The sequence below is a fragment of the Enoplosus armatus genome, chromosome 12 (assembly GCF_043641665.1).
Source record: "Enoplosus armatus isolate fEnoArm2 chromosome 12, fEnoArm2.hap1, whole genome shotgun sequence".
Lineage (NCBI taxonomy): Eukaryota > Metazoa > Chordata > Actinopteri > Centrarchiformes > Enoplosidae > Enoplosus > Enoplosus armatus.
The window spans coordinates 17,888,319-17,960,407 of NC_092191.1; the positions used below are offsets into that span (position 1 = coordinate 17,888,319).

At 44.8% G+C, this 72,089-nt stretch overlaps 1 protein-coding gene across 1 annotated transcript; it reads left to right on the forward strand.

The window, feature by feature from the left end:
• Positions 1 to 6,716: 6,716 nt before the first annotated feature.
• Positions 6,717 to 45,220, forward strand: fgfr2 (fibroblast growth factor receptor 2). The gene is made up of 18 exons (XM_070916102.1): positions 6,717 to 7,302; positions 9,392 to 9,647; positions 17,131 to 17,388; positions 17,705 to 17,779; positions 22,007 to 22,176; positions 23,959 to 24,082; positions 28,054 to 28,244; positions 28,576 to 28,714; positions 31,234 to 31,427; positions 32,200 to 32,339; positions 34,587 to 34,708; positions 35,578 to 35,688; positions 36,313 to 36,503; positions 37,196 to 37,318; positions 38,517 to 38,587; positions 41,185 to 41,322; positions 41,933 to 42,038; positions 43,492 to 45,220. Exons 2-18 carry the CDS (start codon positions 9,467 to 9,469, stop codon positions 43,654 to 43,656), a joined length of 2,499 nt encoding a protein of 832 aa, XP_070772203.1. The 5' UTR covers positions 6,717 to 7,302; positions 9,392 to 9,466; the 3' UTR covers positions 43,657 to 45,220.
• Positions 45,221 to 72,089: the final 26,869 nt, after the last annotated feature.

Sequence of the window (72,089 nt, forward strand, 5' to 3'; positions counted from 1 at the left end):
TGAGGGGGTCGAAGGTCAGGGCCCTGATGAAGAGGTGACTCCTCAGGAGACCGCTCAGCTCAAATTAGGCCTTAGATTGGCGTTCACGGTCAAAATAGTTAACCTTAGCTCACCTCATCGTCCCCTAAGAAAACATATGCTTTGCCTCAATGCCTCAGTCTGGTTTTAACAAACTCTGTCAACCACACATGAAGGACCACTGACACATGTCTGAACATCTCTGAGACAAACAGTTACTTTCAAATACCCGTTTTAGCACAGAGTAGAACAAGTCATGCCAGTGGACATATTTCCAGAATAATTAGGAACTCTACTAAGGCGACAGTTGTCAGATGTAACTAACAGAACCAAATAAAGCATGTTGGAGCAATATTGTTTACTGCTCCCATAAGTTACTATTTCTTGTGCTGCTGCTACTGGACAGAGCAGTAAGTAGGGACACAGAGAAACAATAAACAGAGTAAAATGTGGGAGCGGGGAATGGAAAACAGCACCAAGCCAAGGTCAAGTCTATAACTGCCCGGCCTACAGTGATTTAGGTGCTGTGGCCAGGGGGCTCGTCCAATAGCAGCTCAGCAGTGTGAGTTAGGGTGGGATAGTAGAGGTGTTGAGAGCCTTGGCGGTAATGACTTGCTGATGACATCAGGACATAGAGCAGAGTCTTTTCTTTGCCCAGGGGTTAAAGGTCAGACAGCCCATTCACTGACCTTGTGATTTATTCCCTGGGCCTCCCTCAATCTATAATCACAATGAAAGCTATGTGTATGCTGAGAATGCATGACTCTCTCTGAGGTGGGCACTCCAGAGAGACCCTAAACACTTTCGGTTTGTTTCTTCAGCCCTCTTTAGTCCTTAGTTTATCACTGTCAGTATCAATATGTTCAACGAATGCTTTCTGAAGATCAGCCACATGACAGGCAGCATTCATCTTCAAATGGTGTAAAGACTGACAACAGACAACATCTACCTTCAAAATGCAGAGAAAGTCTTTCAGACACTCCACTGCCTTAGAGGAGAGTCCATGAGGACAGCCTCAAAGATAGCATCAGTTCTTCTCATAGCAGTGGATAGTTCTGCTGGTAAGAGCTGTAGATTATAGGTACTACAAAGCACACATCCGGTGAGTTGACACTCAGAGCTGCTGCTAGTTCTGGGGAACAGTTCGGCTCTGTTCACCAGGTAATGTTTAACCTGACATCCTGCTGCTCCGCACAGAGGAACTGCAGGGATCACTGCAGTCAGCGCAAATGTCTAACTCCCTCCAGGGAGGGACAACAGGGAAGCAGGTCCAGGGTGCAAATGATGATACATTTAAACAAGTAATCTGATCTAACACTGAGCATCGTATTTAAACAAGTGAAAAAAATGTATTCCAATGGTGGAAATTTGTTCTAACTTTTAGACTTCTGTGAATAGACTTACAGATCTCTGAAGTTTAAAGGAATTGACGGAGAGTTACCACTCTCTTATTTGTATGATCAATATGAATTAGCTTAGCACTTAGCAAAGACTGCAGGGAAACAGCTAGCCTGGCGCTGTCCAGGTGCTGGTAGGCAGATTTTGTTACCTTTGGATAGAGCCGGGCTAGCTGTTTACCACTGTTTCCAGTCTTTATGCTAAGCTAAGCTAAGCAGCTGTTAGAGTGGTGTCAATCTTCTCCTCTCTCAGCCAGAAACGGAATAAGCGTATTCCCCAAAATTAAAACAAGATTGGTCATTCTCACTTGATTTAATTTGATTTGGAAACAGCATCAGGGCAAGGAACAATAGATGGCTGTTTGTTCACTTTTTCTAAGATTTAAAAAAAATCATTTCACTACTCAAGATTTTCAATAGCGACACAGGGTCTAACTTATAACTAATATCTTTTCTGTCCTTGCTCTTTACTGCTGGTGGTAATATTGAGCCCTGAGTCACAGTGAACTAATTAATCTCTGGCTTGCTGTGATGTAAGTCTTACGACTCATAGTCCGGATGTGTAGGTCGACTGAAGAGGAGAATTTAGCTGTTGTAGTAAACTCCTAAAGGACTGTTCGAGGACAAAAACAAACCAAACTTCAACAGTGTCAGCACAGGCTGAAGTCCAGACTTGCAAAGTATGAGTCATCCCCAGAATGACTGAAGTGACCTGTTCTCTGAACCAAATGAGCTGTGTAATGTGTTTGTATGTATGTGTGTGTGCGCATAATGCTTATGTGTTGTGTGACCACTGAACCATGGAAAAAAAGGGAGAAAGGAAGGGTGAAATAAAAAGAGAGACTGACAAAGACAGAGGGTGTAGAAGTGAGAGAGAAATCCTTGTCATTGTCAAAATGCCTGGAAAAACCTGTATCCATTCTTCAATTTATATAGAGGTATAAAGTTGTCAGTTCCACTCAGCATTTCTCTGTGTTTTTCCCTGGAATACGTCCTGCGTTCTTTTTATTAGGAGTAATGGTGCCAGTCAGGTGGGAGGGAAAGCAGACATTTTGATCAGGAGTTATACTGCAACACTACAGCGCGCGCCATGTTTCTGCATCATGTGCTGCTGTTTGCTGTTACCCATTGCAGGGAGTTGAAACTACCAAACTCCCAAGAACCCCCCACCCCACCACCCTTTCAGCTGAGCTGAGCTCCAGTGCAAGCTCAATCTGCAGGCATCCCAGCTATTTCAAACACACTGGAGTACTGAGGTGGAAACATGTGAGGAATCTGGATGATTGACCCTCCACTCCCCCTCTATCCCTGCTCTCTGTTACCTGCTGAGGGGGAGGAGAGGACCGCGGAGGCCTGGCTGTCTGGATGAGGTTATTACGGCGTATCAGTGACAGTGAGGAGGAAGACCCGCTGACTTATGGGGTGATGCCTCGTGAGCTAAAAGCAGAGGGACTCCGCTGTGTGAGGTGGCTCAATGTCGGGCATGGTGGGAGGGTCCAGCAGTAAGAGCTGGCCGCCTAGAGGGAGGAGATGTCCAGAGTGCCCACATGATGAGAATAAGAGGTTTTGGTTCAGAATAATTTGACATTTTCAAACACATTTCTTGCACTGCTACCACCGACTCCTGCCCCTCTCTCTAACCAAACACCTAGACTTTCCTCTCGCACTTTCAGTCAGGGTCCTCTTACTGGCAGTGAAGCCACAGTATGTGGTTCAAATTAGACCCTGAGGCGTGCGTCTACTTCTTCCTCCTCTCGCCAGTCTCTCCCACCCCCCCACCACACACAGCTCCACGCATTTGTTTCATATTTTGCACAGGATATGACTCACCCACGTTTGTTGTTTTAATTATACAGTGTCAGTGATATATTGGAAGAAAGGAAGGAGGGGTGTCTCTAGGATTTGGCATAGTGAAGTTATAATAACATATCACTGCCAGTCATAATTAACAGCAGCACCCTCAAGGAAGAAGAAAGACGGATCTTCCAAAGGAGAACAAGTGTGTTTTGTACTCTTCTTTTTCTAAACATTGAATATCTCCATTAGGCTTCTTCTATAGCATTCAGAGATACAGAGGGAGGGGTTTTGCTGTTCTGGCCCAGTTCACTGTGAGGGAGTGGATTGTCTATGTGCCACTGCGGGGAAAAAAGCCCCGTATAATGGCTGATTGACTCCAATAGAGGCGTACACCACAACCATTTGCTATGTTATCACTAATATAGCACTGTTGGGATTTGAGAAGACGTGTTGTGATGACTGTGGCTGCTTAAAATAGACTTCCTCCATGAACTACAAAAGTTAGAAACACCTTCATAACACCAGAATAAGAAACAGGACTAAGCTATGTGTGGAAGAGGCTCCAATAGTTCATCCAATAGTTGTTGAGACATTTCAGTCTGGACCAAAGTGGCTGGCAGACTGACGCTGCCGTCCATAGAGCCAAAGGTAGAAGTTACTGGCATGAAGTGAAATATTATCACAATAAAGTGATGAGGCTTAAAGAACCCCTCCAGAAAATAATACAAATACATTTGATCTTTTTTGTGTTTCTACAAAAAATAACACAACTTGTAGAAATTGTAAAAAGCACATCTACTCCCTGTCATAGAAAAATCTTAAAACCATGAATATGCACATTTTTTTCGTCACTGTAAAGTCCATTCTCAGTGTGTGTTTTTCAAGTCTCCACATCACACTGTGCTGGAGCACGACTGGCTTCCAAACGAGTCGTGATGTCACAAAATCCTGTTTGTATGTACACGTCTTAAAAGTGAGCACAGAGAAACTTTCCCGTCATCGGCAGATGAATGTGAAAACAGCCTTCTAATGTCTCAGAACTCGGCACATACGTCATTCTGCACAGTGAAGGTCAAACATCCAAGTGAAGTAAACAATAAGCAAAATGCAGGTTGGAGTGTAGGGGGACTTTAATGTGAACCAATTAGCCGGTCCATGGACAAAGGGAAGTAACGGCTAGTTGTTGATTATCTCCCTTCAACAGCATTTTAAATTTGCATAGCAGCAGGAGGCATGCTTAATGATTGGTGAGTGGCTCAGCTTCAAACATCACTCACAGCTTCAATCGTCTCTGCAACAAGAGGTATTCTCACTATTAACATGCGGTTGTTGGAGTACCTCTCCAATAAGCTACCCTCCTGATGATTCCTATCAACAGTGACAAGGAATCAATCTGTTCATCTAAGATGCTGATGGCGAGCTATTAGCTTGTCACTTTCTTTTCCTCTCCCTCTGTTCCCCACTTCCAAACAGTGTGGCTGCTGCCTTCGCAGGAGGGATTAAGGAAGAAAGAGGACTGAAGAAAAGATCGCAGATGAAGAGGGACAATGACAGGTTGACGGACACCACAGCGCAAGGGCATTGAGTCCATCCAGTTCTCAGTCAAAGACCCATGAGACTCTGCTTGATGAGGTTTCTTTCAAATGTGGGATGCCTGAGTAGCAGAAAATAAATTGGGCGATTGTAAATAGACTTATGCAGTGGGAGGAAAGAGACACACAGAGAGGGAGAAACGGTGGGGGGTATTTTGTGCCACTCTTGAAAAATGAGTCAAACTCTCCTTCCTCACCTCTCGCTCCCTCTTTATTTGTAGCCAACCTGTCAGCTCCACTGTTATCTGATGGCTTTACTGGTGGAGGCAGAGATGGGAGAGGAGAGAAAAACAGACGTAGAACTCTCCATTCACAGGCCGAACCTTTGCCTCCGAGAGAAAAAAAAAAGCCTTGTTAGTGCCTCTTTTCAAAATGAATTGAAGAGTTTTCCCTCCCTTGTTTAAAAAAAAAAAGAGGGTTTCAGCAGTGGAAGTGAGACAAAAATAAAAAGTCTGTGGAGATTAGAGTCTTCCACCCTCCCCTGTGTCTCTTTCAGAGCACTTGAACGCTTGAACCAATGCAGGAGACAGCTTGAAGCAGTGGGGGACGAGCTGCAGGGGGCCAGCCTTCAGTCTCTCTCTGGGTGGACAGATCTGTTCATTTGTAGAAAAGTTATGAACTTCAGTTACTCCTAATTCTGCAACAATGCACCCTATCATAGAAAAACTGCTTCTATCTCTCTCTTTAACCTTACGTCTTTTCTTTTCTTTGCTCTTTGCTTTCATGTTGTCTTTCTGCTATCACAGGAACTCTACTTTGTAATACTGAATGCTTTTATATAATGTTTAAGATGCGATATTTGATGGACATACGGTTGAGCTTAAAGGAACAATACCATGATGTAAAAATTCTCCATTACAAGCCAAAGTCCTACATTCAAAACTTTAGTCAGCGGTATGAAAGTATTAGGAGCAAAATGTTTATTAAGTAGCACTCATTATGCGGGCAGAGGGCCAACTTTAAGCCTTACAGTGCTATATTATTATATTATATTACTGGATTATTATCACTGATGCATTAACATGTAAGCAGCATTTTAAGGGTGTAACTGGTCCAGGTGGAGCTAACTATAACTATCTGATTTACTGTTAGGGACCTTAATCTATAACAATATGTCATGCTTTATAAGATGATCACATTTGTTGTGTGTGAAATTAATCTGCAGTTCTGTTACCTGTCGAAGTAAAGTAGCATCAAACGGAAACACTTTACATTCCACCACTGTCACTCTTCTCCCTATAATGCAAAGACATGATTCCACATTAAGTACAAATAGTAAAGATTGTGATGCCATTCTATTTCCATTGTGTCCCAAAACCATGACAATAAATCAAATAGCCGATCCTCACTTTATTTTATTACACCCAGATGCTGCTGATTATGTTCATTATAGAAGAAGAAAAGACAGATCTCACTCACCACCTGCCTTTCCTGGAAAAGTGGGTGGCAGATGACATGATTGTGGCTACAAGTTCAGTTTGCTGATAACAGCTACATCACTACTTTTACTATCTTAAGTGCAGGACTACATTGTGGTATTTCTACATGTACTTAAGAAAATGGTCTGAATACTTCCTCCACCACTGCAGCATCTAAACAAAGCCTGCTGAAATCTGTGCGTCTCCTCCCGCAGATGTCAGGCCTCGGCCACCGAGGGGCGTTGTTACTGCGGTCTGACAGCTCCGGAGCGGAGCAGTCTGAGCAAGTTGAGCGCAGCAGCAGGCAGCAGGCAGCGGGCAGGCAGCGCTGCAGTTTTGATGGGCGGAGGAAGGCAGGGCCCAAAGGCACTGCGGCCAGGAAGCGACTCGAATTACACTGGGGGTGCTTGGGGGGGGAATGACACCCACTGGAGCGAAGGAGGAGGGCAGTGTGTGGAGACGTAAGGAGGAGAAAAAACCTAGTAAACCTGACAAAGCGTCTGAGAAACAGTGCGAGGACTGTCGGCGGAAGAATAGAAAGCGACGCGAAAGACGCGCTTTTCAGCAGGGGAACGCACACTGATGGATTTTATGACATTTTGCATCGGACAACTGTCCTCTCCTGCCTTTTAAGTCCCCGTTCCACCTCCGCTGTTGCTGCAAAACTTTCTATTTAGTTGACAAGTGCGCTGCTCGGGAACACTGGGCATGTTTTGCGCCCGGGAAGAAACTTGGTGACGGGGAGGAAAGTTTCGGGGGGACAGCGGTGTGGTTTTCCGAGCTGTTTTCTTTCTGAAGGATAACGCGTTGTAAACTCGGATTTCTTTGCATGGCATTGGACTACGCTGCCAGTCGGGTTTGGAATATATCCTCCGATCTGAGTTGATGCCGGCTGATTGTGGAATAGTAAACTGAAAAAAAAGGCAGCGCCTCGCAGATTCTTTTTTTTTTCTTCTTTTTTTTTTTTTTTTGGTGCATTGAGGAGTTGGAGACATTCCTCCCTCTGGATTCAGCTCATGCTCTCTCCTCCCTTATCTGTGCATGCCAAAACAGAGATCTCCACGATTTTATTCCTCCCTGGTAAGTCTTTTCAGTTTACGTCTAAAGCTTCCTCGGACTCTCATCTGTCACGGTTTCGGCTGTCACGACAAACAGGCGTCGTGATAGTAGGAGGGCTTTGCGCTTTTTTGGTTCGTACTATTTAGTATTCTTACGGCTGCATGACAACATTAGCACTATTTTACCACTTAAAGTTGAATTTACACAATTTCCTAACCAATGATTCCTTGTTGAGACTTTCCAGAAGCCTGTAAAATGTGCAAACTTCTCCACTAAGTTTGTTATTTGAGATTTTCTTAAATTCACACCAAATTGTATTTGCATATTGTGTTCTACCATCCTTCACTCAGGTTAATCCAGTGAAATCTATCCTTGTTTATATTAAGACCTAACTACACAGCACCTTGCATCATCACTTTATTGCCCATTAACAAGTGTCCTGGTTATTTATTTCTTTGCTTAATTCTCTACATTGCATTTATGGTGCCAATTATCCCGTGACCGCAGTTGTTTTTTCACTGCTTGGTGCCGGAGCCCTAAATCACTGAGCGGCTCCAAATGAGTCCCCATTGTGGAAAAGCCAACTGATTTGAATTTCAATAGGAATTCAATCAGTGCCAAGAAATTTCATTCAAAGGCCCGGTTTTTAAATGAAGGCTGTGGTCATGTATGGAGCAAACAAGGTCCCTCATGTGTCCAAATGTCACGTCGTCAGCAACGTGCGTAAAGAACTACTTTTTTTTCATGAAGAGACCATTATATCAACTCTTTTATTTGATTTGATCTTTATCTCATATTTTTCCTTTTTACCATTTTAAGTGTTTCTTTATTTTGCTCTGGACGTTGCACACTTCTCACTGATGTAAACCTAAAGGAGGTTTCTGGGTAATCCTGGTCTCCTTTAGTCCTGCTGAAGTTTTTAGACAGCCCGATGGTTGATTGGTTTACACACCATCAATAATTCATGCGTCTGGGCTGTAATTATTCGCATTAATTGCGAAAATCCAACCGGCGCGTTTCTCTAATAAAGTCAGGGTGTCATGGATTCACCCCGAAAAGCATGTGCTCGTCCACCCACCGTCCGTGTCCCGTGCGGCCCCTGAGGGGTGAATCAAAGACAAATCAGGTCGCACGTTTTCAGCCCGGCTCTCTAGAAGTCAAACTACATGTGTCTTTGCGGGTACAAACCGATCGATACGTCCAGCTGGAGCAGAAGGAGAGCAGGGAAGCGTGACTTCACCAAACCTCCAGAGACACTTCAGCACGGTTGAGCCGCAGATGTCTGGCTAAACAGATTGGTGTGTGTGTGTGTGTGTGTCCCAATATTGCAATATTGCATTTCAATTAAAGCCATACTGGTTTCATAATCAAGTCACGGAGGCGCAATAAGAGCCCCCTTTTACGAACACAATTAACACAGACGCAGCAGCAACAGGTTTGGCGCATCTGTTGCGCACGGGAATAAACGGCGTCCAACTGAACCAAGACGGTGCCACATTGGCTGATATGTTGTCGATCCTGTGCCGGAAAGATATTCAAAACATATTGTGACTCATCAGTTAAGAATAGATTTTATTATTAATTTGTATTTTTAAAAAAAAATAGAAGCAGCGGTGAATGATACATTAGATTATGTGGAGAGTGAATATGAAATTACACTATCTGTGTTGCAGATGTGTGAGTCAGACAGACATCAAACTGGTTAGACTGAATACTAAGACCCACAGAGCTACAATGTATCCTAATTGGTTTCTCTAAAACATTTCATTGCATATAATTATAGATGAGAAGTAAAGGTGGATGCAGGCTGGTTGTGTGTTGACTGCTGGTGCCTCACAGCTTCGGTATGTCTGTGGCATGGCTTGTTTGACAGCATTTTGAAACACTGTGTCTCTGTTGCTTTCTCCCGCTTCATTTTCTGTCCCACTTTGTAAAAAAAAAAACTAAAGAAAGGAAGAGGAAAAATGGTGCAGAAACAAGTTCTTTAAGAATATGAGTCATTATTCCACATTAACATATTTTCTTTTTTTCTCTTCTTTGTCTGCCTCTTCAATCACCCCCCCCTCCCCCCCACCCCCCCTTCTCTCTCTGTCTCTCCTTCACCTCTCAGCCCAGGTGATTGGGTGAATTCCACTGAGTGACAGGCCGACCCGGCAGCAGTTGATGGTTGGGCGGACCCCCTCAGATGGGATCAGTGTCCAGGGGGAGGTGGAGAAGGGGGGTATGGGGAGCGCTGGCCCCCACTAACGGGATGGCCTCGTGGGCCTGGCTGCTGGCCGCTGTCCTGCTGTCCCTGCTGACCGTCAGCGTGGCCCGGCCGCCCCTCACCGCCACCAAGGAGGAGGAGGCCACTCTGGAACCTGAAGGTAAGCAGCGGGGGACGGGAAGGGACAGAAAAGGAGGGCCTGGGAGGTGGAGCGGGCAGGGGGGTGACCATTTGTTTGCTTTGTTTTTAGAGAGCAGGTGTAGGTCTGTCAAGTTTGTTTCCCCCTCTTAAACCTGACTTTAGAGTTTTGGTTAACTTTTGCATCCTTTCCGTAGAATTCTAGTCCTTATCTAACTTAAGCCTTTGAGGATAAAACTCCATGCTGGGCCTCCAGCAAAACAGGGATTTTTAGACTTCCATCCACTGAAGATAGAAGAACAGTAACAAAATAACATGGGACTGAAGTTTCCACTTGTGTTACTTGTGCATGTACAAGTTAGTATTTGATATTTCTTGCAGAGAAAACAGTTGTTTTGAGCCCTTCTGTCAGTTCAAACTTCACTAAAAATCTAACAAGTAGAAAGAGGGAGTTCTTGTAAGATTTTGGGGGGATTCAAATAAATAAACCGAAGGAAACAACTAACCTCTGCCTTTTGAGTTCCTCACCGTGAGGCGTGTGATTCACACTTTTTTGTTTTATTTCTCTCACCAATGTATACTTGAGTGTTAAAGGCAGGTTTGTGACCCTGTGTGGGAGGACAAGGGAGAGCTGTGAAGGAGGGTGGGACAGTGTTTATGCTGGCATAAATTTGTGCCCTGCTTTCTTGGGAAGAGGCTCAAAGAGGGAGGGAAAGGGAGATATTCGGATCCAGAGTTCTGGGCTTTGCTTTGTTCCTCCGAGTCTCGACTGCCGGCGCTCCGTTTGTGAATTGAAACATCTCAAAGCCATATTTTTTATTGGCAAAAGAAAAACTTTTGAGAAACCTTTTGTGAAAGGTAGTCGTCTATAGTGCAGACACCCTTCTTGTTTTTTTTTTTTAATTTTCTTTTGAGGCTTCTTCATTTTCTGTCTCCAGCCTGTGAGTCTGTTCAGAGACTAGCTAATTAGAGTTGTTGTGATGGATGGTAACTCACATTCCAAAGCCTTTTGTTCCCGGGCTTTAATCAGCATGCTAATTGTAAGTTAGGCCAACAACAACAACAGAGCATCACTTTTTAAGCCAACTCCCCCATCTCTCTCTCTTCACACACACACCCATACACTGTGTACCTTGTCTTGCCCTTTGCCCTAGAGGTCAGGTATCGTTCTTACCTTGATGAGAGGCCGCCTGAGCTCCCCTCTCCTGTTGATGTTTTTGTTGTTCCGTCGCAGACTGTTTGGCTCCAACCGGTGGTGGGTTCAGAGCCCCACATGGCCTGGACGCTACGCTACATGGCCACAGAGAGGACAGAGGGAGCGAGACAGGGAGAGTTTTCCAGAGTTACACAAGGTCTAAGAGGATTTGTGCATATTTGACTTCTCCTTTAGATGGAGAGATTACAGAGCGCTGGGCAGCGGTGAAGTCATGTGACTGGAGATTAAGTGGCTAGACCTGGTGGGGTGGGGGGTCACATGATGAGGGATCAACGGAGCACAGAGAACCTGGCCTGCTTATCTGATCCAGAATCAGTTTCCCTGCCACACATGGCAAACATAGATTTGTACGCAGCTGTGTGTGACTGAATCAGCATGTCCACAGCAGTCTAGTTTGTTGTGGTCTCCTTCCGTTCACTGCTCCTGATGGGCTGCACTGGTGTCACCTGTAGGGCATAGATTTTAGGGAGACAGACTGGCTGGTCCCGCCCCCTCTGTTCTAATAACACCCTCCTACAGAGATGTTTAGGATTTCCACCCCCCCCCCCCGCCCTGCAGCCTCGGTCACACCGCTGCCTGTGTGTGTGGGAGCAGTAAGTGCTGTAGATTCATCAGATTGCATATCAATGTTGTCTCTATAGAGCCCACGCCTGCACCCCTGGTGGCCTTGCTAGTTTGTTTACCTGTGGCTGCTGTAACAGTAGAAGTAGAGCGAGTGCGCTGGTTAAGGCCTCCATAACAGGCCTATTGTTGTCCCTGTAGCCACTTCAGTATCTATGGGAGAGTTTACCTTGTCCAGGCACTCTCCGTTTGCACAGTGATTAAAATACTGACGAAGCTGAATAACAATGCTACCAAACACAAAAGATGTGTGTGTATGTGTGCCTTTAACATAAAAACTATCTGCTCTCTGGCCTGTTCTGGCCCCTCTTTGCATATAATGTGGAATAAGTGTGGCACCAGGCACACTGGAATGCAGGCTGAATGTGAGTGCAGCTGACAAAAGTCAGCTCATGGTTTGGCTGCACTTTTGTGTTCTCTCTGCCAAACTGTTTTCTTCAAAAAATGCTCTGATCAGCATGGAGGCAAACCCTTCAAAACAGTTGAGTGGTTAAACACATAAAAGCTACATTATGTGTCAAGGGTGAGTCTTTCATGCTCAGACAGACATGAGGGAAGGATGGATGCTTGTCAACAAAGGACAAGTTTTATTTCTTGAAGAGTTCCTGGAACATAATTGCTCTCGTGGCACATTTCTATATTTAGTTGCTGCATGATTTCTGCTGTATGCCGTACCTTATTTGAGTTGAATATTTGAGCCAGCTTGTGTTAAACAGAGTAGCAATTGCCTTTATTTCATTACCAGCCGTGGTGATTACAGACTAATTAAGATCATAGTTTTCCGTAGACTGTTATAGTTGTGTGTCAGTGTGTGAAGGTGGGAATGTTAAGGAGTTGCAGGCTTATTACCTATCCGTAATACTGCGCTATCTACACAGTAGGAGTACGGTTGTAAAAGTGTAAAAGTGTCAGCTGGCCGGTTAATGACATGGAGTGTGTGTGTGTGTGTGTGTGTGTGTGTGTGTGTGTGTGTGTGTGTGTGTGACTGTGGCGATGGCAATGGAACTGAACTCCAAACAAACGCAGTGTGTCGGCCGGTGGTGTGACCCGGGGGCAGTTGGGCTGAATATACGGCCTTCACACAATGACTTTTATTAGCCTGCCGTTGGCCGCTGTTAATCTTGAAGGTTTGAGTGTGTTTTGGTGGTAGTGAATGTGCATGTGTGTTTGTGTGTGGACTCTTATTTGCCTTGGCTGATGTGCCAGAAAATACCTTGTCACTCCGCTGCTCAGTCTCACACCTGTCTGATAAGAGGCTGGAAAGAGCTGCTGCCTGTGCCAGCTTGTGCCTCAGGTCTCAGTGGACTGCCTGGTGTACAGCAGGAATCTGAGCCAGCAGGTACAGGGCGCAGGAGAAAAAAACACTGAATTAAACCACTGAATAAAGTAAAAGATATATTGATTAAGAAGCTAGAACCCTGACAAAACAGTGACAACAATTTCCCAATAAAAGTAAACAAAATTATGAAACGCTAAAAAGAAGTACTTGTCAAATTCTGTGAAGCCGCAGACTTGATTTTTCAATGAGGACGCATGTTAACTAGATAATGTTGCACCTATACTGTGTATATTGTTTAGAGTTGTTGTAGTGCCTAGGATGATAGGTCTGAGGAGTCACAGGTTTGTTTCCTGCCCTTAATGCGTTTTTGTGCAAGGCACTGAGCCTTCTGTCTGCTCACCTTTCTAGAAAAAAGTGCCACTTTTAATGTAAATGTGTATATTAGAGCTGAAACAATAAGTTGAGTAATTGACTGGTATATCGGCAGAAAAATAACAACAACTGTTTAATAATCAAGAAAAAAGTATTGGCTGATTAATCGACAATGAAAATAATTGTTAGTTGCAGCCTTAGTTTATACATTCGGCTTATTTAGTATTAAATTCTCAAGAAGTATGGTGACGCTCTACACTGAGGGTCACTAGAGCTTCAACCTAGGAAGATGTTGAAGATAAGTGGTAGCCAGTGGGTTAAAGGGGTCGGGTGGGGTTCAGGGAATGCCTTGATGAGGGGTGAAGGGGTGGGGGAACCGGAGGGGCTGTTGCCATGGACGCCAGCAGGAGCCAGTTCACGGAGCTGCTCCTTTGTCATAATAAAAAAGCTAAGGAGGGATTTGAATGTGAAAGAACACGGACATCAGAAAAGAGGGAGAGACAAAAAAGGGGAGAAAAGTCCTGGGATTTGACTGCGTGAGGAGGATACAGAGGAAAGAGGAGAGGAGAAAAGGAGGGATAAGAAGGGCAGCAGAGATAATGTGATTTGACAGTGTGTGTGTGTGTGTGTGCACGCCTTTTGGTCTGCCATGCATGCTGAGTGTGTGCCTCTTGAGATGGCAGTCATTACATTTAGTCCACCTATCCCGTCGTGCAGAATGCGACAGGGAGGAGAATTGACTTGCAGCTGAAGGTTCTGCAGAAGTAAATTCATAAGATCATTTATGTAAGAAAAAGGTAAACTGCGCCCTCGACACTTTCCAACCGGCTTGACAAACAGACAGAAAGACAGACGGGGACGAGCAGACGTCGAGGGGACGGTGGTGAGAATTGCTTGCTGCATTTTGCCGCAGACACTCAGGCTGCGAGACTAATTATGGCCAGCCAAGATGGTGCGAATGAGGACGACGAGATAGCGAGGAGTGGACAGCCCGAATCCATCGCACCTGATAGACACTTGTAATAGCTGTCAGAGAAAGAGAGAGCGATGGGTTTTGAAATGGAGATGCGCTTCAGGAGAAGAGAGGCAAAATGATAGTGATGATGGAGAGAGGGAGGGAAGAGGAGTGAGCTGTTTGATAGAAATCGAGCAGAAGTGTGAGCGTGTGTGTGAGGTAGAGTGACTCTCCCCGCCCTCTCCCGTGGTGCAGAGGGGGGTGAAACTTTGCAGAGATGAAAAATCTGCAGTGAAGTGTTTCAGCTCATCAGCCCAGTATGCATCCCCAGACTCTTGTAAACTCTCTTCAAGTGGAGCAAGGTGTGTGTGTGAGTGTGTCTGGTACATGGTACATGCATTTATGGAGGTGCAACTCGTTATTTTCTCAGTGTGTACAGGGCTCCTTTAGGTTCTCGCTGCATTCACTGTGTGTGTGTGTGTGTGTGTGTGTGTGTTTATGTGACACAGGTTCCCATGAACAATCGGGCATGTCGGAGGTGTCAACAGGTTTGGGAAGGGTCAGGGTTAGGTCAGCAGGGTCAGTGGGGGTGGGAGCGGGGGTGGAGATGTGTGGGAAGGGTGGAAGAGAGGGCAAAGCTGTAGGCAAGGTGAAAGAGGGAAGTGAAGGAGCAGCAGGAGGAGGAGTTGATGGAGGGGGACAGATGGACACAGCAGAGATAAGAAAATGATGAAGGCAGAACTAACACGTGTGTGCTTTCTTTAATCAGACGCACCATTTGGAGAGATTCCTTTCCTCTCCTCTGTGCTTATTTTCCCTCCTTCCATCTCTCCTTCTTCGTCAGACATCTCCTTGTAGTGTAACACACACACACATCCATGTATCATCTTTCTATGAAGCAGTGCCCTGCCTCTCTCTTCAGCATGCTGACAGACAGTGCAGCCTGTGTGTGTGAGTGTGTGTGTGTAGGTTCCAGGTGTTGCGTTGCTACGTCAGCCTCATTGAGGGGCCCACCATCTTGAAGTTCTCCACACCTGCTAGCTTCCTAGCAGACACCTACGCTGCTTTGTGTCCTGGTAGTTACGACATCTCGAAATCTCTAAAAACAAAAACACGAAATGAAACAATAAAGGAAAAGCTGAAGCCAGTAATAATGTCAAAGCAAAGGCAGGGGCCTCCGGTGTGGAAAACCATGTCGTAAAAGGTAGCGGAGACAGCTCCCATCAATCAGCACAGGAGCTCCACCTCTTATCAGACCACACACTCAGTCCTGGGGGGGGGGGGTGCGAAGGAGGGGTTAATTATATCCGGATCGAAGGAAAGAGAGAGAGAAAAAAAAGACAATTCAGGAACTGTACCTGTGTGTGTTTACTTGCCCAAGGGGAACGTTTAGAGGCTTGCACACATGCCTCGACTGCTGGATTGTGGTGGAATGACTTTCCCTTCCTGTTGGGGGGGAGTGTGTGTGTGTATGCTTTGCATTTAACACACACACAGGGCACATAATGGGCGTGGACTGTTGTTGAAAAGGTGTGTTGAGGTACAGGGAAGGCTGGGAGTGCCGCTGCTTCTATAATTAGATGAATCAGCCTTCAGTCAAACGCTACATATACCTTCACTGGCTTTTTTGTATGCTTCTCCATTGTTGCTACCCCCCCCCCCCCCCCCCTTCAAATCTTTTAATACCTCTTTTTTTTGCCCCTTTCCTTCAGTTCTCTCTGAAGAAAAAACACACACTCACACGCACAGTTATGGACATTTTTGTACTGCAATAAAGACAACTTGGTATTTCTTCCAGTGTTTTCTCACTGGGGATGGTTGCAAAGAGTGTCAGGATCTATCTACGTGTGAGCTGGGTCAATGTACACATTTGTGCATGAATGCGTGTGTTTGTGTGTGTGTGCATGTGTGTGTTAACGGCTGCAAAAGCCTCAGGGTGATTGGAATTGGCTTCGGTATATATATGGCAGAAGCCAGCTTGTATTTCAGGCAGGTTTTCCCCCTTTTGCTCAACATTCAGTCACAGTCTGGAGTTTGCATGAACACGTATAAAATCCGCCCTGATGTAGAAGTGCAGTCTCAGCTCGGGACGCTCCGAGTTCCCTTTCATATATTGGACATTCACCTCGTTCTCTCCGGGCAGTTGTACAAGTCAGAGGACACGGTGTACACACATGCACTCACAGGCGGACTTGGATTTTCTCCCAGAAGTGAAGGTTTTATGCACTTTGGAGTCGTATAGAGTTTCTTGCCTGCCTTGGCCGGCAGATCCTGTGCAGAGGTTGTAGATCCTCCATGTCTGTGTTATGAAAGAGAACGAAGAAGAGAGAGAGACGGAAAACAGAAGAGTCAGGCTACAGCCAGGTCAAGGTTTTTGAAACTTAGGTGCACAGTCAAAACCAGAGAAATGCCAAAAAAACAGACGCCCCCCCCCCTCCTCTCCCCTCTTCTCCCTCCCCCTGCCTGACAACTGCTTCCGTCCTAGACCTTTCTGGCTGCTTTCCTCTCTGATGGGCAGACGTGCTGGAGTTTTATTACCTGTTTTTGGGCTGCAGAGATCTGTCTGTACTGCTCCTACTCACCCACACACGCTGGCTGCTTGGCATCAATGCTAAAAGGGATGGATGGTGGAGTGGTGGTGGTGGGGGTCTGTCTCTCAACACAGTGATATCCAATTCTCACCTGCTCGCAAAGCAATTGTTTTTATTTTCTCTACACATGCTGCTATGGCCGTAACTGCATGCTCTGAATCTATAAACGCCAATCACACTGCACACTTGATAACACAGTAGTGGTATCTTCTAAGGGCTCCATTTCAAATGACTGACTGGGAGTTTGTGTTGACGACATGTTGGTGTGACGGTTTAGAAAACGGGCCTCCTCTTTTCTATATTGCGCCTCCTGCACAAGTTGATTTAAGTGCATCCATTAGGGGTTATGTGGTGTTTTTGTTTCTTAAACTATGGCTTGTTTCTTCCTCTCCCACCTCTCTTTCCTCCTTCTTGTGCACCCTCTTCCTCCTTCAATCCGTCCTTTGCCCCCCCCCCCCATTCGCTCTGCAGACGCATCGAACAAATACCAAATTTCTAAGCCCACGGTGTGCTCAGTGCACCCAGGGGAGGTGCTGAAGCTGAGCTGCCCTCTGCCGCCGACGGGGACCATCACCTGGACCAAAGACGGCAGCTCTCTGGGCACCAACAACCGCACACTGATAGAGCAGGAGGTGCTGCAGATCCGTGATGCCACGGCCAAGGACTCGGGCCTGTACACCTGCACCAGCGTGGGCAAAGACACGGTCTGCTTCATAGTGAATGTCACAGGTGAGTCAGGGAGAAGACAGGTCAGGATTGGACAGGGAGTTTGGAGATTTAGGGTTGAGTCCAGGAAGTGGCCATGGAGCAGATATGGTCAGGGATGAACAACTCTGGGGTCTTGTGAGTGTGTGTGTGTGTACATCTACAGCAGCATATGACCAGATGTATCCCAAGAAGGACCCACTCTATTTTCTTTACAAATTTGTGTGTGTGTGAGAGAGAAAGTGACTGCATGACAATTCCTGCATGCAATAGTGTGTGTGTGTGTGTGTGTGTGTGCGGGTTGCGAGAGGGTGGCAGTAACCGTGGTTACTCTGTGCAGATGCCATCTCGTCGGGGGATGATGAGGACGATACAGAGCGATCGGAGGACACTGGGGCGGACGGAGAGCAGATAAGTGAGTATGGGAGGAACGAAAGCTAGTGATGCACTACCCTTCCTCACCAACTCCAATCATAGATTAGGTGCCCTTGAGCACGGCACAGTAAGCGTGACAGTAGAAGCCTGTGGGTGCACTGATCTGACCCTGTTGCTCCACAATCACTTTCTCTGTCTGCTAAATGTTCTTTCGAACTCATGTTTTAAATGGCAAATGCATGACCCTCATTCTACTGAAAATAACCTCAGGTTACATTTGGGAAATATAAGGAAATAAAAGCACAGAAATGTGCAGCCGTACAGTGTAAACTTGCCTTCACTTTATGTGGTCAGTATGTTGCAAACCAGCAGAGATGTCACACTGAAGATTTTTTTTTACAAAAACATAAAACAGTTACATTTCAAAGTAGCACATCTCCCCATATCTAAAGCTTAAAAATCTTACACACCTCTTTTGTTTTCAGCCATGTCCTGGTCTGAAGAAACAATAAACAGTCCCCAACAGAATGTTAAGTGTGAAATGCTGATTGTGATTGTGAGCCAAACACTTACAAAGACTTAATCCCTTTGTGAAATAATCTACTTATCTTTGTCAGTGTTTATTAGCACAGTTCAGATTATGATTAAGGCAAGAGAGAAAGTGGATTTTCTCTATTCTGTCTTGATCGGGACGAGACAGCTGTTAGCAATGCCAGCTCTGCCCTGCACCCACATCTCTGCTACTCTATACCTAAGCATTCCTGTTTCGGTCTGTACTTTATTTTGAGATTTTGGAGTGTGTGTTGTATAGTGTGTCTCTCAAGGGAATACAGAGATTCCTGACATTCCTTTAGCTAGTGTCCCTCAGGTAGTCAGGCCTCATGGAGCTAACCAGCCAGTCAGCTGGGCTCATCCATTATGAAAGACGCCCATCTGGACCCAGTTACCCACCTGATGGGCTTGTGTGTGTGTGTGTGTGTGTGTGTGTGAAAGAGAAAGTTTTTACCCCAGTTTGTCTATGCGTTGGTGAGTATCTGGGGTAGTAATGTGTTTATGTAGCCACGTGCACGCATGCATGCGCTCACATACACATATGCTCACTGAAGTAAAGATGAGGGCTTCCACATCTTGTTAAAATTCTCCACACGCATTGCGTCTCACCGTGAGTCCTCCTCCTCCACCACTTTTGGGCTGACTGTAATTGCCTGAAATCCATTAAATATGGGGGAGAGAGAGAGGAACTCAGCTAGAGGAAAAAATGGGGGAGAGGGAAAAGATCCAGGCGTTCTGGTGGTAATAAGCTGTTTGAAAACAAAGGGAAAGCTGTTCTGGCAGTACAGTTGCATTTTCTCGCCGTGTGTGTTTCTGAAAATTCAAAACCAAGATTATTATTAAAAGAAAGGGGGAAGAAGAGGAGAGGGAAAAGAGGCAGGGGGTGGAGGGGGGGGTTGTTGGATCAGTACCAGCACTTCTCTGAGCATGGCGTGGAGCCTTGGCCTCGGGCCGAGGACTGGAGCGAGGGAGGAGGGTGCATGTAGGCGTGGGAGGGAATGAGAGCGGAGAGTGCGGGGTGTAGCTTTTTTGTGTGGCTTTTTTTTCTTCTTCTGGAGCTCTCAGAATGGGTTGGGCATCAGGCCACCGCAAAACAGAGCATTTTGATTTGACTTTGTGTAGAAGATTGAACTACATAAGCTGGTGAAAAAAAGCCAAAGAGGGAGAGAGTCCAGAGTGTTTGTCCATCATCAGCAGTGGGTGGTGTTATTGGAGGAGACATGGAAGAGCCTCAGCAGGGATCTGTGAGGGAAGCTGCGTTCAGGGGAAGGGTGAGGGTGAGAGGGTGGTGGAAGGTAGCACTGATGTCATGATGAAGTGAAAGAGCCACGTGGAGCTTTGCTTTCCGAGTTCAGTCCTGTTGACAGCTTTACTCATTATTGTTTACATCATCACTCATCCCCTTTAGTTAAAGCCACACATGGGAGAATCGATCTATCTCACAGGCATAAGTCAGGACTAAAAGTGACAGAACACTTTGAAACACAAGCACAACACTTTGTCTCCTGTTAATGAAAAAATGCTCAACTCACCACAGAGATTTCAGAATTTTTATTTTGTCTGAGCTCCACTCACTTGAGTGGGTGAGACTCAGTTGTTGTAAAAAGTTGATGTCACATAAAACCAATCAAGATTTAGCAACCCTTCAGGATCTTAAGTTATAGGTTTCACCAGTAATCACTTCATTATCAAAGCCTCGCTGTTCAAAGACAATCATGCATCTCCTAATTTGGTGATTTTAAATTTTTCAGAAAAAACACTGAGTGTACGAGGGTGGAGAAAATTCTCCTACATCTTAAGATAAATAAACCCTAAAACCCTTTAGATTAGCCAAGCAAAAAGCATTGTCACAAAGTTGAAAACAAGGGTGTTTCTCTTAGCTCATGAAAGGTTGACATTTTGGAGATACATGGTTTTCACAGGACCAGTACTCTTGAAACTGTACTCTCGAATTTTTTCTCCAACAGTGGCCCTAATTGTAAAAAGGTGCTTTGTTCAGCGTGCACATTTACATTGTAAAGAGGAAATCATTTCAATGTTGAAATACTACTTTGGGTCACTGATGGATTTAGCTCTCCAGAGGAACTTAGAGAGAGAAAAAAATGACTCATAGTGAAGGAGTTAGATAACCTCAGGTCACCCCAGGCCAGCTTAGGATAAACAGCCGTGAGTGGGGATCCGGATGCACGGGGCTTTGGGGGAGGCGGGGGTTCCTGGAGTCCACAGCAGTTGGGCCAGTGAGAGTTTGGCTTCATTTGGAGAGAGGTCTGAGGGTCGTCTCGTTTGAAGTGCTGCCCCTCCGGACGGAGAGCATGGGAAACAGCACCGCTCACCTTTCATGTCCCAACCTCATCCTCCGACCCCGGCTGCCAGTTTGGGGTCAGGGGTCGTTTCGGAGAGACGGCCTCGCAATGGGCCAGTCTCCACCTAATCTGTCTCCGTCTGAACGGACGGAGTGATGACAGGGAGAGTGGACGGAGAGAAATGGAGGGGACTGGGAGCCGAAGACGCAGGAAGAGAAGCACAGATAGTGAGAGTGAGAAGGAAGACGGAGAAAGGGGAATGACTAATTATAGTTTGAGCACTTACCATATGCATCCATTCAGGAAGGAAGAGCACTGTTTACTGGCTTTACTATCCAAGTATTTGTCCGGCTGTGCGTGCCAGAGAAAATGATGGGAGGTGTCTGATAGTATGCAGATTGGACAGGCGGGATAAAGAATAGAGGGGGGTGGGGGTGGGGGGGTCGCTGGAAGCAGATATTCTCCTGGGATGTAAACTTATCTTTGAGGGTCATACTAAAGTCAGTAGTGTTCTTATCTGTGGGTATTCCCTCTGTTGCTTTTACTCCTGCTATACGGAGAGGAAGTGATTGTGTGGAAGACCGTTTGGATTGTTGTTTGACTTTGAGTTCCTCTTCCCCTCTGAGCCCCATCTGCTTAGGCAATCACACTCCCAGGTGCAGAGGGAAAGGGCGGGTGGGGGGGGCTCTGAGGAAAATCCAGCTGACTGAGAGACAGAAATTGGGAGAAAAGAGGGAACCAGGGAATGGACAAAACACAAGGAAGGTGACAGATTTCAGTAGGAAAAATGGTAACAGTTTGGCGTTGATAAAAATCTGGACAAAAGTGTGCGTGGAGAACGCTGAAATCCTTCGTTAAATGTGACATTCATTTTCTCCCCTGACGGCACATAATGATTTTCCAGGGGTGATAAGCATCCCTGGCCCTGCCGTCCATATCTAGCCAAGTGACAGGCAGATAAACAGGGGAGCTATGGTAATTGGAGGAAGTGGAGGGAGGAAAAAAAGCTGCTAAGTGGAATGAGATGAAATTGAATGTGATGGTCTAGTTACCCTCTTGGCAACGCCCAGGCACATTCTCCCCTCAGAGCTGATGTTTTTTCCCCCTCTGCAACACCCCGCCGAGCCTACAGGGAAAGTGTGTGTTTTTATTTAACTGTGTGAGTGTGGAGCTCTGGGTTGTGTTATGTAGACGGCGGGTCAGTCAGTGTTGCCAAGGGGGTGTTGGGTGGGGGTGTGTGGGGGTCTCTGGGAGTGTTAGGAATGGTTCAGGTTTGGCTCCTCTGCAGTCACGCTTCCATGTACAGTCTATCTGCCTTAGCCGGTCCAAGGCCCTAAAGCCAAACTGCTAATGCTGAGGACATGATTAGGAAATCTCACCCTGACTGAACACCAACTGCTCTCTGGTTGTAGGCGCTCCGTATTGGACCTCGTCAGCAAAGATGGAGAAGAAACTGCATGCGGTGCCAGCTGCCAACACAGTCAAGTTCCGCTGTGCTGCAGGAGGCAACCCCCGGCCCAAGCTGCGCTGGCTTAAAAACAGCAGGCCTTTCCGCCAAGAGGACCGCATGGGAGGGTATAAGGTAGGATAAACAGTAATACATCATACTTTTTATTACAAATGTCAACTCACTGCATTCACTTGCTTTTTAGTGCTTTCTATGCTACAGTTCTTCTGGCTATTTTGTGAATGTATTTACAAGGGACGTCAATCCTCCTTCCAGTCATTCCCCAACTGTCCTTTCACCCCCTTTCCACCCTTCACTGGAGAGACGGGAGGAGAGTAGACAGAGGAAAATGAGGGCAGGGTTTCTGGTGTGAAATTGGAATTGCTCATCCGTGCACCTCCTCTCACCAGGATACTTTGCAGAGCCTCTCACTGTAACTCGAAATGGTTCTTTACCCCCAACAATTAGAAACTTAAGTCCGGGACTTGAGTGTTAAATGCCCTCAGACAGTAACATATAGAGAAAGTAGGTAGCGTCAGGGTTGAAATGAGTTGAGAATGCTGAGGTAACTCAATCAGGGAGAACAGGTCCCACTGGCTTTTGGTCGGAGACTAGTATGTGAATCTAGAATGTGATTCTATTGTTGTGAAATGGGATTCACAAACACTGTTGCTGAGCTGGTTAAAGTTTAAACCAAAGGAACTTGATGAGCTGTGCAGCTCGCTAACTCTCTGTGGCCATCCCTTTAATTCTATGTCAATAGTAGACTTAAATGAATATGACTGTCTGTGCACAGTACTGTGGTGTGGTTCCATCAAAAGAGCTTTGTTTAACGTGAAATTTCCTCTTGCCCCAGTGCAGTTTGGGGAAATAAACAGTCTGAGTTGATTTATATGTGCTGAAAATACCTGATTCTGTATGTCATGGGAAAGTAAAGCCAATGTGGTTGTGTTTTATTTCCTCTTGGTATAAAAAAGCAGCTACAGCTACATCTAGTCTTAATGTGAAGAATTCCTCCGCTGTGACGGAGTCTATTTGGATTACAGTTTAGTTATGTTTGCTCCTAAATTCCTCTCTTTGTCTCTCAACAAAACAAGCAGCATTTACTGTATGTGCTACAGCTGTACAGATAGAGTGGAGCAACCGTTCAAACAGACAGTTGTACAATTAATTTATGAAAAAGATCCGGCGATGCTGAGCGCGTCCGAGGCTCCTGGTTAATGACTGACGGTTTATGAGGAAACACATCTCCCTGCCAGGAAAATTTAGGAGCAGATTATGTTGATGTAGCTGCTAATGTCGCTTCCCCTTGGCTTTCAGCAGGCTCATTACAGCGTGGACAAAAAACGGCCACGGCGTGGCGGAAATGATACAGCCAGGCTGTCAGATACACTGCGGGCAGCTCATTTCTTTCTTTTTTTGTCAACAAATGCTGGACAAAAGCTGTACCTGAGCCCAGCCCTGTGGCATAATCTCTCCATTGTGTTAAACGTAAGCCTGTGCAAGCAGCAGCTACGGTCTCTCTTCAGTGTGCAGACGGAAACGCTATTGTTAGCTCACACCTGTGGATTCCACACAGAGGTGATACTATTTTTTGCCAGTAGTTATGAATAACTGTGTGTTTAGACTAGAAGGGTGGGGTTTACTACCCAAGATAACAGTGACTGACATATAAATTGAATACAATTCCATTTTAATATTCGGCCTCTATAGTTTTCCAGCACACTGCATCAGCTCTCGTCTTTCACTCTTCCAACCAAATCCCCTCTGTCATCTTTCTCATTTTACTAGCCCTTTATGTCTGTTAATGTCGCCTGCGTTTCTATGTATTTGTGTGTTTACTGGCGTGTGTATCAGTGAGTGTGATCGTGTGTTTCCGTCCACTCATAACAAGAAACCCCTGCCTCTTGTACCCAGGTGCGTAGCCAGCACTGGACCCTGATCATGGAGAGCGTGGTGCCGTCAGACAAGGGCAACTACACCTGCCTGGTGGAGAATGAGTTTGGATCCATCAACCACACCTACACCCTGGACGTCGTAGGTCAGTACAGTACACAAAACACACGCTCAGACTCAAGAGTACACCTGCGAAGCCAACAAAGTGGAGGGATGGAGGGAGGGAAAGGTGGAGGAAAGGGGGAGGCCAACGGAAGGAGTTCTCACAGTGAGAATACTGTGTATGTGTGTGTGTGTGTGTGCTGTTTGATCGCCCAGGTGCACTCTGGATACAGGTGCAGGTCAAGGAGTGCTGCCAAGTGTGTGGAAGCTAAAGATGCATGTGTCAACAGTTTTAATGTAGTTTCTATTCATTTATATCATTTTAGTAATTTTGTATTCAGTTAGGTAAATCCAACTTCCATGATGGTATTTTGTGTTTATGATGTACAGTTGTAGTGTGTGTAAGAGGTAGCCTTAAGACAAATTATAATTGTTTTAATGTATTTGAAGCACCAACTTGGTGGTTATTTTGTCCTTCATGCAAATCTTAAGTCCAGGTAGGTGAAAACCTACTCAAATAATAATTGATTTAAAATCACTAAAAAGATTTTCCACTGGACCTACTTTTTATTGAGGACATATTTCCTCAGAAAATTGCTGACAGTGAAGTCTGTGGAATATTCTGAGTAATAGGGACACTGTTTTGTGGAAAACAAAACACATTGTCGTCCAGTTTTTCAAATGCAATTTTCCACGATATGAGCACCACAACCTTGGCTAATAAAACAGAAACTCACTCGTCATGGTATGGCTCAGTACCAGAAGAGGTAAGGAAAGATATGTTTTTTGTGTGATTCAAATTCACTGACCCTTTAAGGACGGCTGAGGTATGAGTGAGACTTAAACTGGTCGCTGATGATCGTTTAGTGTACCTCTCTGAGGACACAGAGTGCCGACCTCAGCACTATCACAGCGAGGTCAGACCCAACTCAGTCAACCCCTCACTGTGACCTTTGGAGCGCAGACAGCAATGAGTGTTTTTCTGCTCCGTTTGCAGAATCGATACGCAGCGGGGACAACAAGGGGAGTGGGATAAAGATAGTAGATCAATGGGTGCATGTGTGAGAGTGTGCAGCAACTTTGCCCTTAATTTGATGCAGGCCCGCTCTGCCTTTGACATCACTTGAGCCGCTATATAAGCAATCAGTACACATCAAAGTTTATCTGACACGGTTACTCTTCTAAAGGCCGGTCAATAATCTACAGATAACCCACACAGACATGCAGCTGCAGCAGTTTGATTCACAGAAGAGTGTTTAGGGGCCACTGGTCACTCCATGTGTCTGTATGTGGAATTATTCTCCTACTGTCTCCATTGTCCTGAGCAGACCTACTGTAATTACACACTTCTGTTTTGATTAGCGTCTCCATGGTAATAAGGAGTATTATTTTCATTATATCAGATGGAGATTGAATACCTGAGGGTTTTCGCACAATGAGCGTATAGGCACATGCACATAAACACATGAAGGTCCGCACACACGCACACACACACATGCTCCCCAACTCCGGCCCCCTGCTCTGCTCCCCTCTGGAGTTAGCTAAAGCTCTCCTTCAGACTGCATATTTCTGGTTTTTGTTCTGTTTTATTGCACAGCAGTAAACCCCCTCCACGTCTGGCTCCGCAGCCACTGCCCCCTGCAACCTCTTGCTTCATTTTCCTCCATTATAGTGGGGTGGACAGAGGGAGGGGGGGGGGTGCGAGAAAAGGAGGGGAAACAGAGACAGAAAAGGCTGTTCTTATCAGTCTTTTTTTGCCCAAATGACCTGCAGGATCTGCTATTAAAACCAAGAGGAACCAGCCTTTTCTGGTTCAAACCAGCCTCTGGAGAATAGGCTGCAGTCGGGCATCCACGAGCTGAGACACATGACGAGGAGACACAAACGTGGAGTCAAAACAGACGGCGGCTCTTTCAATCAGAGCTGTGGCACCCAGTGGCCATGCGGCACTTTGTTGGTAGCCCCATGCCATCCTGTGCCTGTACCCCTCCCTGACCCTTAAGGCCCTGTGTGCCAAGCCACCAGGTTACCCAGAGTTCACCGGTCTCGCATGGGACACCATGGAATGCCCCTGGTCCGTCTCCTCACGCTTCTTTCTGCCTCTATCCCACCACCGCTGCCATCAAATTTCTCCACTAATGACTTAATTGATAAATGGATTCAGTTTTGAAACGGGTCACTACATATTGGTCACAGCAAAACATAAAGAGGCACTGCAGGTTCTGCTCTTTCACTCCATTTGATACATGCAGTGGTGGAGAAAGTGTTCAGACCCTTTACTTAAGTAAAAGTACTTAAAAGTATCAAAGTAAAAGTACTCATTCTGCAGTAAAATATCCTCTAATATGACATTTAGTCCAGTGGATCCCAACCTAGTGGCTGGGCCCCTCTAAGGGGCCACAAAGTAAATCTGAGGGGTCGTGAGATGATTAATGGGAGAGGAGAGAAGAACACACTTTGACATACTTATCTGTTTTCAGTTTTCTCAAACATTTAGAAAGAAGTTTAAAGTGGAATCTTTTATTTGATTGTGTTCCTTTGTGTTTCACAGGGTCACAAACCAAAAATATTGAGAAAAACTGGTTTAATACACAAACTTTTCTTGTTTTGGGGTTTCTCCATAATCATGATCATGATGATGTGGCCTATTTTCTCGCACCCAACACCCATTTTGTCCTTTGGTCTGAGTTGTCGGTGACGCAGCTCTAAATGCTCCAGCTAATATTTGGATCAGCTATAATGAAGGTTAGAATTAAATTTTTAAAAATGGCAGCTCCAAAAGTTCTTTGTCTTGCCAACATGTTTCTCTCCACGCGACTTTGCCTGTTTTGGTATATATATATATGTCATGCCAGACAGTATTCTGTTTGGTACGTCTTTCAAAGAGAGAGGGCTACTGGCTGTTAGATTTATGTCGATCACCTCTCTCTGTTAAGGAAAGATCGAGAGGGTAAAGGAGGCCTGTGAAAGAGTGAAAGATGGAGGAGGAGAGAAAGAAAGAGAGACAATAAACAAGGCGAGCCCTAGGAATGTGCAGGAAGGAGGAGGGAGATGGGGAGAGAGGAAGGAGGGGTGGGAATCATCTGATGTGACAGATTTCAGAAAGATGGAGCTGGAAGACGGGCAGGCAGACAGTCCTGAGGAAGAAGCATCTGCCTCCTAGTTTCTGCACTCTCCATATGTTGATCCCCTTTCTTCCCTTCACTCACCCTGCTAATTCTTTCTCCCTTTTTTAGCCCTCCCTCTTAAACCCAACCTCCACTCTTCATCACACAGCCTCACCCTCTGACCATCCCCCCGACCCACCCCCGACCTAATACACTCACACACACACACACACATCGAATTCACTGCACCTACCTTAAGGCTTTGTTTTGGAAAGGCAATGCAGCGCCCCAGGCTGAGTGATGTCACTTTGTGTGTGTGTGTGTGTGTGTGTGTGTGTGTGTGTGTGTGTGTGTAGTGGCAGCAGCGGGTTGTTGCTGTCAGTGTGGGGGTTGGTGGGCTCCTCAGTATGGTTGTGAGGGCCGGGTAGTGTTTGAAAGGGGGCATTGTTCAACAGGTCTCGCTCTGTTTGGATTCACAGGCCAAACGTTTGCTTGTAAAAGAATGCAGATAGCTGAAGATGTGGGGGTGCTATGAAGGTGTCTCTCTTTCCAAGACTGGCACGTACATGCACTTAACCCGCTACTCATATGCAGTATATATACACCGACTTTATGGGAGTCCTCCTCTGCTGGAGTTCGTTATCTTTTAGTGATAAATGCCTCTGCCTCTTTGTTTTGTGTGAAGCCTCTAAATGCTTCTGAGATAAGAACAAGGCAGCGTACTCATGATTCTACCTGTCACGGTTGCTGGGAAACATTCACACTCACGGTCCGTGAAGTTCTGCTTCTGCAAGGATAAACTCTGAAAGGGAAATGCCAAGTTTTTGAGACACTTCCCTGTTGGTCAACATATCTGTTAAGTAATGAACCAGCCTCCTATAATGAACATTTCCCTCCCTCTCAACAGAACGGTCCCCTCATCGGCCTATCCTCCAGGCCGGTCTCCCAGCCAACACCACTGTACACGTTGGGGAGGACGCCCGCTTCGTCTGCAAGGTCTACAGCGACGCCCAGCCTCACATCCAGTGGCTGAAGCACATCACTCAGAATGGCAGTCGATACGGCCCCGACGAACACCCCTACGTCCGAGTGTTAAAGGTACCTTCCTGCACTTCCTCTTTCGGATTTTATTCTCTTGATTAGAGGCAAAGCCTTTCCTCTGTTTTTTCTTGGTGTTTTGCCAGCGGTTGCAGGTTTTTCGGATGAATTTCAAAAGTCATATAAGGAGCTAATCATTATATATTCCTTCCTGATGAACTGATGGGTCTTGACCGTGCTGGCTCTTGTTGGTGATTCCTGCTCTCTTCTCTCTCCTGCAGATCCAAATACAGTAGCTGTAGTCATGATGTTTGCATGTCTGTCTGATTAATTCTACTTTTATCTGATTTTACATGTTCATGTCTTAAGTATGTGTATGTGTGGATTGCAGCGTTCAGGCATTAACAGCTCAGACGTGGAGATGCTCACCCTCACCAACGTGACAGAGGACGATGCTGGGGAGTATATCTGTAAAGTCTCCAATTATATAGGCGAGGCCAGCCAGTCGGGCTGGCTGACTGTCATCCCAGGTAACCCTTGAGACCTGACCCCACCTACCCTCCCTCTCCCCTGGTGTGGTTTCCTGGGCTTCGTCCCTCACCTGCTGTGCTGTGGTGGTCGTGCTGGTGGTCTCTTGGTGGTCCTGGGGCTCACAGACCTTCTCTCCCCTAACGTTTAGACCCTTGTGTTTCAGCTGCCGCCATGGAAGCACTGGTTGGTTCGGTGCTCTCCATGCTCTCTGTGTTTGTTTGTGCATGTGTCCAGTCCAATGTGTGGATTAGACTGGCCTCCATTAGCAGGTTCTGTTGGTGACGGGAACCTTTTGGGTTTTTATTTTTGGTGTATTGGTTCTATTTTCTCATGTTTTGGTGGCATACTGGGCTCTTTCTGTGTCTTTGTTTATGAAGCCTCCTCCTCCTCACCCATGGAAACTCCCAACATCCTTTGCTGTAGATGGGACCTCAACGATGGACGCCATCCAGCTCTTATTTCTCTCTTGGTGTTTTGGGTCTCATTTTTTTTCTCTCTCTCTCTCTCTCTGTTCTCCCCCGTCTTTCTCTGTGACTTATCCTCCCCATTTCTGCTTTCCGTTCCCCCCTCTGCTCTTATCTTTGACCCTCTCTTTCTTCTTTTCAACCTCTCCCTTTTCCTCTTCCTCCTCTTCTCCTTCTCCCCAGACCGCAGGTGTTAACACCACAGATAAGGAGATAGAAGTTCTCTTCTTGCCCAATGTAACATTTGAAGATGCTGGGGAGTATACGTGCTTGGCGGGTAATTCTATTGGGATCTCCTATCACACTGCTTGGTTGACGGTGCTTCCAGGTATATACACTCGTATACTGTCCTCTCTTTTTCTTCTTTCTCTCTCAGTTTTTTCTAAAACGGTTGCATTATGTCATTTCAAATGACCTCTGTGGAAGGCAAGTCCTCCCTCCGGAGTCCGAGGCACACAGCTCAAATATTAGATTACTGCGATGAACCAGCCCGGTCAACATCCAAGACGATGTAACGTAAGAGCAGGGAGCATATATTCTATAATATTATCTGGATTGGCGAGCTGTTGAAAGCTCAGAGCAGATAACGGGGTAGTTTGCAGACGACTTATTATAACTCTGAGACGGAAGTGAAGCTCCCAGGGCAGCTCGAGTGTCTCCAGACTCCAAACGGAGGGGAGGGTTTGTCTCCCGCCCTCTCTTTTCCTTCTGTTACATCTCTCTCCTGCTCCTTGGGGAAAGTATTTCAGTGCCACATTTTGGTCTGCAAATAAATCCGTTTTTTTTTCTGTTTCACTTTCGCCTCAAACTTTTCTCCACCCCTTTCCTGGCTCTGATAATTGGCTTCTTTTAAGATCCTCATTTCTCCTAGAAATAAAGATCGAAAGGTAAAGCTCAACACTCGCTTCACATTGGCTTGCCTTTCTCAATTATCAGGGCCAAACCTCTCCGCTTCCTCACAGTGAATGACTTGTGCATGTGAATGTTTGTCCTCTTGTGTGTTCTCATTTATCAACTCGTTTTATCCTATTTTTGTCCGTTGCTGTATGTCTGGCCTGTAATTATGCATACCAAAGGATCAAATACATAAAACTTAGTGTCAGTACACAAGTTCACTCCGGGCTAAATAGACCAATGTTTCTTCTCAAGTTCTAGCCGAAAGTAGGGTGGGCATTAAATTAGATCGATGGAAGTAGACAGACAACCGTTATCAACCCTCCCTTAATGTGGTAACCAGATGATAGTTTTGTTTTGTCTGTAAACAATACAGCATAATGATCACAGGCGAGCCATTTCCTCTGGGAGTAATATGTAACATTTATTGCCCTCGATGTGCTCTATCTGCACTGATGGCGCCTTCGAGGCTGTGGCTTCTGTGTGCACGCTGTGGTTTTTGGACCAGCAGATACAATGCGGACAGGAGAAAGGTTCCCACTTATAGCTTCACCTCCAGCTGGCTGACGGGCTGCTTGGTTGGCTGTGCTGCACAAGAGCCTTGTTTGTGGTCTGGAGGGCTATGCATTATGGAACAGTCCATTTCTATAGCACACACACATACACACACAAACTCAGCCCATTTCCTCGACAGGAAGTTCAGGCCATATACAACCACCAAGGACACCGCTCTCCCTTGTTTGCAATCTGAAGTGAGGCACGTATTGTTCGTCGTCCGTGGGTGTGTGTTTGTGCTCGCGTGTCTCCAACATTAGCACAGAGTGCAGACATATGCAGGCCTGGCTGTACTGGCTGAGTGAAGATTTGAAATCTGTCGAGACTGTTAAGCCCTGTACAGGCCTGTTAGATTAAAAAAGAAAAGTAGGCGTGCTGGTACCCTGGGAAGAGAGAGGAGGATGCTACAAAATCATTTCTGTTTAGTTTGCCTGCCGATGGTGATTACATTTACACATGAGTCATCGCCGGAGAATCTGTCTCTGTCTTTGCCTGTCTGATGCCCGTGTGTGTTTATTCAAATGGAGAACGTGCTTGTGTGTCACCCCGTGTGAGAGTTCTTCCTGTAGCCTTCTTCACCTGACATCACCCTTTATTTTCCTCAGCTCTGGAGAAATCCCCAGGGCCCCTTTCCCCAGACTATGTGGAGATCGCAATATACTGTGGGGGCGTCTTCCTCATCGCCTGCATGGTGGTCATCGTGGTGGTGTGCCGCATGAGGAACACCGCCAAGAAACCCGACTTTGGTGGCCAACCGGCAGTCCACAAACTGAGCAAGCAGATCCCTCTGCGCCGCCAGGTAACAGAAAGTAGATAAAGAGTTCTAATGGCATCTAACACCCCTAGAGGAGAAAAAACACACACTGCAGAAATACAATGACAGAGAACACACTCTAGATAATTGACATAAATAAATAGAGGTTGCTAATGCCGAAAAATTTAATAAAAGTTGCATGATTGATAGATTTTTAAAAAATACTTAAAATGACTTGGATTTTATGTATAAAAAGCAATTCCACACACCATAATACTGACATGGTATTTTAAACAATCTACCTCCAGCCTCATTTAGAAGGCATTTCTGAGCAAGTTAGCACTGCTGCCTGAAACTGCAGCCAGGATTTTTTTCTCTCTGTGTGAGCCATGCTTTTCCCTCAAGGGAAACCAAAAGGTACAAAAAGTGTTGGATTACATTCTGCGGAGAGCCTGATTCCTGTGTCAAGGTAAGGTTAGGGTGGAGAGAGGACAGATGAGCCCCGGGGACAGTGGCGAGGCTGAATGATTAACACACGTTTGTCAAAATGATTGTTGTTGCTCACTTCTTAATGATCACTGAAATGTAATCTCTGGCCTCGAGACGAGGCTCTACTCTTAAAGCATTAACCATGGAAATTAACGATATATTCATGTTAATGTACCACACCTAACTACGTTGCTGGTAATTTCAGTGAAGGTACCGCAGTCAATCACACATATACACATTTACTGGGACTCCTCTAGCGATGCCTTGGAGCTTTATTTGACCTATGAACCCAGACTGCGATGATCAGCCAATCTCTTTACTCCTCTAGGTGTCGGCAGACTCGAGCTCTTCCATGAACTCTAGTACGCCGCTGGTTCGCATCACAACACGGCGGAGCTCTGCGCACGATGAGCCCATCCCTGAGTATGACCTTCCGGAGGATCCTCGCTGGGAGTTTTCCAGAGACAGGTGAGGGCCGTCTGTTTCTAACTAGATCACTTGCTGCCTTGTCCCGTGACGTCCACCATCCTCTTTGCCAGCACCGTCTGCTCACTGGTGCACTCGTAACATAAGTTAGAAACAAGTGAAACTATATGGCAGATTTATTCTGAAGGCAATATGATTTCGTGATTCTGCTGGTTTCAGTGGCTCACAAAGATCGATGTTTTACACTGAAAATAGAAATTATGTCGTAGTTCTAATCGGAAGTCTTACCATTTTGCAAAATGCAAAAAAAAAAGATCACGTAAATCTGATTCAGCTCCTGCATATACCATAAAAAAAAGCCTTTAAAAAGCAATGAGATGCCACTTTCATCTGAAAGGGGTATTCATATTAACACACTCAGAAGGCCTGCATACACTACCTGTTTGACAGTATGCATGACAACTTTCAGCCGTACACCCTCATTCTCAATGCCAATACAACCAGCTGTAGCTAACAGGGTGCATTACAGTAGCTGATAACACCAAGATTAGTACACAATGAGCATCTGTCTGATTGTATCTCGACCACTAAATGATGAGATAACTATTGTTCTGGGTGAAGAGTGCCATTAACACTGATAGACAGCAGGCAATAATGACTGGTGAAAAATGGTCATGGTGGCTGAGATAAAGGCTACTGATTCATCTGTTGGTGCTGTAGTAAAAATGACCTGAACTTGGCACGCTGCCCCTTTGCCTCATCATTACAGCTGCTGCTACGTCACACTCTCACTCACACACATAGTCACACACATGCTTCTGACGGTTAGGAAAGAAGCTGTGCTAATTACTGGTTAGCACTCACAGATTTCATCTGCGTGTTCGGGCTAGGAGTGTTTGCTCAGTTTCATACCAGAGGAATTAGCACCGCTGAGGTTTCGGTTAGTCACAGTTGCAGCGGCCAGTGATAAGCTTTAGGGTAGATTTAATAGGACAGCCAAGGTTAGAATAGTTTAACACCCACTTGAGGCCTCTGGTTTTGACAGAAAAGGAAAAATCCCAAGCCATAAACATGAAGGCCTGTCTTTTGTTAAAATGGTTGTAAAAGGAGCTTGGATCATAAATTGAATCATCACTTATCAATGAAAAAAACATTTCTGATGTAAAGCTAGACTCTCTTGTGCACATGCAGAATGTTATTTTGGTGAAAAGTTTTGATTTTAATGGATGAACCCACCGAATGGGATGTTTTGTCTAGGCTGAACAAATCTCTGTGCTCCTCTCTGTTTGGGTCTTTATTCCTCGCCTGTCATCCCAGCGCCCGAGGGATCATGTTGGGATTGCAGAAAGCTGAGGAATGCAAACGTTTGCGGTTTGCATGGAGGAAAAATAACATTGATTATGTGTGGCTGGATGGACAGAATGGTTGCCATTGAGCGTGGCGAGTGTGTGGACAGATAGGGGATTGTGTTACTACAGCAGGGCTCCGGCCTCGGGCCCTAGGCTTTGCAAAGAGTGTTTAGATAACCAGGACACTGGGCCTTATGGGGTGAGGCCTACACCTGTCAATCAAATGAAAAAAGCACCAAGGTACACTGCTAGTCCAGGGGTCAGATGGGTTCTGTGGCTCTGATGGATAGTGTGATAGTGTGTGATAGTGTGAATGAGCAAGTATAATTTCTTCACTATATTAATCAGTGTAATATAGTTTGGACATAAAGTTTAACACACCAGCCATTGTGACATTGCTTACAATTAAATAGTACTTAAATTTCCATCTGGTATTATAATCAGGCCCACCTGTATGGCAACACAAAGCCAGCATTCCATCTGTCACAGGCTAATGTGTCAGGGCTAAGCTAAGCCCTGTGTAATGACTTGTAAAGAGTGTGTATTGGAACATGCCAAGGCAGGGTAAACAGTTTAGAAATGAGTGCCTCTCCCTGGCTTTATCAGGTGATTATCGTTGCCATGTCTGCCTTCCTACCTACTGCCCTGGCACGGGCCTCAGTCACCGCGCCAATAAAGCACTCACACAGACACAATCTGATTGAAACAGAGAGAGCGATCTAGTAAAAAAAAAAAAAACACAGGGTGAGGTTGAGAAACTGGCTTGGTGCCTGGTTTCATTCCCTCTCTCGTGCTCACACTCTATCTAACCTGCTTATTTCTGTGCAGGGAGTGAATCGATGCCACCAGGTCCATGCGTTTTGGTTTGTTTCCGCGGCTAAACAGCTCTACTGTCTGTTTTCTTGTTTCCCCCTCTGTGCTTGCTGTCTGGTGGCTGCAGGTTGACCCTGGGCAAGCCCCTAGGTGAAGGTTGCTTCGGCCAAGTTGTAATGGCAGAGGCCCTGGGCATCGATAAGGACAAACCCAAGGAGGCTGTAACTGTCGCTGTCAAGATGCTGAAAGGTAAGTGGGTCTCTTGCCGCTGCACAATCACAGTGAAGTTGTAACGTTAAACGTCTTGACTTGTGTTTAAAATCGGACCACTGGGATAAGATGAACACTGCTTCATTATGTCTCGTGGGCAACCTGAGTACATTTTATAGGTGATTTATGCTCCAGTGAGGGTTCAGCAAAGGTGCAAGGCGGAGCCTGGGGCTGTCATTATTATTCGTTATTGGTGGCTGCTGAGTGACGGCTAGGGGAAGGCAGGTTGGGTTGGTAAGGGTTAGGGGCAGTCACATACCTGACCCCAGAGCAGCAGCTGGCTGGTGCTCAGTCAGCACCCACACAAAGAAGCAAGTCACACTAGCGGCACTGCTATGATTAATGAAAGCAGCAGGAGGGGGCACTGGGTTGGCTTGGCCTTGGAGGGGTGGGGGCGGCGGGTAGATCAGGAACAGCAGCAGGCTAGTGGACCAACCTTGACAATGGAAATCTGCTCTGTAGAATGACTCCAGCTAAGGTAATGGTGCAGAGGAATGCAAGCAATGCCATTCTGACTGCGTGGATACCTCTACCGGCTCAATCAGTCCCATGAAAAAGGAGCCTGTGCAGCAGATAATGAATCCAGATTGAACGTCTTTAATTCCTCCTCCTCCCTCCACCTGGCACTGAGAGGATGCCTCTGTAGTCTGTGCGAGGAGCTTCCATTGCCGCCGTAATTTTAGCCCACATTGTCTGTCAGCCGCACTTAATCAGAAGCGCCTACAAAACAAGGTGTTGTCTCACAGGGCGGCTGCTGAGTCCTGAGTCAAGGGAAGACAGGACTAGGGTGTGTTTTGTTTTACTGAGTTTTTCTTGACAACCTTCAATCCCACTTCTTCTGTTCTTAGATGACGCAACTGAGAAAGACCTGTCTGACCTGGTGTCAGAAATGGAAATGATGAAGATGATCGGCAAACATAAGAACATCATTAATCTTTTGGGAGCCTGTACACAAGACGGTGAGTAGGACTCAACAACATCAAGTACCGCCTTAATACAGTTAGAAAATTGTATGTTTGTAGGTATAGTATTCAGTGCCGTGTTAACTTTGAGTATAATGCTGCACTAAAGGTTGCTGCACACTTCAAACAAATTCAGGAAATGTTTCATCAGACCACATCAGACAGGTAGTGTAGGACAAGGCGTTCTACCTTTTTGGTGGGAGCTAGAAGCCATTTGCATGTCATATGCAAAGGCTGTATTTTAATTGGATGTGAAGAATGGATGAAGCTGGGCACTCTATAAACATTTTTTTCCCTCAAAGCTATTCATGAAGATCAGTGGAGCCATGATTATGTGAAAAATGAAACTAAATGGTATGCAGGCCACTTGAAATTATATCCCTTTTCACACCTAAGCACACCCGTTCAGTGCCTGCAGTCAATGATTTACAAAGATTAGCATAAATGCTGGGATGCAGCAGTGGACAGTCTGACCATTTGTACTCCATACAGACCTCTTTATGTTTTTGTACTGCATTCTATTAAAAATTCACTCAGATTCTTGTTCAGTGTCACTTTCTCTCAAAGGGAATAATTTATGACCATGTTCAAGAGGTAATGTGGGTCTTTTCTCCGCTGCAGGCCCCCTCTATGTGATAGTGGAGTACGCCTCCAAAGGCAACCTTAGAGAGTACCTCCGAGCCCGCCGGCCGCCCGGCATGGAATACTCCTACGACATCGCCCGCGTCTCAGACGAGCAGCTTACTTTCAAAGATCTGGTCTCCTGCACTTATCAGGTGGCACGGGGTATGGAGTACCTAGCATCACAGAAGGTAAGAGGAGGACACACACAAATGCGCAAAATGTCCTGTTCTCACATCACCCCCCCGCTGACTGCCTAGACAGATCTCTGTGCCAGTACACAGAGCATTTGATGTGCTGTATCCAGGAAGGTTTTTACGTAGGAAGCTTGCTTGTGCGTCACTGTGGGAATATTGTCTCCTAAAAACACTCTTCTGACCCCCTTGCCCAATCCCTGCATTGTCTCCCATTCCATGACAAAAGCCCCTCTGTGTAGACGAATTGTTAGGTTTTCACAACGGGGGTACGGCCATGTTGGCCAAACGCAGCCTCACGCTCCCTCTCACTGTTGGAATGTGACAGAGCATACTGTCTCACACACACACACACACACACACACACACGCGCACATGCTTACACATGCGCTCTGATGCACAGAAACAACTCCGACCATGTATGTGGCAAAGTATGTGAGGAATTTTTACTTATCCAGACATGTTCACTGTGCAGTCATCATGGCGTCATGTTATGCAGTCAAGTGCTACCTCTGTGAGATTTCTGGATGATTACATGCACCACAAACATTTTAACACCATTCCAAATTAAGTATACACCTGTTTCAGATTTATTTATGGAGTGAGCTAACTTGTCTTATTCTTCTCTTCCCCTCACTTTTTCTCCTCTGTGACCCCCCACCCCTCATTTCTCACTCTCTCCATCCCAGTGTATACACAGAGACCTGGCAGCCAGAAACGTCTTGGTCACAGAGAGCAACGTCATGAAGATCGCTGACTTTGGGCTGGCCAGGGACGTCCATAACATCGACTACTATAAAAAGACGACCAATGTAAGTCCTCGACCTGCGCACTGCACATTGAGGGATGTGCGCTTTGAGGGAGTGGAATGCTTTTGAGAGCCGCAGTGTGAGATTAGTCCACCCTTTTCTCTAATTCCCTCCCTTCCCTCATCTTTCTATTTCACTCTTTCCCTCGGCTGGTGTCTTGGCAGAAGCCGCAGGTTCCCAGGCAGCCTGTGAATGTAGTGCTTCTGGAGACTCTGCCTTGTTTATCCCTCAGTCTCTCGTCCCTTTAGTTCCATAGACACTTATACAATTAGCCAGAAAGAGAGACAGAGTGAGAGGGAGAGGGGAGCGGCTTAAACATAATTGACATCTCCATAGCGGCCCAGTGGTGTCTTTTCTTTCCCACCACAGAGCCGCATTGCCTGCACATCCTCATTTAGTATGCATGGGTGGCTTTTCATCGCATGCACAATCACGCTGAGAACTAGCTGACAACAACAACAACAAAATGTGATCGTGTTGATGGTAATGATGATGAAGACAATGACAGCAGTGACAGTGATGATCGCTTGCGTTAAACTAATCCAGACAGAGCCGTCATTGTAGTGCTACATTGATTTTATTTATGTGTCTTTTTTCTCCAATCTGAGAGGAATGGAACAATTTAGAGTGGCATTATTACTGTTAAACAACCCTCATATCACCCTGTGAAAATGCACTGCAGGTGCACAATGTACAGGAGTATCTTTATGCAATGAATGTAAACCGACAATAAATATTATACATTCATTTCCAAATTTCTTGCATATTTCTATTTTATAAGGACGTATTTAGGTGTTACTTCTCTGTTAAGAGTGTCTGATGAGATTATTCCTGCCATTTTGCTACCACAAAGATATTGACCAAGGCTGCCTTGTCAGCCATGCTTAGCTTCCCAGCCCGTGTTTTAAAGGCACATAGAGATAAACTCTCTCCTTTATCTGTGACCCTGTTTATCAGCTCTATTGCTTTAACAATGTAAATGTTCCTCTGGGAAATCCTCCTCCCAGACAGTCGCCCTGGTGCTTTATTCCCCAGCCTGCTTTCACATATCGGCCTTTCCACGAGTAATGAGATCTCCCAGAGAGTGGATGTATTCAAATGTGCTTATCAGGCCAGAAATTAAGAAATCCAGGCGTGGGTTTGTGTGTACATTTTGTTTGACCTCTCACCTGTGTGTGTGTGTGTGTGTGTGTGTCCTCAGGGTCGTCTCCCGGTAAAATGGATGGCTCCAGAGGCGTTGTTTGACCGGGTCTACACACACCAGAGTGATGTGTAAGTATATAACCAAGTGTTTCGGTGTCCTACAACCACAAAAACATGATAGAAAATCCATTCACACACATCGGTGATGCAAGTAAACTTCTAATACAGTAAAACACATGATCGCTGCTATTTTTAGGATTTCATTTGGAGCCCAGCTGTCAGATTCAGAGGGTTGTTTTTCAGTATAGGAGCAGGGAGTGGGTGAGGTGTTTTGGTGCGGTGTTGGTGAGTGTTAGGTGGGGCGGGGGGAGGGGCTGCACTGGCCGGTCTGTGGCAAAAGTGAGGATTTCACGCTAGACTTGTAGCCAATGCCGTGTTACTAATCTGACCGGCTTCAAAGGGCCTTGGAAGGAGCCCGGAGCCCACCCGCACCTCCTCCCCCCACCGACTCACCCCTCGCTCCTCCGGCTCGGAAGTCTCCCCTTCTTCTGGGCCTCCACGCAGTGCGGGCCTCATTCTCCTCCTTTAACCCCCTGCCATCCCCTCTTCACTCTCCTCTCCTCATTCAGCAACACTTTGAACATGTGGCTCATCGTTTTCGTTTTGGAGTCACTCTATGATCAATATAATCCCCACCCCCCCACACCACCCCACCCTCACTCCCCCTCCTCCTCCTACTGCTTTCGCCCCACCGTTCTTATTTTCATTCATCTGGTATGTGAATTGCTGACCCGTCTCTGTCTCTCTCCCTTTTTAAGTTCCAGAGTACTCATTCTAAAAACAGAACAAAGGAAGAGCGTCCCTCTCTTTTTGGTGTTTGAGTCTTATGCGTTCTGACAGCGTTGTTTGAAGTTTCTGCTCCAGACACTGGCGGCAGAAAGTGTATGTGGCAATTAGATAAATGCCTTGCATGCTGACCCCTGGGAAAGGAGATTTTGTGTGTGTGTCTGTGAGTCATACACCAGTAGCACGCTAAACATAGCACTCATCCAGTTAAGCACTTGGATAGAGAGTCTCTCTGCTGTCCATGTTTGTGTGTGCACATAAATAATATGTGTAGGTACACATGATGCCCTTCATCTAGCATGCAGCACCAGTCAATAACCTGGGGGAGTACAGGGGGCTGAAGGGGGCGGGGGGGTGCAGGCATGAAGTGGCTACTGTAGTCCTTTCTATCAGCTCACTGCTAATTACGTTTCATCACTCACTTTTAGTAATTGGCTTTTTCACATAGCGTATGAAGGGAAAAGGAAGATGAGGGGAGGTGGCGGAGGGTGGGCTCACACTCAAACATCACCGAAGCGATCCATACATGACATCAGATTAAATGAATACATGAATTCCAATGTAACTCACCCCTTGTTGTTTTGACAAATGGGCCCAGGGGACTCGGCTCGGGCTGGCTTAAGTAAGGGTAAAGAGTTGTTGTGGCTCAAGCTCAGAGAGACTGTATCGTGGCCAGGCTTGGTAGAAGCAAGGTGGAGAGTCCCCCTTTGCTGAACAAATGTATTTCTTTCACTTTTTAGCCCCATTTCAGAGCCTTGAATCTTCATATTCATGTTGCTTTCAATCAATATCTTAAACTTCAGCATCAGAGAACATAATTGAGGTATGAATGTAATAATTATGCACCTTGCTCATTGCTATACTGATTACTTGATTAGCTGAAGTGTAGTTTAAGTATTCAGTCGGTTGGAATACGTAACTACACTCTAGTAAGGCCGAGTGCCAGGTCGGTGACCCGGAGCATGTTGGTTTGCGTGTTTATTTGGTGAGTCAAGGTTGGTTGCAGGTGGACACAAACCTGCACCGAGCAACAGGTTGACAAGCACTGAGAGACGGTTACAAAGTGGCACAGAAAGTGAGTGTGTCAACATGTGGAGAGATACAACGCAGTGATAGAAGAGAGAACAAACCCACGGCTGGTTGTGTAAACAAATGGAGGAACTGATAAATGCCCAACCTGCCTGTCCACACCTGCTTGCCTGGTGGGACCACTAACATGGCCAGTGGCTGCCTGGATACGTACACGCACATTAGTGTTTGTGAGCGTGTCTGTGTGTTATAATACAGCCTTTGTGGGGACAGGAATCAAGCGCGCTGTCAGTCCAAGAATGATTCATTTGAGACACCATGGATACACAGTCGATGATATAAACCTGCAGCGTGACAGTGATGGAAAGCAGCGGCGGGGAATCACTGATACTTAACGGCCGGACACTAGGATGAGGAAGTAGTTAATAGTTAATAGTCACTAGCCATCTCTGGACCTCCTCCCTCCTCTTTTGTGTGCTGTGGGTGGTCCACTGTTTGTTTTGGTGTGGTGTGACTGGACAATGCCAGCCTGTGTGACCAGCCAGCCGGGCACAAAAGCCATCATTGAGATCAGGGCCAGAGTGGCACTGGGAGCGGGTTCGCACCACAAGCCACCGGACGGCAGAAAGAGGGCATTGACACCACCGCAGTCACACTGTTGAAGTTGTTTCCTTTGGCCGAGCGACTAAATGTAAATCATCTGTAGGTTAAAGAAAAGTGACACTCATTGGGCCTAATGTTATTTTAAAGGGCTGGAAGCTCCTAAACACTATTTACAGATGAATACCGCTGTTTCATTGTCATTCTTGGCTATAGTCGTGATATATATCTGTTTTTTTCTGTCTTTTCAGCTGGTCATTTGGGGTGCTGATGTGGGAGATCTTCACCCTAGGGGGCTCCCCCTACCCTGGCATTCCTGTTGAGGAGCTCTTCAAGTTGCTCAAAGAGGGACATCGCATGGACAAGCCTGGCAACTGCACCAATGAGCTGTAAGAGTCTTAATTGAGCTTTTTTCTCTCTCCCAAACTTCACAAACATCCTAACCCCACGCTGTCACCCAGATACACACTAGCTCTTACACCCAGACTCTAATGCCATCCCAGTCTCCATCAGATCCATGACTCCGGGGCTCTGTGTCCACTCTGTTGGGCCTCTGCACAGCTGCGGCTGGCTGCTATCAGTGTCTTCATGCACAATGAGTCCTCTGCAGTCGGTGGACAATGGCACAGCTCTGCTACGGTGCCATGGCAGTGCATGACAAACACACATTGTAGTATTTAAAAATTCCAAAATACTGGGAGGCATCATGTTGATCAGCAGCAGGTCATCAAAACTGTCTCTGTCAGTGATTGCAGGCCAAAATGTATTTCAAAATGATTTCAAAACACCTGCTGTTTTGATTTATTGTTTGAAGTGGAGACACCAGAGAAGTGGAGACACCAGAGGCATAAATCATTTCAGCTGGCACAGTTTGAAACATGAACACAAGGTAGATGAGGAATAGCACATCTTGAGCTTGGACAGACTAAATAATCCCTATGACACTTCCTTGAATTACTCTGTTCTGTCTCCTTAATCCTCTCTTCTTCTTTCCCTTAGGTACATGATGATGAAAGACTGCTGGCACGCCATCTCATCCCAGAGACCCACCTTCAAGCAGCTAGTAGAGGATCTGGATCGCATCCTCACCCTCAACACCAATGAGGTGAGAGCAGCTCTTTCTTCACACACATTCCTATTCCATGAAGTTCCTGGAGTCAGGGTGGTCAGAATTCGTGCTACGCTAACCCTATAATTTCCTGGCAAACAAGAGTCTGGTATTTCATAACAATAAAATAGAATAATATGATACATTCCTACACACAGTAACATGTTTCTCAATCCAAACTAAATCTCGCCCTTGCCAGTGCATGCGGGGTTCAGCAGAATGTTGCTGAAAGCTTTAGGAGCATTTAGCAGCCACGTCGCTTACACAAGCATTAAATGGTGACCGAAAAAATGGCCGGGTGATTTGATCCAGGCCCAACATGGCCGCTACGGCCCAGTGAAGTTGCCCAATCATCACATCCATGCCTCGCTCCCTATAATAGCCTGCGTTTCTTTCCATTCCCCTTCCTGTCTTATGCGATATCCGCGTGCCGACCTGAAAAGAGGCCGTCGATGGAAAGCTGTCAAGACTCGTCTGCTCTGGAGCTGGAACTTCAATTTATGCCAAAAAAGCCCAACTTTGAGTTTGAACTTTTGAAATGTAATAAAGCGCCCTTTTCTTGCCTCCCCCCCCCCCCCCCTCCTCCTTTCCCTCTGCCCCAAACCGCTGGCAGATGTGGAGGTCTTTAGTAATGTGAGCCTTCTCGTGTTGAGCTGGGAAAATGGAAGCCAGCACTCATTCTCTAGAAAACCCCAAGAACTCTTCCTCCTCACAACTAGTCAGGAGAAGGGGAAAAAGGGTGCCTCAGCCAACATGAAAAGACCAAAACAACTTCACAATGCTGGACTGAGTCAAAAATTAATAACAGGATTTCTTGGGGTTTTCATCTTCATTTTGTTTGGGGAGGGGGTGAGTCCTATGTTTTGCCAGCTTCTTTATTTTTTCCAACCATCTTACAGTGATTATGTTGGGTGTTTCAGTGTCAGATGTCAGGTTTGTTTGGACTGAACTTGAGAACGATGTGAAGGGATGCTGTAAAGGCCAGGGTGCCACATCTCTGCCCCAGCTCTCTGGTCTAAACGTATCCTCTTTTCCCCAACTTCACAACCACATGAAACCATTTTGTAGTGGACCAAAACTGCAACTAGGTCAACCCTGCTATCTTCAGACTCCGCTGGATCAGCAAGCAGTCCCACATTCAATTTATTACCTATTATTCCTGCAGATATTTTCATACAGTATCCAGTTTAAGGTTATTTGTTCTGTTCCGTTTCATAAATCCTTCCAGGGTGATTTGGTATGGTTTAGATAAACATCATAATGAAGGTGATACTCTCTCACCCTCCTCTGGAAAGTCCCTGTTCTTCTTGACCGGGTTTCAGCACTATATGTATGTTCTCCTGTTTGCTCTGGGTCTTTCGCCTCTCACTCCTAAGTGTCTTTCCCTTTAGTAACATATGAGCGTAAATGATCTCACCCGACCCCCTCTTTCCTCTGTCCGTGTCTACAGGAGTATCTGGACCTGTGCGCCCCAGCAGAGCAGTATTCCCCCAGCTTCCCCGACACTCGCAGCTCCTGCTCCTCCGGTGACGACTCTGTGTTTTCCCACGACCCCTTACCAGACGAGCCCTGCCTCCCCAAGTACCAGCACATCAATGGAAACGTCAAAACATGAGCCCCCCACCCCAGCTTGACCAGCCCCAGTCTTACCCCTCAACGTCCCAAAAACACACGTAGCACAGACACCCTCTCCGGAATCCTCCCAACCTCCTGCCCCCCCATCGCCCCTCTGGCTCCCAGTGGACTAATGGACCCAGTTGGGACTGGGCTGGTGGCAGCGCTGCTGTCACACACTCATACTGCCATGCACACACACTACATACACTACACGCTCACATGAGGTCTTAAAGGAGAGGACAGGGACCCTACAGAAGCTGTTTTTTTACTGACTGAATGAATTGACGTTCCCTGGGGACCCTCCTCCTCCTCTCCCTTCATATAAACACACAGACTTTTCATTTTGGTTCTCATGTTGGTACCCAGAGGGTGTTTTTTTTGTTTTTTTTTACAATCGACGACGTTACTTGTTTGGTGATCCCATTCCAGTGGCTGGCATTCCAAGACTGTTATTTGCTCCTGGAGGAATGTATGGACTGATGTGAACTTCAAAAACAAGGGACTAGAAGAGGATGACAAATAGGAAAAGGACTGAGAGACAGAGCTTCAACTAACAAACCAGAGGAATAGAGGGAGAGCACATATAGAAACTGCTCTCCTGTTTATTTTGTAATATTGATGCATTTCTTTTTCAGTTCTCTTGATAAACCTTCCCAATTATTCTGGAGAAAAAAAAATACACAGTATAATGTATAGTGCTGGGTATATTTGTAAATATATTCAAATATGTATAAATATATATTATATATTTACAATGAATTATTTTTTGTATGGACTCCGAAATAACCCCAACCCTCCCTATCCTACTTTGAGTTTGAGGCAGGTACGCTAACAGGTTATGTGTCCAATATTTCTCTTCACACACAAACTCACACACACAGACATGGATACACACTTTAATATACACAAACACCTGTCTACCTGTTACTCTCACTCAGTAACACAGTTGAGTATTGGCTTTCAGGGACTGAGGTAGCATGTTAATTTATTGACTTATGTTTTTTTTGAGATGAATCAAAAAAAGTCTGGAAAAAAAGAACAAAAACAATATGGCAGAAATGATGACATTAATGATGCTGATAATACATAAATAATCCATTAAATTTATGGTAATTTAAAATGATCTTTCAGCAGTAACAGAAAAAAGCAATTTTTAGTGGGTTTGAAAGATCCAGGTTTTGTAAGTTTTATATATGAATGTGAATATTAAGTTAAATTTTAAAAACTGTACATTTTATAGTCAGCTAATCCCTTTCTTATGTAGATGTTGATGCCATTTCTATCCGGTCATTTTACTCTTTCTTAGCTTTGCTTTAGGAAACGAGATTGATTTCTGGATATTTATATATGATTGAAAGAAAAAGATTTTGGAAATACCTACTCGCAATCCGCTCCCTCATTTAGACTAAATATAGACTCCAAATTTACTTGACAGAATTGAAAGCTGAAAAACAAAGTATTAAATCATTCAAGTGTTTTTTGTCTTTTTCTACTGGACCAACTTTAAGATGTTCTTTTGCAAGTGTTCATGCCACATTTGCGAAATAAATGATGGAAAAATATATTCTTGTCCAAATCTCTGTGGTGTTAAAGTATGAGGTTGTGCGTTTTTGCAGTGCATGGCAGAGATAACTGGCTGATTTTGTTTTATTTTTCTAAGTTGGAAGAATGTGGTATCATTAAACTACACGTTCTTTTTCTTAGTAATTGATATGGGCGGAGATGATTTAGCTGTCATTACTAGAAAGTATTTTGCTTGTGTGCTTTGATTCTTTACTTACGATGCTGGGAGAGGAGATTTCCACTGTATCTGCAAGGGCTCAATAAGTGAGTAGACTAGTTCAGACTAGTTTATTCTGATAGTGGTGGCGTAATTGTCTTTGTAACGTTGTCCTGATAGGCCAAGGCTTCATGCTAAACTGCTAAGCTCAGCACAAACACTCAGTAAATGTGATCAAGTTAGATACTGAATTAATGCCAGTGGTCAAAGCAATTTTGTTAATGAACAGGGAACTAATCATTGTCATGATAGTGTGGCTCTGTGTCTCGATCTGTCTGACTTTGATCAGACAAAGAGTCTTTGTTAGTCTCTGGGCAGACTAATAGGTGCTCTGATTAGCTGATTGATTTTCCCTTTTTTCTCTTATCAGAACAGATTTAATCCATCAGAGCGAGTAGCTGATTTATCTGATTTGATGTAAGTGAATCAAAGTTGATCTATTCGAGAGTGTGATTGATATTGACAGCCATGGATGTGGTCGTATATAGTGATGGTGGTTGCTTATCACGACAAGCATGACGACAACAAGCAACAGTTGTATTGTTATAATATAGTATTCAATATAAACATAATTTAAAACATAATAAGAAGCATAGAATTAACAAGTCTGCTAAATGAACAATGTGCTAAATGTTAACGTGCTACCATGCTCACAATGACAATGCTAACATGCTGATGTTTAGCAAGTAATGTTCACCATCTTAGTCTGTTAGCATGTTAACATTTGTTAATCAGCACTAAACACAGGTACAAGTGTTGGTGGGAATGTCATTCATTTTAAAGGAATTGGGTCATAAACAAAAAAGTTCTGTACATATTAAAATGTTGATCTGATAGCTCGATGAAAAGTTACAGTATCATCTTGTGGGAAATGTGAATGTAACAACATATCAAATTTCATGGCAATCTGTCTAATAGACGGTCTATACATCTAATTCAGAACCACAAGTGTCTAAAGTCAGGGGATCCCGAAAATCATGGCCGTCTATTTAGTGGATGTTGAGATACTCCAGTGGTAAGTATGTTAGTCAACGGATAAAAAGTCAAGGGATCACCAAAGTAAGCAGGGTCCATGCTCTGAGCACCATGAATGTCTGTACAATCCATCCAATAGTTGTTGAGATATTTGAATCTGGACCTTTGTGGTGGACAAACTGACCGACCGACTGACATCGCCACCGACAAATACTCAAACAAGCAAACTGAGAGCAACAATATGGGATCTTGGCAAGGTGAGTAAAAAAAAAGTGTTCTTTAACATAAATCTTGATCCCCTCTATAACCAGGTTTGAACTTGTTCTGAATAAACATACACACACACACACACACACACACACAGTCTTCCTCCAATAGACGTGTCCCCTCATGTCTCCGGATCCTGAAAGGGGCTTGGAGGGAAAAGTCAGTCAGAAAACATTCCATTTTTTCCATAGAATAAGAAAGCAGCTACAGCCCCGGAGGAGGATTGGAGGGGGATTGGAAAGAAAGAGTGGCAGGATAAACCACAGCACCATACGCCCTCATTAAAGCAGGAGAGAAAAGCAGCCGGATATCCACACTGGCTATTGCACACTTTTATCAGAACGGCTGTCTATTGTGCTGTAGGCTGATGGCACACACAGAGAGGCAGGGAGCAGGGAGGGGTAAACTCCAGGGAGACCAAATAGAGGATTAGTTTGTTCCATCTTGACAAAATGCCCCCTGAGCTGCCATTTCATTCATATGAGACAAATACACTTTATCTGATGGCGGTAACGTGACGCAATGGATCCTAACTAAAAGCTAGCTCTTTCAAGAGATAAATGATCAGTTCTGTTTACATATTGATAATGATGTAGGGGTAAATAAATAGATGGGTTACCTATGACCTCAGTCATCAGTCAGTGATCATGTGAAGGCAAATCCCAGCTGATTTAAAACAGGCAACCCTCAGTAAAGACTTAATTTTTGGTGGTTTTGCGCCAGTAAAACACAGCACATTATGACATCAGCAATAAAATGTTGTGATTTATAGCACGCATTTAGATCATAAACATGTAAATAACCATATAAGGGTGATTATGATCTCTTGCACAATCCACAGTTCTCTCAACCATTAAAATTACATTTTTAAATGTATGATTACACATGTCTTCACATAGTTTTGCATGACTTTTATTGGCCAAAATAAAAACTACCACTACTAGTTTGCAATACAGATTTGCTGGCATATATTTACTGCAATGTGAACCCATTCTGATGTTTTTTTCCCTACACAAATGCCCCTAGGACTCCTGGAGTAGTGATACTTTCTTGCCCTCTACTGATAAACACGACCCACCACGCTCAGTCAAAGCCCTAAATGGGTTTTTCATTTTGAGGACTTTTTACTGCATGGTTTCCTAATGCCCTCAAGATTAACCCAGTGACCCTCAAATATTAGCTTTGAAGGACTTTAGGGAGACGGGGCAGTAGCTGGAGGACACAAGAAGAACACTTTTTGTTCGGTAGTGTATGTATTGAATTGAAAGTGAGGGACAAACGTCGTCTTTTTGCTCAAGAAACGTTTGACGGATTTGTCAATACAACCGCAAACCATCTGGCAGTGTGACGGACTGGACTGCCGAGGTAGACTGACATTTCGGTGGTGGTTTTCATTCTGATCCTGCTGTTTTTTCTTGTCCTTCCTAGTCCTCCTCTGCGTCCTTCGTCCTAGCTTCGTCCTGTCCTCCCTCGCCTAGCCATCTGGTGGGGCCTGGTGTGTTTGCACAAGGCTCGGTCCTCTGGAATGTCAACATGAGGCTTTGTGCGAAGCCAGAGGAGCCCACATTCACTGGAGATAAGACCCCACCAACCCCAGGAGTGGAGGAGGGGTCAAAGTGTGGGAGGCGGGTGGGGGCGTAGGTAGAGGGTGACTTAAAGTTTAAGATAGCTGCGAAGCGACCACGGCTTAACCTAAGTGTCTCCAATCACCAAAACCAGCTTTGCCCAATAAGTGAGGCTGTTACAAGGGAACCAAAATCTAATTTCTGGGTTGAAGACATCTGTGCCCCCCCCTCCCATGTTAATCTTATCATTTTAGTTCCTGCATTTGAAGCACATATTTCTCTAAACTCTTTGGTCAGTGCGTATCTATCAAGGCTGCGCTCCTCAACCTGCCATTTGCATCGTGTAGCAGATAATGAATGGTTCATCGCTAGGTCAGTGCTCATGAGAGGGAGGGGTCTACTTGTGTTTGATTAAGGGCTTGCAAGGCACCGTGTCTGGTTCTGCATGGAAGGATAAACAAGTCGAGTGTGTGTTTGTGTGTGGGACTGTCGTGCATGCGCGAGCGAGGATGTGTGTGGTTTGCAGCCCCGTGGGATCCTCTAAACATTCACTAATGGCGCAATTGTGTCTGAGCGGTTGTAATTCACAGATTCCACTTCCATTTAGTTTATATGCTGACGCTGCTATGTCTAAAGGTCTGAGGTAACAGCTCTCAGAGTGTAATCAGTGGAAAAAGAAGAGCTGAAACTAAATTGTTTAGAGGAGGATAACAGGGTAGAAATGCCAGAACTCAAGGACTAACATCTCTGAGCCGAGTTCAGACCGCTTTTGTTAGTCAACTAAGCAGGAGACAGGGGAATAATGGGCCCCATTTAATAGTGTTTAGTCAGATTTAAGTAGGTTAAATATTGCTCACACTAGGGAATAGTGCTAACGTTAATCTATACACACAGAATTTCACATTACAACACCATGCTGCACTCTAAACTGGTGAGGTTTGTTACATTGGGCTAACGTGGCATGTTTTACAGCTCTGGGTGTGTTATGCTATAAATGAGCTTAGTCATAATGTTCCCTGCCCAGTGATGCCAATCACAACACTCACCCCATCGGTCAGCCCTATTCCCCCATGTCTTGTCCTGCAGTGATGATGTCACTGGTGACATCAAAAGCCATAAATCCTGACGCATGCTCATGATGTCCTGCCAAGGTGTCAAACATGCGTTTTCCAAATGGCAAGATTTTTTATTCTCTGCACAAACAAATCCTGCCTCATGTAGCAAAGATTTATTTGGGCTTATGACCGAGCGTGTGACTAAGGCAAAGTCGTGTTTTATAAGAAACTGCGCTTAAAAGAGCACACTGGCAATTTAGTATTGCACTTTCATAAAGTTAGAGAGTGCTCAAAACGAATGCAGCAGAGGTGGAGATATACTGATTTTAAGTCTCTAATATGGGTTAAACCCCCAGAACATGGGCTCCCACAATTCCCACGACGCAACTCAGTGGTGTCTTCTAACGTCTTTTAAACCTTCCCCAGTTTGTAACACAGGCTTTCCATTTAACATTTGCAGTCTCCACAAGCACTGAATAAGATACCCTGTACATTTCTCAGACTTTAGAAAGCTAATTCAGAGCCACAGAAGACGTTATATAACTGTTTTCACAAGCTGAAAACTACTCCATGTGATTAGTAAATTGGTTTTGACTTGAAAAATTGATGGAGTGCCCCGTTAGTTCAACGATTCTTTGTGGTTTTAAAATGAGTTCATTTCTTTACGCCTAATAGTGGTTTATTCCATGACATCATTTATATTCACATACAAGAGGCTTCATTTCCTGAAAGAAATAATTTCCTCTCATGCTTTGCTGACAGCTGTGTCTGTAGGGACAGAGTAATAGTAGAGAGTCCCTGCAGTATATTTACTTTATTATGTTACTTGGAGTTACTGTTTGGAATCATGTATTAAATGAAGATAATAGCAAACAACAAAATCAGAGGCCAAGTTTAGAGACAAACTGCAGTACAAGTTCAGCTGAGCTGGGAGTGCAGTATATTACTGACAGGAGGACAGGAAGGTGGCTGTTAGTGCATCGTAGACAGTAAAGAGTCTTTTGCCTCCTCTGGCCTCCTTGTCAGGAGACAAACTGGATGGAGATATATGGCAATGTACACGCAGGACCGTTAACCACTCCAGCACTGTTACTGTCATGAGTAAACACAGGCCCAGGCCAATAAAAGAAACGCTTGTAAAAAAAAAAAAAAAAGAGTGCCCATAAATGATGTTTAATTGAAACTGTGCAGGAGGGCAGTTCGTCAGAGCTATGGCTCCCAGGAGTCCACACATGCACACTGGTGCTGGGGGAAGCAGAGCAGGAGGAGGAAGAGGAGGAAGTGGAAGACGGCAGGCTAGGATTGATTGAAAAGGGAGGTTTAGATTGTTTTGGTCTCCAAAAGTGAAGGCTGGAGAGAGAGTTGTCAAATGCATGATTCAGAGCCAAAACCGCTTCCTTTGGAGCCATTAAAATTTGAATATTTAACTTCTTGTCATTCTGAATAAGATGAATATTTTCCTGGTTACATACCATAACAAGATGTTCTCCGAACATCTCTAGGTCTCAGCGACGTTATACGCACTGAATGAAGTTTCCCACCAGAGTTCAGGAGTGAAGTTTAAACATACTCAGCTGCAAATGTTGGCGCCTACCTTTGTCAGGTGGACTGTTTTCACAATCTGAATGACGAATGTTCACCGTGACAATGCCATGGTGACAGACAGGGGATATAAATCACATGGGAAATAAATCATCACAAGACCCTCCTCCCCTTTTCACCTGCATCACTCTTTCCAGCTAACAAGAAGTCCTCTGTTTCTCTGAATGCCAACACAGCCCATTTCCCTTCACCCCCCTCCACTCAATTTGTCAATTTCAAATATGCTTTCAACGTTTTGTTGGTTCGTTCTCTGCCTGTGTTTGCGTCTCTCTACTTTTCCCCCCTCACTCTTTTTTTCCTGGTCAATCACCCCCCCCCACCCCCCACCCCCACCCCCCTCCTCTCTGACTTGAATGGCTGGAGTGATTGTGTGCTGCTGAAAGTTAAAGGGAAACTTCTCTCTCTTTCTCATTCTCTACAGTTTGGAAGCCATTAAATAAAAGTGTGCAGTGAGTGACGTGCCTCTATACCTGCCCGTCTGCTCTGAAACAACAAGAGCCCGCTCTGTCCTGCCCAGGCAAGACGGGATAATTATAGCTCCTGACTTAATCACTTACCTCAAAGCCCTTTAGTTCTACAGCTCCTGGCTCCTCTGTGCCTCTCTTTTTCAGGTTTGCCGCCACCTGCTAATAGTGAAGTGTTGCAACATTATGGATTGTTACTTTTTTCATTCAGAGACAATGATGGGTGTGGGCAGAGTGCTGCGGTTGAGGTAGTACATGCACAGAGAGGGGCAAACAGTTCAAGGTGTGCTGCAGGCTTCAACTCTGACGCACTGTGAGTTTTGGGTTCACTCGCAGGTTAGCATCCATCTCCTCGAGGCCCGACACATTTGTCCATTTCTCACATTTTCCAGGAAAGAGTTTGGGTTCTTGAGTGAGTTACAGCTGCTGCAGTGAGTCTCACTCTGTGTCCTGGATCAATATGATCCTGATCAATGATACATTGCTGCTGTGCTTCTCCCTCCTCTGCACACTACATTCTGATAGTATGTATTCATGGTCTCTAAACTGAATTAAGTCTGCCTGGTCTTCTGCAACTGTCCCAGCTGGACGTATGAATCCGTAGGTTGAGCCTCAGTCCATTTCTACTGTCCCTCCCAGGCTCCATGAGGTGACTGGCCCCTGGCTGAGCAGTGAGAGGGGGGAGAAAAGGAGCGAGGGCCCCTGAAAAGGTGCTTTGTGCTGGTTTAGAAGGGCCCGAGGCTTTAGCCTGTCAGAGGTTGTGGTTCTAGGCCAGCAGCCAGACCTTCAGACCCTCTCGCTGGCAGGGACTGAACTACCATCTGGAGTGACGGGCCCTTCCTGAACTGCACAGAGCCAGGCTGGGCTGAGCTGGTCAGGCCGGGCTGAGACACACCACAGAGGGCTGCAAAAATAAACCATTGGTGCTTCGCTGAAATTCCTTGGCTCCGGAGCCTCAGCTCTGAAGATCATTCCCATGGGAGAGCGGCAGAGTGGCCTCACACTGAGCAGCCGAGTACAGCACAAAACTACTTCAGAAACCTCACAGCGTAGACCCCGAAAACAAATCCCTGCATGTGATCTGGCTTTTTGATGATTGTATTGGATGATTATCATGGTGATAATGATGATGATAATGTTTGAATTGCACTCTGAAACCTCCTCAGGTTGCATTTGGCTGACTGTGTAGAATGCCTTGACAACCGATGAAAAGAAAGAAAAGAAAAGAATAAATGGTGTGAGATGAGTCACTATCATCAAAAGTGATTTATTATGTTTATGGAAGTCTGTGTCCTGGCTGTCATCAGCAGAGGCAAGTGGGAATGATCAGCACACTACGCGGTGCTGCAAACACAATTAGAAGTAAAGAGGCAGAGACAGGCAGGCTCCTGACTCACCCGCTCTTTCATGAGGTTTGTTTACCTTTTGGATCCAGACCTATATAGTGCAGGAGACGCAGGTCTGAAGACGGAGTGAGACATGTGGAGTGGCCTGGCAGTCAGACACACACAGATCCAGATTTGGTCTGTGGAGAGCATATACTGCAGAGCTCAATGCTGCCTTTCAGCCACACTGCTACACATGAGATGGAATCAAAGTTTTCCCTTTCAACTGGAAAGCGAGATAATTCATGGTACATTTAGTACGAGGGAGAAAAATGTGAACCATATTGTGTCGGGTGTTTCAGTTTAGTGGGGCAGCTTTCTGTGCTTCCCCATCCCCCAACTCCTGCAACAGAATCAAATTCCTCTGCCTTTCTGGAGCCAGCCCAAGCCAAGCAAATTATGGACCAAAATCTTTTTATATGAACCTTTGTCACGCAAAAAAATATCAGTAAAAGCCTCATCTCTAGCTCTCCTTCTCCTGGAGCGGGCCCTGTTTTATTCCATTCCTCCTAGCAAGGCCATTATGTTGAATCCTTGAGGGCTCCCTAATCGAAAGGGAGAGAAAAAAAAAAACAAGAGAGCAGAAAGCCCAAGCCCTGCAGAGACCACTTCAGAGAATCTGCTGCAAAACAAAAAACAAACAAGTCACATCGATAGGTCTGGACAATGTAACCCAAGTGATTGATCAATATATAAAAAAATCATCATCTCCTCTCTGAGGCTGAGTTCAGTCACAAACCTCCCGGTGATCACAGCTGGAACTGTCATGAGGTCCAAACATTTTCTCATCCAACACACCGCATTGTTAAAAGACAATTACATTTTCTTTTTATAACTCGGCCGTTGTTTTTCTACTAAATACGAATTATACTGTAGACACCAACTCTCCTATCACAGTTTATGGACCAACTTCTTGCTTTAACTTTGACCTTCTGTACTTACCATAGTTTAGTGGTGCAGCTGAAAGATTTCACCAACATGTCAGAAGTACTCACCTGTGGTTTTACCTCTAAATAAAGTGGTTTAGATAATTTAGCTAAATGTTGTGGCTTGTTTACAGCCCATCTGATCATCTGACCAGGCGTGTTTCTTGTCCCATCTGACCTTGTTGTAGCAATGTCGTTGTTTTTCCAGATCTCAGCTGTCACTTTGGTGAACACTACTTATCAGTAATCTTCATAAGACCACCACAGGCCTCTCTGTGCAGTCAGATTGTGTCCCCCAGCTTTCCCCTCTAAAGTTCAGCTTGGTGTGAACCACTCAAATGGCCCTGTTGTTTACAGTAGTGTTAAGTGCGTGCCCCTCCAGGATCAGTCGGAGCCATAATCCCCTCTTCATTCCCACTGAGGCCCAGAGGGTGTGTAAGTGGACATGGGTGATGGCAGACAAGGAACGGCTCACCAGCCCACCCATTCCAGTCAGCCACGCAGCTTCAAACACACGCAAAAACACACATAAGTAGGCATATAGTCATTCTCAGAGACACACACACACACACCAAAGAGAAAGCACCAGTGCAAACAATAGAGAAGGAAAGAGAGCAAATGAGAAAGGTTTTCATCCTTTTTCCTGGATATTACCCCCTTCTTTCTCTGTTCTCCCTGCGTTTTTATGTCATGTCACCTTGTAAAAAGGCTTTATGGTCTTCCCAGGCCTCATGGCTATGAGTGCGGTGAGGTGGATTGTGGGAGCTTTAGAACTCCTCCAGGACCAGCACTTAGTGCGAGTGACAAGAGAGTATCTCCAGAGAGCTTTAGCTTGCAAACTGGGAAACTCTTTAATCTGACTTCCTCTCCTATTCCTGATTTCTTTTCTTCTCTTTTTCCACTTTCTACAGAATAGCAAAGTAAAGGAACTTCAGTGGCAGTTAACCAAAACATTCACAGTAGAGCTACTGGAGCATAAAGGGCGAATAGCTCATACTAAATTTGATAAGAAATACATTTTCCAAGTGACTTTGCCCCTTTACATAACTGAGAGTATAAATCAAACTCAAACAGTGTGACTCTTCCAAGAAAGGAATAACTACCTTTAGGTTTTTGTCACAGTCGTACAGTTTTACACCATATAGATGAGCGTGAATTCACCTGTGGCCTCTGAATTGGTTTCCACTCCGCTCTGCAGGTCACACAACACAGGACAGCATGTGCTACCGCAGTCGTTTATATGACGTGCAATATAATATAGCTGGTAAAGGACTAAATGGGAAATCCACATGACAGGAGAAAAAAGGAAAGGAGGGGCTTTGGTCGTATGTTAATCTAATCAGGTAGGTGTTACCCATTAGCACTGAGGTCTCATATCAGCAACTGTAACTTCTTTATACCCCCACCTTCACCTCCTCTTCCTTTGCCCCCCCCCTCCCCCGACTTCCATCTTCCGGTCCCTGTGCAGGTCTGCCTGTATAATGTCCACACAAAGCCAACGTGGGGCCTCTCCAAGGTGTTCAGCAGCTATGCTTTAAATCATGCAATTAGTGCTCAGCTGGGGGATTTATACTTTCTGGCAACAGCACTTCTTTAGTTTATATATGACCGTGGGGAGACGACCCTATAAAAGGAATGCAACAATAAAAACAATCTGAAAAAAAAAAAGATTTCACATCACATGATGTCCATTACTCAAAGAATTCAGTACATATATTACTGTATGTGTTGTAGAGATCTGTGTTTGTATCTGGCATGCGTATGTACATTTTAACTTCAGTTGAAAGACACCATGCTTCTCTTTAGGAGAACATTACTCAGTCTTTCACAAAGCTACTGGATAATTTTAAAAATGCAGGCCAGCTTAAAACAAGGCTGCTTCTCGAGTTCCTGAAAAGTTTTGGAATGGAATACAAGGTTTTAACTTAACAGCACTAATGAGGGAATATGTGTTGGAAGTACAGTTTATGTATAGTCCTGTGAATGTGTTTTGACCATCTCAGTTGCACCCACAGATTGTGTTTAGTCCCCCCCCCCCCCCCCCCCATGTCTCCTGTCTCAGGCGTCAGTCTGACCAGTTTTATGTCTTTTCCCAGGACAAATAAACAAGCCGAAATGAACATAATGAACACCGAGCTATGACTCCACTGCTTAAACTGCCTTTCCCAACATGAATGTTGTCACAAAAGCAAATAGTGTGTTACTCAACTTTGGACAGAAGTCAAAACTTTTCTCCTACCCCATAGCATTTTAATCCCGGACATCTACATACACACTCAAAACAGAAACCAAATAAACACCGGACAATACAAACACACGCTGTCCTGGCTCCTCACCAATGCCTCGGTGTGGGAAAGCGCTGAAAACTTGTACGTGTAACAAAAGAGCTGACCACAAGTTCCAAAGAGTGTCCAGTCGCTGGTCACTGACTCGAGTCCAAAACCAAAACCAAGAAAACAAGCAAGGGGTCCATTTCCCTAATGGCAAACACACTCCACACATGATACTGGTGCTGCACACATCTACACACTACCTGCCTACAAAAAAAAAGTAATAACTCCTCTGTTTTGTCTTCACCCACACATACAGACATATAAATCCATTTACTGTGCAGAGCCACAGAGGGAGAGACTGAGACCCTTTGTGAAGACAAAGACGGCTGTCACGCGAACACATTCGGACCAAATTGAATCATCATAATGATCTTCATCAATCACAGTTGAGGTAAATATGAGTTTGCGTTGGGGATGAATCATGACTGATAAATCAAATCCATTTAATTGGGCAGGCGTCCTGAAGATGAGCAATGAGCTAAAGACATTCCCCCGATTTGATTTCCCATTAGCCCGGTGGAGTGAAGAGGGGCAGTCACAAACACCACACCATCCAACGTGATTGATATGATGTTTATTCATATGAGGAGCGATGGGCTGAAACGCTTTATGTGTTTTGGGAAAAAAAGGTAGTCAGTTGAGTTTGTTTTAAATAACATTTTGTGATTGGAATCCTTTTATTTGAGTAGGTGTGAAAAAGGTAAATATTCTCTGTTGAAATGAAAATCTTCATTTGTGCTTGTGATATATGATGCTCTCTCTCACCTCCTTTTCCATCCCACCGTGTGTGTGTGTGTGTGTGTGTGTGTGTGTGTGCGTGTCCTAGTGCATGTGTGTGTATGGTTTCCTGTGTGGCATACTCTCCAGGTTGTGCTCGAGGAGAAAATTTACGATGGAGGATGTTTGGTCTTCCTCTGGCTCCAGGGCAGGAAAAGTCGTGAAATATGTGTCAGCAATAAAAGAGACCAGCATGTTGTGTTTCAACAGCGCAAATAGTAACATACGCACGCACTGTTTGAGTACACACATTCATGCCTGTACGATTCTCAATTGTCAACCACAAAGTCAAGGACAAAGACTGATTGACTCAGATGTGTGATGAGGGCGAGAGAGGATACAGTACAGAGAGAAGTGAGAGAGAGAGAGAGAGAGAGAGAGAGAGAGAGAGAGGTATGAGATTGAATGTAGTTTTTGGCGCTGTATTCGCACCCTGTTACATTCCTTCCATGAAAGAATGCACAGTATAAAAGCCATTAACTGTAGAGGTTAGCCTAGCCCATTTACTATGGTATAATTTACTGCCTTGTTAATTATCTGGCTGCATTAAAATACACCATTTTGACCAAAATTGGGACTGGTGTGCTTGAGTGTGGTTTTAGCTATGTCTGACTGAATTATAGGGAAAAATAGCATTTTTTCCCCCCTCCCATTGGTCAGAAACACATTCCTCTTTTAGGTGTGAGGTTTTGGGTTCTTTTACTTGTCATCTGTGTTTTGCCAGCTTGAGGAATAGAAATAAATTGTTGCGTAACATTGACAAGATATGACGAGATGGCAGTTTTGTCAGCGAGCTTGCAAACCCACATGTTTGTGTATTTTCAGTTGTGTGAGTGAAGAATAGATCGGTTTAATGTTGCCCATGCGCAAAAGTGTGAAAGGTATATGTGTGTGCAAACATTATACAGGCAGCCCAAATTCTGACGAGGTAATGCTTCCACACTGGACACATTGTTTCTTTCAGTAAAAAGCCAACTGGACTGGCTCCAGTGAAAATAGCGCGAAGTACGAGATGTAATCTATTTACCCATTTTCACATTCTTGAAGTGGTAGGGCTCACCTCAGTGTGCTGCTGTGGGGGAAGCCATTAAGCACTTTCTCCAAGCTGATGGAGAAACCATATTTTCAGTTTACGAACTACAGTTGTTGGGGCTCTACTTTCTAACAGTTATTGATCTAAACAACATTGAAAGGTGAATGGATGACAATGTGAGCCCAGGAAAGCTGCTGAAATCCTTTAATGGCACTTTTGGAACCACTGGTAAACCCCTATTCACCCCACCTCCCTCTCCCCACACGGCCGATATCTCCACACTGTGGCCTACAGTAAAATTATGGCCTAATTAAGTCGGGGGGGGGGGGGGGGGGGGGGCGCTGGTGGTTAGGTTTCAGGGTCTAACTGCTGCTGCTCTTGGCATGATGCTATCTGCTCAGGCTCAGGGGAGCACAGGAGACCAACATCTAGCCTTCACCCTCCACCCTCTTAGGGTGCAGACAGTTTGGTGCCATGAGGTCCGGAACCAGTAATGGACCGAGTGGTGGCTAATGAGCTCCCTAACGCACAAATGGGAGCATGTGGTGCGTGCCACATCCCCCTGCCTCCTCTGCAGAGCTCATTGAGGTACACTTATACACACAGCCGCTGAAGATCAGTCTGGGATCATTTTCACTTGAAGCAGGAGTTGGTGCTCAAACTTGCCAAGATGCACAATCCCTTTTTTTAATAATACATTTGTTGCAACATTGTAATTTCTGCAGTATTTTGCACTGCATGAAGATTATCTACCAAACAGTGTGGCTAGTTCTATGACATCTTCTTCCTTGGACTTTCTTTTCTCCTTTTCTTGTTATTGCTGAAGAAAAAAAATCACTTCCTACTCACCAGATGATGTTCTGAGAACCAAAACGGACAATGTCAAGCTTTCATGAAAATGGTATAGCTTGAACCACAGCTGTGTTACATATATTGGTCATAGAGTTGCAAAATTGACGTTTATTTATATGAAAATGTTGCGCATCATTAGAAGAGAGAAATAATTTGCTTGCCAAACACAAAGAAAAAAGTCCACTATCCTCCGCTCCACCACTTTTTGGCACCCCTTGGGCCTGTGGCTGTTAGTGCTAATGTAAACCTTGTTACAAAGGGACGTGCGCGTCATGTAAGCGTGTGCGAGCCATTTGTTGTATCACTGACACCCACAACAAAACCAATTCCTTCATCATCTCCCCCCTTCAGTGGATCTTTTCCACAACCCCAAACACATCAGTTCATTTGTGACACAGTCAAGACAAATTGCAAACCGTTCCCGTGTTTGGGGTTTAGACCGGGCCACATTGGTGGGAGCACCACATGCAGCGTGTTTGGAGATGAAGGGCTGATGAGAGCCAAGCTGTTGTCAGAAACAGACTGCACACACAACTAACAATGCAGCTCCGAGAGCCACCAGTGACCATATGGTGGCACTTAGTTGAACTCTTTGTCAGCATTACATTGTTTAATTTCATATATGCCTGCTTAAGAATGAAATATGTTTATGTTTACTCCCCTAATGGAATTTAGATTTGTGCAGTGGATAAATATTTACAGCCCAGATGAAAAGTCATTCATCAGGTTTATGATGGCTTCTCAGGATGAGGCGGGTTGGATCGGAACACTTGGTGGGATTTCTTACAGAAGAGTTTATCTAGAAGAAATTGTCATTGTTTCAACCATAAAGCATATACTGCTACACTCCTGAACTTCAGGACATGCATCAAGGCAACTCAAATGAAATGCAACATCCCATGTTATTCGCAGTTGAACCCAATCCACCGTGCATTATATAACGGATGCTGTCTGAAACAGGAGCACGCCAACAAGTGGAGGTCCAGTGAACCTGAAGCAGCAATATATTAGGTTAGTTTTAGGTTACCAAGTGGATGATTCTCCACTTAACTAACAGAGAGTTGATTCATTGAAGGGGGAAAAGGTGATCAATGGTCCATTGCATCAGATAAGCACCTGACTGGGTGGCTGGATGGATCCCGTCTCAGGGGCTGAGGGTAAACAATGCAGTCCTGGAGTCACCCAAAAGCACCCGAAAATGAAGGGACAATCAGAGCTTTTCAGAGTGGGCAGCGAGGTGAGTGCTCAGGTTGGTCAGGGGTGAGGAGGGCGGCAGAGGCAATAAAGGCCCTGTTATTAACATGAAAATAACTTGGTTGATGGATTGGGTGACAGTGATGGAGCCAATGTGTGTGTTTTTCTGTGCATGTGCATGTTAGAGCAGTAGTATTGCTAGGTTTGCACTACAAGGGAAAAGACAGACACTGTTTGGCGTTATTGTTGATGGATGATGTGGTAATGGATAGAAGATGGGTTACAGATAGAGCTCCAGATGGAGAAAGCGAGGCATGAGGGATGAGGAGGAGGAGTGTGGAAGAAAGACACCATCTACGCTACTCAGCGCTGTAATGTCTCCCTCGCAAGCCATGATCTCACAAGCGTGAGCAGGAACACCTGTTCAGATCTGGCTGTCTCTGTGGCATATTGATATGTAGCTGCAGAGAGAGAAGGCAGGAATAGCTTGTACTAAACATCTGCTAAGCTGGATGCTGTGGAACAATAAAACTCAGTGATGGCATGGATTAGACACATGAATGTATTCCATTTTCATCATCTTAGTTTAGCATGTTAGCACGCTAACATTTGCTTATTAGCACTAAACACAAAGTGCAGTTGAGCCTGATGGGAGTGCCATTACTTATCATTATTTGGTCACAAATCAAAGTATTGGACTAACTGAAACTTTGACCTGGTGTTGGCGCTAGATAGAGAGAGAACAACAATTGATCCCGAGGGGGATTTGTATCAAATTTCATAATCCATCCAATAGTTGTTGAAACATTTAACTAAAAAACAGAAATGTCAACTTCACAATGATGCTAGAGGAAAGGGAATCACAGAAGACAGTATGATTTATCCTCTGGGGACCAATAATTATTAAGATGCTAAAAATGTGTCAAAACGTGTCAAAACATCCATGAAAATACTCCTGCAGCACAATCCACTTCTCCAGCATTGATTCTTATGCTTAGTAGTCCAAGCAATCATTGTTTTCCAATGAATATGCTACTTCAGAGAGGCTATGAGGAGGCGATAGCAGTTTAGCTGTGTTTTTATATGGGTCTGTAGTAAAGTGATGTATGTATATTTTCATAGTTATTCACATCCACTTTTTGTGTTTTCATTTTGACTTTGACCTCTCCATGCCCATTACCTCATGCTGTGAGATCACACACACACGTCACACAAACACTGCATTTAAAGTCTGCCACTAAAACGCTAACACCTGCGCTGCAGCCACTGCCACCCATCTACTGTATGAAATCAGCCTCTCTCCCTTGTCTTGTGCATAATCAGGATGGAGTTTTAAAAAGTCGTGCCTAGTTCCTGTTGTGTTTAAATTGGCCAAACGCTCCGTCACCGGTTTCATTGCAAGGTGTTGGCAGGGTGTTTGTGTGCACGCTGCCCTGGGCTGGCCAGAAGACAGTGGTGTGTGTCATGGTGTGGCCTCACTTTGCATTCTTTTGTATTATGTTGTTTCAGGCCAAAGGCAAACATCTCTGCGCTCAGTGACACACAAAAGCACAATGACACGTTTCAGAGTTCGGCTTGCGTTTTCAAGTGAACTTGAAATTTCGTGCCCTCACGTGAGAATAAAATCCCAGAAACTAGGCTGTTGGCCACGTGGGAGGGAGCAGAAGAGGAAGAAGTTGTTGGGTAGGTGAAGACAAAGAGGTCAAGCTGCCTGTGAACACGGAAACTTGATCTTTAATCTTGATAAAGGGATGACGGCTGGATTGAGTTAAGTTAAACCAACAACAGCTTGATTGGAGGAGAGCTTTATTCACTTCACCACTTCACCCTTCAGACGTTCCTGTAAAAGCTGCATGTATCCCTCCAGTGCTGCTTCAATGAATGCCCTTTCACTCTCAGGACATGTTTTTGTTTTGTCTCCCAGAAGGCAGTGTCTCCGTGCCTCTTGTAGCTCTGACCAGAGCCCTGATGTTTCCAGTTAACCCACAGTGGAAGTCTCTCATTTGACAAACAGCAGTTTTGCCGCGGGAGCTTTGGTATACCAATAGGAGAGCCTATCCACATGAAGGCTGTTTCTGGCAAATGAAACTTTTACTGATCCCACAAAACACATGCACACTGTCACACGTACACTACTTGTAATTTACGCCGGCCTGTGTTGTCAAGATGCTCCAAACCAGCTGCACTAATTGATAACAGTGTAGTTTATGAGTGGGGATCATCACTCATACTTCTGCAAGCAAATCTCAGCAGGGTTGTGTGCTTGAATACGCACATTTTCCCATTGTTTAATATTATTAGGTTTTGGAATTCATCATTTTAAAGCCCTCTTCTCTGAGGGTGATTGAGGTCAGAGAGCCCCTTTCCCAGCACTGTGCCAGTTAAAGTTTACAGTGTCTCTATAAATCACCAAATCCCGTGACAAGATATGTGGAACATAGTTGATGCTGTGTGTGTGAGATCAGAAAGCAGGTGATGTGAATCGTTCATGAAGACAACATGGCGAACGAGAGGAGCTTAAAGAAGACAGCCAAGACGATTTGTTTAACTCTGTGGCTTTGCAGCACAGTGACGGATGTGTTGCTAAATGGTTAGTCTCAGCTGTGCTGCAGTGTCCTGGACTGCAGTGGTGGGTAACACTATTTGAACGGAACAGAGTCTTGTTGATACTTTACTGCTGCACCATGTGAAAGAAAGTAACAGAATCCGTCCTGAACATGCTGCAGAACAGTAGCCAAAAAGTGCTTACAGCCAGGCCGTGCCCACATCCACACTTCAGCCACCAGGATGGTGCAAGAAGATAATCTTTCACAATAAATGTTTTGTTGCCTTTATCATTTTTGCAGTCTTTGCTTGTTGGCACATTGATGGAATCTCCAACAAAAACCTGAACAACAACCAATAAGGAAAAATATACATTAAAAAGTGTGATTAATGTGATTATGATCATACCTTAGTCAAAAGGCTGTTGTCAGGGCGTCCTTGAATGCACCAGCAAGTAGAGTTTTTGCAAAAGCAACTTCATTAGCAAAGAGATGGCAATAACCATCTAAAGCAAGTTTCAAGTTGCAAACTGATTTTTATAGTGATAATAAACTGAAACTAATAGCTGCACAATGTCAGCAATAATGTGGAGGATATTTTGTAGCTGATGGTTTGAGGTGTGTAAAAAAAGCCAATCATGGTCAAATGACTGTTTGAAAGTGCAGTTGTTACATGTTTTGTCTGCTTGTCTAACATCTGTCATAATGTTAACACCGAGTTTGCTGCAGCCTGCTTTCAGTCATTTCATAACAGGTGTCTATTTACTTTAATGTATTTTTATTGCTTTTCCCTCTCACATTACCTCACAGCTTTCATATTGTTTCTCAACAAGTAGGCACATGATGGCTCACCTCCCCATCAGTAACAGAAGCAGTAATAAAAAAGTGCCACAAAACAGAAATGTAGCAAGAAAATTCATGAAAACTAAAGAAAGGGGCAACCTATGGCCTAGTTTTGAACAAGAGTCAGGACCTTTTTACCACCTTAAGCTCAATGATGAAGGTGTTTTTTTTTGTAAAGGATTTATTTGTTACAATACAAGTGCTTTTTCAGCCTCTGGGTAGAGATTAGTCAAGGAGTCAGTCTGAAGTATTCAACTCCACACCTGCTCACTGCTGCATCTGGGGAGAAACTCTGTGACTCAACGCCTCTGAACAACCCTCGTTAGCACCCAAAAAGACACACACACAGCAGACTGAGGTGTTCCAACTTGTTGGAGGACAAACAGAGAAGATTATCACTGAATAGTTGCTGCACACATCCACTGCAGGGTGGGACAATAACCCAGCCAGGCTGGGACACTGCTAAAAAAAGAAGAAGTTGAGTGAAACTCCTCCAAGTGGTTTATTTATTATCTTTAATTCTGCCCTGCAGCATGTGTGTCTTCCTGAGAGCGGAGCCCTGTCTCTCTCTGCTGTTTGGGACCTGCCAAAAAGTCCTAGAACAGAGACAAATCTGAAAAGCCCGCCAGGCTTGCCAACACCCCGGCATAATGAGAACACCCAGTGATGGCATGAAGTCATCCTGCAAGACTACACATGCAGCTTCAGCAGCAAACACTCACCAAGAGAAGGGCAATACTTTCTCTCTCCCACTGATTAAACGTGCTCGGGAGAGAATTGGCGGTAGAATTGTCATTGTATTGAATTGTCACTGAATCGTTGTGTTCGCCATTTTAAAGGCTCCCTTCAGCCAAATCATGAGAATATTTTTTTCTCACTTACTCTCAGTGTTTTCTTAGCTAACATTGTCAGCTTTATGTGCCCTGCTTTTGTCAAAATAGTTACGCTTTTTTTTTCTTAGATGAGAAGATTAATACCACTCTCATATCTGTAGGGCAAATATGAAGCTACAGCCAGCGGCCGGTTCAGTGTCCCCATCAGGTTAAAGCAAATATAAAGACTTTTTTTATTAAAATGTGATTTCATCCAGGTCGTGTTGTTACAGCGTACAGCTGTGTTTCTCACAAGCCAACTTGACGACATATCAGACACACCACAGAAACAAATACATCAAACAATACACCATGTCATAACTACCTGCAAGCTATTAATGTACCACTTCAGAAACGGTTTCTTTTTTCATCTTTCTTCACACACTTCCTATTGTGTTAGGAGAGGAAGAAACGAGTGATGAGGAGAAGAAACAGACAATTATTAGCGGGAAATGATTCACTATCAGGGGAATCAAATAACGACCACTGCAACCTACTGTACACACATGACCTGTGGCAAGTCTCCAAATTTACAATTTATAATAATCTGGCAAAATTTGGAAGCAATCTGCTTCTATATGTTTACCAAAATGGAGAAGTTCAGGGTGTGACGCCAGTGTGTGTGTGTGGATGGTGACCTGAGTGAATCACCTCTGTGGGTTTGTTTGGGTCACATGGGGACAACAGGCGTCTGCTTTACGGGCGGGTGATGACAGTTATTCTGGACCATGGAGTCGCGGGGGAAAAACTCACACACACACTCAGATACTTTACAAGCGCACATGCATCCATGCGAACAGACAGCAAGTTTCCACTCGGAGAAACACATTTCACACCAATCTAGCACCCTGAGATTGTGAGAGACTGTGACGAGGAGTTTCAGGCAGAGGGAGTGAGGTGAGCAGGACGGAGAGTGAGCGAAAAAACCGAAAGAGACGGACGCTGTGATTTTCAATGTCCTTTAATTAATGAGGTCACCTCAAAACACACACAATGTATTACACGTACTTGCGCGCACGCCGCTGTTACACTCACCCAAATGCAGCCCCTCACTGCAATAACAGAAGAAGAGAGAAACCCCAGCAGGCCCAGTCTGCAGACATAACAGTAACAGTATATCACTACACAAACATGACCGCCACCAGTGGCTGTGTGGAGATTTTCGTCCCTTTAACCTGCTGCAGACCGTTTTTCAAAGCATTCCATATGTTTTTAGGTTGATAACCTACTTTGCTTTTCATTCGTTCCATGTAGATCAACATGTTATGTCTCCTCATCTTCGCTGGATAATTCATTGCAAGCAGCAACCATTTTTGAAACCCTCCTTAGAGGTGCATATACTCAAGTTATGTTTTGGTGTTTAAATCTTAATCCCAAAACACAATCAATAAGAAAACATTGACAAATGTCATGTATAATTTCAATGTTTTTTGCTGTTGGCAATGGGTAGTGATTTGTGTTTTATGGCTTAAAACATGCAAAAAATACCAATGATTTAAATACAATCAAAGCTTCAAATACAACCTGTAATAATAAGCATTTTCAACAGCAAGAAGGCAATGCACAGACTAATGCTGAAAACAGTAAGAGGTGACGTGGTTACATTAATTAAACACATCAGTCTCAGTTAATTCACAAAAATGTCTGTTGCCCTGCACTGATCCTTTGGGTGGAGACAGCTTATAGGAAAACACAGAGACAGAGACATAAAGGAAGGGAGATGGACAAATGGCACGTCTGGCATGTATAGTGTTTCTGCAGTCTGCTCCGGCCAAATCACTGACGAGAAATCTCTCTCCGCTCAGCCACAGAGGGAGCTAAAGTTACCCTGTGACTAATGCACTGTTCCTCTCGTTTCCTACACCTTTTCCAACCTCCTTCACTTCCTCTCATCTCATCTATTTTCCTGCTCATTTAATCTTCATTTTGCTTGGATCCTCGCCTCCTCCAATCCTCTATCTCTGCCTTGTGGAGCTCTCTTCCTTATCTCTGTACACCTTCTGGCAGGATTCAAGGAGACACCGAACTTTGACGTCATCGGCCACAACGCCACACTTACAGATGGAAGAAAGCGGTTGGAAACGGGCGACCGTAAGGCTCTCAGGAGTCACTGAGGGGGGTTCTCAGGAGTTCAAAGGTGAATGAGATCTCGGCGCTGTGGGACAGAGTGATGAGGTGAATCCGAGTGCTGAAACAGACTCCAGACAGAATCAAGTATCAGTCCAAATCCCTGCTTGTTCAGATCCATCAACTCTGGGGTGTATGGAGACGTCCAAAATGTTTAGAAACAGTAAATCTTGCTGATGTTCTGCAATCTCTCTTTTTCCTCTCTCTTCAATTTTGTCTGTCTCTTTGACACACACATGCGGACACACATTTTTATATACATGTGAGGACCATTTACTACATTCAGTCCCTCACCTCAAAACCCTAACCCAACACATAACTGTATACTAACCTTTACTCTAAGACTTTAGGATGATGCAGATCCATACTACAGATACAGATAAGAAAACAAAATCCTAAATCAATAAAAACACAATACCTTCAGATATGCATTTTGTTTAATTACAGGGCGATTATTAGGTTTCAGAATAAGCCATTCTTTTCTGCCATCAGAGGAGACACAAATTTGGGAAAAACTAGGAAGTGGGAGCATTCAGTACTGCTGAAAACACACACAGTTGTAGTGTGAATGCTTACGCCACAATTAGAATTAATTGCAACTTTTTATGGCTATCCTTGAATATACTATAAATGTACAGTAAGTACCCAAACCATATTGTAATTCTACAGTAAATTAAATCATAAACCTTAGCCAAAATGACATCATTTTACAGAAACATCTGAAGCTTTAAAAGCTCAAACTGTTTCTCATAAGTACAGTATCATGTGCGCACACTCACACACACACACACACACACACGTGCTTTTGTTGTACTCGGCTAGACACACCATTATCAGCAGAAATTTGATTCATCACACTGTCTTTAGTTTTAACGGCACTTCAGACTGCTAGTAAAAGAGTTCTGTTGGACGCTGTGTGTAGGACTTTGAAACAAATTCCCTTGCCTTCTTTAAACTGGTCCACATGGTGGGGTATCTGGACTGTAATACCCCTGATCCCTCTCCCTCTATGGGTATGTTTTGCCAGTTTGTATCCGCTAACACATGCTGACCTTTTCTCAAGCTATACATTAAAACATGAAATTATAAACTAAACATCAATTTTTACATCACTCTGCATGTACATTACTCACCATCCTCCCCCCTCTACATAATCTGCTTACTACCTCCATCACTGTCCACTGCCCACACTTTGGAAACCTCCTTTTAAGTGACTTTGAGTCCCAAAATCGTGTGTTCTTAATTCAAGGTGAAATTCTGCTACTGGAGTGAGATTTTATTCCAATACAAATCAACTTGTTTTAAGAGACCTACCTGCCTGGGAATGAAAAGCAGCTTGGGTGACAGTGTACAGTTTCCCCTGGACACAGTTGAATGCACTGCTTCCATACGCTGAAAGTGTGCTGCTAATGTCTCATAATTGCTAGCATGTGTGTGAATGTATTCAAGAATGGGGTTGTTTTAGCAGCTCAAACATCGTTTTGAAAGCAGGATATTTGTGCAATCACCTTCAAGTGTGCTTGAGAACGTGTCTGTCCAGGCAGGACATTCCACAGCTGAGGGGCCTGGACCAAAAAGGCCCCTCACCCTCGGGTAATAAAATAATAACAAAATAAATGTGCTTTCATGAAGACTGGAAGCAGGTGGACATACCAAACCTAGCTGTGCACCTCTGAAGCTCATATTATATCTTATCTGTTTAATCTGTCTCAGAAGTGTAAAAACGTAAAAAAAAGTTTATGGCTGTTTCCACCTTGTTTGTTGTCTTTTTGCTGAGCTAAGCTATCCATCTCTCAGCTGTAGCTTCATATTTAATGGACAACCCTTAACCTTTCTTCTCTGTTTTACCTTGATACTTCCTGATTACTGTTATTCTCCACAGTCCTGTCACTTTCTTGTTTCTACTGCAGCAATCTTCCATGTCCTTTTTTGTTGCAAGACACATCCAAGCAAATTTAGAAATAAGTCCTGAGGGCCAAATATTCGACCAAATGTAATATAATATGATATAGAACAGATTGGAATAATAGAATAATAAAATAAAATGACAATAGAACAATATAATATAAATGATTATTGCCAGAATACATCTGATCATTGACTTAAAATGTCCTGAACCCCTCCACAGTGACACATTTTCTTCTTTTATTCCTTTCATTTCTGTACATCTTCTGTTTCTGGAGCCAGAGTGAGCAGTAAATCCCGGCTGGCAGAGACTCTGACAGTTCAGCTCGTGTGGATCTGTGGATAATTATCTGTGTCTGTACACAAGGAAGACGTCTCTGAGCTGTAAGGAACTGAAGAGATACAGGCCAAAACAGACAGAGCAGCCTAATAAAATCCCCTTAACATTATGCTCATAATGTGTGGAGGGTGCAAGTCCACCTTTCTTGCCCGGTCCTGGTATTAAACCAATTAAGGTGAGGGGAAGGCTAAGTGCTTGAATGGGCATGCTAACTGTCAGATGCCAAGAATAATCACTCTAAACATTTGCTGGTTTGATGTGAAGAAAAGCAACTCTTCTTGTATTGAACATATTCCACTGACACCGGGTGAAAAGGCCAAATACCGAGCTAATTGTCACGAAACACAATGTCCAAGTGCGCGTGTGTGTGTGTGCGCTCCCATATAGGTGTTTGGTGGTTTGCAGAAACCAGTGGCGTAACTTGATAATGAGTGTATGTGCGAGGTGTGTGTAGTGTTGGGTTGCCCTGTTGTCTTGGGAAAGCGTCACGTTTCAATCTTCTCCAGGAATCCGAGAGTTCAGCTCAGTGAGCACGTGGACAGTTAGCCGGGAGGGAAGGCCTGCGATTGGCTTGGAGAGTGAAAAGCAACTCTACAGCAGCAGCTTGGGTGACAGTGTACAGTCCTCCCTTGACACAGCTGAATGCACTGCTTCCATGCACTCAAAGTGTATTGCTAATGTCTCATAATTGCTAGCATGTGTATGCATGTATTCTAGAGTGGGGTTTTCCAGTTGTTACAGCAGCTTAAACACCAATTTACGCGCAGTGAGAAGTCACTCTCAGGTGTTTTGTGAATATGTCTTTGCTTGTGTTTATGAACACATATCTATGCATCTGGGTCCATGTATGTAACTGTAACCCTGTCCTTGCGACTAGAGCAGGTTTAAGCTGCCGGGCCGGTCCTCAGGTGAGCCACCGAGGCAGTATGGGTAAGGCGATCCACCTGAGAACTGCCCAGGGAATTGTGGGCCATTGTTCAGAGGAGAAAGGCAGGGCCCTCCAGCGTGTGTCCGCTGAATAAGAGCCACTTGTTCCATTTTACACAACATACAATAACACCACCACAGGATGAACCAATCGAATCAACAGGCTTTTCTTCCCCCTCTCGTGCTCTGACCTTGTGTACAAAACCTGCAATTATCACTTCCCAACCCACCTTAACCCCACTGTTGAACAATACCAACACAGCATACGAACACCACATACCATTGTTCCTCTCCACAAAAAACATGTGGCCTTGAAAAGCTATATTCAGGCTCAGTATATATTTTGTGTGAAAAAAGTAACTGATGCTTTTTTTTCTTCTTTTTTTTTGCAAACAATAGATTCTCATGCCTTTCTTGAAATACAGAGCAAAACAGAAGTTACTGCTGCCTCAGATTACGGTGAGGAATTAAGGAGAGACGCAATTAGGTTGTTTTCTTCAATTTACTTCTTTACCATAGAGACTACTTTTAATTCATCTCATTTTCAGCTTTGCAGACTTAATGACCTGTTGCTGTGGGTGGCCCAGTTCAGTCCTCACAGTGACTTAGTAATGTTTTCCCTCTCAGAAAGACAAAAGACAAGAATGTGAGATTAAGTGGGAAAAAGATAAAATTAGGAGAGGCAGGGAGGGTGGGAGGCTGCACAGCCATGGGGCAAGCAGCACATTCTCTGCTATTGAATTTCACATGTGAGCATACTCAGAAGTGCCACAGATGCATTTTTGGTCCGTCTTGTCGAGACACTTTCAGGTGTCAGGAGGAATGCTCGGTGTTATGATTTACAATCGGCTTATAAATGACAGCTAGGATCTATGAGGGGCTTGAGGAAGAGTAGAAGGTGTATAGGTGTGTGGGGGGGGGGGGGGTCTGAGGGCAAGACCAGACAGATGTGGGTGGAGGTGGAAAAGGAGTCTTGGTAAAATATATCTTTGTGTAGGTGCCAAACACCCCACTGATACCACCATCACACACCTCATGATGCTCTGAGGATCCTCTCAGCTCTGTCCTGCCCGCCTCTACAGCGACAGGGTAGAGTTGGAGGAGGGGGGCACACCTTCTACATACAGACTGACCTTTGTTTCAGGCTCCTACCTGCGTGCCTGTCACTCACATAAACACACAGCAGAAAGCAAAAGATGGAAGGAGAACGAGGTTAATACCTGCTGTCAATCTCCCTCTCTGACCTCTCCTGCACATTCCTCCCCTTCTTTGCTTATTAGTCGTATATTAGCTTTTCCATTTGTCTCTGCTCACCCCTGACAGGCTGTGTGTTGTCATGCGGGTGTTGCGGACGGCCACATGAAACCATTTGAGAGGTGGGCACAAAGGTAGCTCTGTTTTTCCAGACGCAAGGCAGCCGTGCAAATTGAAGCCTTGGTAAAGACTGTGACAGCAAAAATGGGCTGAGAGCAGGGTGTGTGTGTGTGTGTGTGTGTGTGTGTGTGTGCATGTGGATGTCTGTGCATGTGTGAAACAGTCACCCACTCCACTCCCCGCGAGCAATCCAGCCCACCCCTCCCTGCCCTCCCCAGTCCAAACCCAAGCCAGCCAACACCTGAAGCTTATTAAACATAAATCTCCACAGCGCCATAGATGTAACTTGAAACCCATATTGACTTTTAGGGGGAGCTTCATAAATCTTTTTGCCCCTCTCCTTCCTCTCTCGTCAACATTCTTTATATATCCCACACAATGTTGTTTCAAGATGAAAACATTTGCCACTCTGCTGTTGACAACATATTTAAAATTTACAGGCGTGCTAAACAAACGTAGCACATTCAGAGAAACAGGAAGACGCATAAACATTGATTCTGTGGTGAAACTGTATCTGTGGAAGGGACAGATGTCATGAGTACTTGCATATGGAGAAAGTATGAAACTATTCATTTAGAAGGAATGTGTGCTCTGTCCTTATTGTAGTGATGAAAGGGACTGCATACACTACAATGTGAAAGAAAAAGAAAAAGTTTAAAAATTCGTATTCAGGAACATGACACAAACACTCCAATAAGAATATAATTTACAAACCCATATCATTTTATCATATATGTTTTTGAGAGACCCTGGAGCCTAATCGTCAACTCATTTGTCATTTCTTTCAATTTGTCTCTCTAACTTCTGTTACCACAAGCATTTTCTGAGCTGAACTTGAAAGAAAAACAGTTTAAACCAATGTGCTCTGAATATTTTCGTGATATCAGTAAAAACCAAAAATGAGATGCGTTACAGTAGCTGTACAGTATTGTGCTGCAGGTTGGCTCCAACAACAGATCCTAGTCTCATCTGCTGAAATATATAAGTGTGAAGCAGTAAGATGCAAGTGAATATATGTATGTATTTGAGGATGGAAGAAAAATAAAGAGAGCAATAAAGACAGACCATGGATGTGTTAAGACAACTGGATACTACTTCCGAACATGTTGCCCCATTCATGCCTTACTGGGCATATACGCAAAAAAAGAGTCATTTCGGGGTGTGTGTGTACACAAAATGTATTAATTGTTTTACAGCCACTCCTTTCCTAACGTTTGCGTATGGGAAACAGTCTTTTTGGGCCAGTGTATATCACGTGATCCTGCAAGACAGAGTGGGGCCACTACGCCAAA

Excerpts from the sequence above, each read along its gene's own strand:
- fgfr2 (XM_070916102.1), top strand. The coding sequence starts at position 9,467 with ATGGGATCAGTGTCCAGGGGGAGGTGGAGAAGGGGGGTATGGGGAGCG. Across the intron at positions 31,428-32,199 it reads AGATCCCTCTGCGCCGCCAG|GTGTCGGCAGACTCGAGCTC; the intron begins GTAACAGAAAGT and ends TTACTCCTCTAG. Across the intron at positions 35,689-36,312 it reads GGGAGCCTGTACACAAGACG|GCCCCCTCTATGTGATAGTG; the intron begins GTGAGTAGGACT and ends TCTCCGCTGCAG.